The 72,089-nt window shown below is 43.1% G+C and overlaps 1 protein-coding gene across 1 annotated transcript; it reads right to left on the reverse strand.

The window, feature by feature from the left end:
* Positions 1-36,057: 36,057 nt before the first annotated feature.
* Positions 36,058-49,610, reverse strand: LOC308673201 (uncharacterized protein C8orf48 homolog). The gene is made up of 5 exons (XM_081336702.1): positions 49,495-49,610; positions 47,567-47,680; positions 41,866-42,107; positions 39,151-39,303; positions 36,058-36,685 (listed from the first exon to the last, which is right to left on the reverse strand). The coding sequence occupies exons 2-5, from the start codon at positions 47,580-47,582 to the stop codon at positions 36,581-36,583; spliced, it is 516 nt and encodes a 171-aa protein (XP_081192828.1). The 5' UTR covers positions 47,583-47,680; positions 49,495-49,610; the 3' UTR covers positions 36,058-36,580.
* Between the last annotated feature and the right edge of the window lie 22,479 nt (positions 49,611-72,089).

The raw sequence follows: 72,089 nt of genomic DNA on the forward strand, positions 1-72,089 counted from the left end.
TTGCGGTCGTACGTTGAGGACTACCTGTATGATCCTTGGACTGAAAGTAGGGTAATCGTTAGAACAAGGATGACAAGAGAATCTTCCTCTCCCTTTACAGGCTGCGTGGCCTCAAAAAACCATCGTCAGATGGTTTAATCAGAAGTAAATGGCTACGAATGATGCGCATGAAATCACAGTTTCGATTATACGGAGATGGGACGAAGGAAAGAGAATGCAGGCCTTCATCTTTGTTTTGCTATTTGTCTACGGTTAGATTTTACGTCAGTTTCCCAACTACAGGTTGCCGAGGAATGAAGAAAAATGAATCAATTCCTGATTCAGTATTTATTAGCATTTAGATAATGCGGCCCATTCATCACAGGCACACAGGGTGCGTTACAAAAGTCCCTTTGTCTGTTTGTTCTCAGTTCTGGAACGCTGGTTTTCCTTTCCTTTCCTTTTTCCCCCCCTCCCCCTGATCTCAGGGGAAATAATTTTTAAACAAAAAATAGAAATCATTTTACGCAGAAGAAAGCTGGCACAGAAAAGAACTATTTTACTTCCTGATGGAAATAAAGATGAAAGGTAGGAAGGATCCGTACAAGAGAAATATGGGGTGGTTAAGCCATGTAACGTGCAGAAATGTCTTCCAAATACATTAAATTGATGTATCAGTGGGAGACAGGAAAGTAGCTGGAGCAATCTAGGAAGCTCAGGGACAGAGTTTATGTTGCTTTAAAGGACACTAATGAGATCCATTGGTTTGAGGAGGGCAACAATTACCTTGCAGCCACCTAAAAGTTGTTACTATTATTTACAGGCAGTCCTGAACTTACGACCACCACTGAGCCTCAAATTTCGGTTGCTAAGCGAGGCCTTTGTTGAGTTTTGCCCTCATTTTTCGACTTCTCTGTCCACAGTTGATAAGTGAGTCATTGCAAGTGTTAAAGTTAGTAACGTGGTTGTTAAGCGAATCTGGCTTCCCTATTGACTTTGCTGGTCAGAAGGTCACAAAAGGGGATCGTGCCACTCCGGGGACACTGCAAACCGTCATAAATATGAGTCAGCTGCCAAGCCTCTGAATTTTGATCACGTGACCCTGGGGAATGCTGCGACGGTCGTTAAGACGGTGAGAAATAGTCATAAGTCGCTTTTTTTCCCCACTGCCGTAACTTTGAATGGTCACTAAATGAAGTGTTGTAAGTCGAGGACTACCTGTGTTAAATTTGTTTTCCACCCGTCTCGCCACAGGGCACAAAACTGCTCGGCCTCTTCTTCTGAATCTAGGAAGCTGATTGTGCTCCATGCTTGTCCATTCTGAAAGCCTGGAGTTTTTATTTATTTATTTATTTATTTATTTATTTATTTATTTATTTATTTATTTATTTATTTATTTATTTATTTATTTATTTATTTATTTATTTATTTATTTATTTATTATTGGGACTTATATGCCGCCCTATCTCCCGAAGGACTCAGGGCGGCTAACAACAATAAAAAGGTAAAGGTAAAGGTTCCCCCGCACATGCGTGCTAGTCGTTTCCGACTCTAGGGGCCGGTGCTCATCTCCGTTTCAAAGCCGAAGAGCCAGCGCTTGTCCGAGGACGTCTCCGTGGTCATGTGGCCGGCATGACTAGACGCCAAAGGCGCACGGAACGCTGTTACCTTCCCACCGTAGTGGTCCCTATTTTTCTACTTGCATTTTTACGTGCTTTCGAACTGCTAGGTTGGCAGAAGCTGGGACGAGTAACAGGCGCTCACTCTGTTACGCGGCACTCTGGATTTGACCCGCCAAACTGCCGACCTTCCGATCGACAAGCTCAGCGTCCTAAAATACAGAAGTTAAGATAAAAATTAAAATTAAAGGCCTCTGTACAATAAATTAAAATTAAAATTAAAATAAATTAAAAGTTAGAGGTAAAAAATTAAAAACATAATTAAAATGCCTGTCAGTCCAGGTCAGCCAGGTGGAAAAGGAGTGTTTTGAGGCCGCGGCGAAAGGACCGGAGATCCGGGGCCATCCGAAGCTCATGGGAGAGCTGGTTCCACAGGGCTGGCGCTCCCACAGAGAAGGCCCTTCCCCTGGGGTTCGCCAGCCAACATTGTCTAGCCGACAGTACCCTGAGGAGGCCTTCTCTGTGTGAGCACACTGGGCGATGGGAATTCGTTCCCGGCAGCAGATGATCCGGCAAGTATCCCGGTCACAGGGACTTTTCATTCTTCTCATTCCAGGTCAGCCTTTGGAAGGAGAATGGCTACTTACACTTGTGAGGCTGAGGCATCATTTCCAGTTAATGAGATTAGCACTGAGCATTGATAGCGGCAAGGAGCTGAAGAAGACAAGTACCGGTAGGTTAAAGAAGCGTGATCGGTTTCAAGCTCTTTCCCGTCACTCGTATTTGACTCAACGAAGAAGTAACGTATTGTCTGAGTTTGGTTTTCCCCGGTCAGGTAATCACCGTCTGACGGACAGTTTGGTGTAGTGGTTAAGGCATCAGGCGAGAAACTGGGTGACTGTAAGTTCTAGACTTGCCTTCGGCACAAAGCCAGTCTGGTGACCTTGGGCCAGCCACTCTCTCTCAGCTCTGAAAAACAGGTAATAGCAAACTACCTGTGGAAAAACCTTGCCAAGGAAACTGCAGAGATTAGACCAGGTAATCAACAGGGGTCTTCAAAACATATTGGAGAGAGAGAGAGAGAGAGAGAGAGAGAGAGAGAGAGAGAGAGAGAGAGAGAGAGAGAGAGAGAGAGAGAGAGAGAGAGAGAGAGAGAGAGAGAGAGAGAGAGAGAGAGAGAGAGAGAGAGAGAGAGAGAGAGAGAGAGAGAGAGAGAGAATTCTGCATTTTTAAAGCACTTTATGAAACCCTCTACATGGCATTTCTTCAAAATGACCGTTCCAGAAAGCTTGGTGGAAAGCAGGATGCAGTAAATCTTCTTTCTGCAGGAAGCATTTCTTCCACTAGAATCAAGATTCATTCTCAGGGGAATTGAAAAATAAATTAAAAATGGCAGCCCCAGCCAGATGATCAATGCCCTGCTCCTTTTTACATCGTTCATGTACGGGACGTGGTGGGGGAGGGGAAAGCTGGGCTTTTGATCGATCGCTTGGTCTCGCTATTTTGAATTTCCTGACCAGCCTCCTTCCCCCATGGGTGTCCCCGGTCCTCATGATGGAAAGGACACCTCAGTAGGGACCTGAACAAAGAAGGAATGGGGTAACGATGGAGAAATGGCAATCCAGGTGTAAGCCAAACTCAAGCATCACTGCACATTTCTGGAAATAGGTTTGAAAGGAGGAGTCCTTGGTCTTCTCTGAACTTGGTTGTCTTCTTGCAGACATTTCTTTACCCAAGTAGGTAACATCTTCAGTGCTAGCAGGGAGTAGGGTTTGCACAGAAGAGGAAGAGGAGGAGGGGGAGGAGGAGGAAGAGGAGGAGGAGGAGGAAAGAAAAAGAACTGTGTGGTTCTTGATGTTTTCTGAGCTTACTTGTTTCTTTGCAGATGTTTCATTACCCAAATTAGGTAACATCGTCAGCACTATAAGGGTGTGGGGTTTACCCTCATTTCCTATTGTAGTGGCTTACTCTTCTCTATTTTGGTGGGGGTGGTCTTAGTGATTTTTTGGCCTGGCTGTTTACTGTTAGCTTGTTTGTCAGTTCTTTGATTGGGGGATTGTTTACTTCTTGACTGTTGGTCTGATGTTAATCTTGCAGTTAATCTCTGCTCATCCTGCCAAGACTGAGTGGTTGTGCATATCGGCATCTCGGGCTAACCAAACTATTCCACCTTTAACAATGGGGGGGTGAGGTGTTACCCCCCCCCCCGTTGATAGGGCCCGCAACATGGGCATCCTCCTGGACTCCCGGCTCAATTTTGAAGACCATATAGGAGCCGTGACCAGAGGGGCTTTTGCCCAGGTTCGCCTGGTGCGCCAGTTGCGACCCTACCTGGACCGAGATGCCCTACGCACAGTCACTCATGCGCTCGTGACCTCCCGTTTAGACTACTGCAACGCTCTCTACATGGGGCTGCCCTTGAGGACCACTCGGAGGCTTCAGCTGGTGCAGAATGCGGCCGCGCGAGTTGTGATGGGGGTTTCCCGATACTCCCATGTAACACCTCTACTCCGTGAGCTGCATTGGCTTCTGGTTGCCCTCCGGGTGAGATTCAAGGTGCTGGTAATGACCTATAAAGCCCTGAATGGCTTGGGTCCGGGATATCTGAGGGAACACCTGCTGCCAGCATCAAGTTCCCTTCGTCCAGTGCGCTCCCACAGGGAGGGTCTTCTCAGGGTGCCACCGGTAACAGATTGCCAGCGGGTAACACCCAGGGGGAGGGCCTTCTCGGTGGGTGCGCCTGCCCTCTGGAACCAGCTGCCCGTGGAGCTCAGGACTGCCCCTGACCTTCGTTCATTCCGCCGGGACCTGAAGACTTGGCTTTTTGAGCTCTCCGGCCCAGGCTGAGAATTTTTAACTGGGGTTTTTATTTTCAGGGATAATTTAATCTTTTTAATTGTTTTTAACTTTTGTATTTTGTATTGGTTTGATTTTACACGCCCTTTAAACCGCCCTGAGTCCTTCGGGAAAGGGCGGTATATAAATCTAATAAATTAAATTAAATTAATGTTGATTGCTGGCAGGGAGATATTTTGGTTTCTACGTTCCCTTTTTGGCTTGTTGATTGTCTCTTTTGAATGGTATGTAGATGTTGTTTTGTCTATGAGCCTGTGGATGGCCAAATTCTCAGAGTGCCAGGCTTCTCTGCCTTGTATATTTGAAATGCTGAGAGCCACCAAATACAGGACAGGTACAATCGACACACCTGTTCCCCTTCCCTTCTTTTATTACTTTTCAACAATATTCCAGCCCCAAAGTGCTAATCAAGAGAGATAAGTAGAGCTTCCAAAACTGGGTCCAGCTCACCCGTTTTAGCATTTTCTATCGTTCGGTGGCCAGCAGTTGCTTTCAGAAGCTCACGAGAGAGTGATCAGCTGCTTATGAAGCAGTTGTGTAATCAGGTCTGGAGATTTAATTGCTTTCTGAGTCACCCGGATTGCAAAGATGCACAGAAGTGTTTGTGGTAGCCAAGTCCCATATGTGGAACTCATTGCTGTAAGACTTTATATTTTAAATTAAATTTCCTTCCTATCTTTGACCCACCAACATGTTTTACTCATATAGATGTAATATATATAGATGTGTGTGAGAGAGAAAGAGAAAGGGAGGGAGGAGGGAGAGGGGGGGAGGGAGAGGGGAGAGAGAGAGAGAGAGAGAGAGAGAGAGAGAGAGAGAGAGAGAGAGAGAGAGAGAGAGAGAGAGAGAGAGAGAGAGAGAGAGAGAGAGAGAGAGAGAGAGAGAGAGAGAGAGACTTATATATATTTTTTTCCAGCAAGCATTTCGTTCTGTTTTGTGACTCAATCTATTAAGGCTTAATTTTAGTCTTTTAAGATTTCCCCACGCAATCCGCTTGTCGCTCTTTTTAAACTTGCCAGCCAGCTGTTGGAAAGAGAATGAGGCCTTTAAAAAAAAACTCCTGATTCAACTTGATATTTCTTGCAAGATTTCATTGTGTCCTTGTTAACTTTAGAACAACTGGTTGTACCGTTACTTAACACAGAGGCAAATTACGAAGACAGGCAAAGCATGACTGCTCAGTAAATGAATCAGCTTCTCGGAGCCTTGCAAAAATCAGAAGAAACTTGCTTAGCGAGAAAGCAATATGCGTTTTTTCCCCGATGCCAGCAGAATCATGTGGAATGTTTTATTAGCTTGTACTGTGACAGGTAAAATTTCTCTTAAAAAGAAGTGAGTGCTTGGTTGCCTCTCATGCTGCTTTCTTCCCACCCTCTACACTGGTGGCAAACATAGAAAACAGATGATAGACAAAGACCTAGGGCTCTACTAAGTCTATCCTTCGAAGGTTTTTCTTTTTCTTCTTAATTTTTTGTAGGATGATGGACATGTATTTAACCCAAGCATTTATAAAAACCCTAGTGAGGCCACACCTGGAATACTGCAGCCAGTTTTGGTCACCATACTACAAAAAAAGATGTTGAGACCTTGGAAAAAGTTCAGAGAAGAGAAACTAAGATGATCCAAGGCCTGGAGACTTACAAAGAACGGCTGCGGGACTTGGGTTTGGCTAGTCTAAAGAAAAGAAGAAACAGGGGAGACATAATAACAGTATTCCAGTATTTAAGGGGCTGCCACAAAGAAGAGGGAGTCACGTTATTCTCCAAAGCACCAGAGGGAGGGACGAGAAACAATGGATGGAAACTAATCAAGGAGAGAAGCAACCTGGAATTAAGGAGAAACTTCCTAACAGGGAGGACAATCAACCAGTGGAACGGCTCGCCACAAGAAGTTGTAGGTGCTCCATCACTGGAGATTTTCAAGAAGAGACTAGACAGTCACTTGTCTGAGATGGTATAGGTTCTCCTGCTTGAGCAGGGGGCTGGACTAGAAGACCTCCAAGGTCCCTCCAACTTCTCTTCTCTTCTCTTCTCTTCTCTTCTCTTCTCTTCTCTTCTCTTCTCTTCTCTTCCCTTCCATTCCATTCCATTCCATTCCATTCCATTTATTCCATATTCTATTCTATTCTATTCTATTCTATTCTATTCTATTCTATTCTATTCTATTCTATTCTATTATCTATTCCATTTATTCCATATTCTATTCTATTCTATTCTATTCTATTCTATTCTATTCTATTCTATTCTATTCTATTCTATTCTATTCTATTCTATTCTATTCTATTCTATTCTATTCTATTCTATTCTCAGTTAATGCTGATTGACCCACTTCTCCACTGGAAGTTGGTTCCAAGAGCCCATTATTCTTTCTTGTGTAGTAATCCTTTCTAACGCTACTTTTGAACTTCACTCCCGTCAGTTCCTTCCACCCTTCCGAGGTCAGTAAAATGAGGACCCCGATTGCTGGGGACAAGATGCTGACTCTAAACAGCTCAGAGTGTGTGGTAAAGCACTGTGGACTGGTATATAACTCTAAGTGCTATTGCTATTGCTATTCTCCCACATATGTCCCAAGGGTTGACAGGGAATAAGACGTCTAGAGTCATCGAGTGAACTTCCAGGATTGCCGGCTTTTAGAAGCATTCCCAATAGGAAACACCAACCAGTTCATTCAGAGTCTTGCAAGTCCAAAAGTACTTCTCTCCCCCCCTCCCCTTTACAGTTGAAGGAACTAGGACAGGGGTAGGCAACCTCGGCTCTTTTGTGACTCGTGGACCTCAACTCCCAGAATTCCTGAGCCAGCATGGCTCAGCTTGGAAACCTCTCCCTTTCCCCTCAGCGTGGCTGGCTCAGGAATTCTGGGAGTTGAAGTCCACGAGTCATAAAAGAGCCAAGGTTGCCTACCTCTGGCTCAGGAATTCTGGGAATTGAAGTCCAACAGTCATAAAAAAGCCAAGGTTGCCTACCCCTGCGAGAGTCTCTTTGGAGACACTTCCCACACTCCCATTCCTCCTATGGGCTCACATGCCCGTAGGTTTTATTTCAGCAACCCAGATAGCTGACAATTGGAGAAACAGACAAATCCAACCCAACAGTTTGAGTTGACTTTCTGAATCAAGACATTCCTCCTGATCAGAAATTGGACTGAATCAGCTTTGAGACGATTGGACCAATGTCAAGTTCCAGTCAAGAGGGGATGGTTCGGGCCTGTATGTCTGCAGAGATACCGTCAGCATTCCTCTCGGGACTGTTTCCACATGAGCGAGCAGAGAGCATTCTCACATTCCAGTTTCATTCTAGCTGCCCTGCTGAGCTCAATTACTGTGGGCCGGAGAGCAGGCAGCCTGATCAAAAGTGACAGTTTTCCTAATGCAAGGCGACAAAAGCCCAGATTTCATACCGAAAGACGTGCAGGCAAAGCTGTGGCCAAGAGGAGGAGAAGACGTGTCCTGTAATTCTACAGGCAGAAGAAAAAAAAATCTTCTTGCCAAAGGCCTCCCAGAAGGTAGCGCTGTAAAAGAACCCCACTGAATTCACGTTTGGATGCACACAGGCACCGTTCGTTTACTGACCGTTCAAAGTTACAGCGGCACTGGGAAAAAAAGGGACGTAGGAGCGTTTTTCACACTGGCGGCTGTTGCCGTCACATGATCAAAATTCAGACACTTGGGCAGCTGACTCATATCTACGACGGTTGCGGTGTCCCGGGGTCATGTGATTCCCCTGTTGCGACCTTCTGACAAGCAAAGTCAACGGGGGAAGCCAGATTCACATAACAACTGTGTCGCTAACTTAATAACTGCACTGATTCACTTAACAACGGTGGCAAGAAAGGTTGTAAAACGGGGCAAAACTCACTGAACAAATGAACCTTGGAGGCCTTCTAGTCCGAACCGCTGCTTGAGCAGGAGACCCTATATCATTCCAGATAAATGGCTGTCCAGTCTCTGTTTAAAACTCATAACTTCTGAAGTTGAAGCTGTTCTACTGGTTATTCATTCTGTCGGGAAAATCTCTCCTTAGTTCTAGGTTGCTTCTCTCCTGGATGAGTTTCCATCTGTGGCTTCTTGTCCTGCCTTCAGGCACTTTGGAGAATAGCTTGACACACACACACACACCCCGCCTCTTCTTTGGGGCAGCCCCTCAAATATTGGAACGCTGCAGTCGTGACACCCTTAGTCCTTCTTTTCACTAGACACACCCAGTTCAGATGGCACAGACTTTATGGTTCTCAAAATGTCCATGCTTGGTTTTAGAAGTTGCACTTTTCTTCATCAATCAATCATAAGGTCGAAAAACAATATAGAGGTGGAGGTGGAGATGAAAAGAGAGAGAGAGAGAGAGAAGTATTGATAAATCCAGTAGACAGATTCTCGTGTCATCTCAAGCCCTTTGATCCATGGGAGCTCTTTCAGTTACGCTATGGAATTGATATGGCCACCTGAGTGCTGACTCAAACATTGTGACGCTGAGTAGTTTACAATGGGCTGCACTTTGTCCTTATTCGGCACTTCAGTTTGTCTAGGTAGGAACGTGAGTGTCATTGGAAGATAGCGACATTCGCTATTCCTGTCCAGGGGTGTTCACAGAATTTCATCTAACTCTGCCAACCATCAGGAGTTCGATTCTGACCAGCTCAAGGTTGACTCAGCCTTCTATCCTCCCGAGGTCAGTAAAACAAAGACCCAGATTTTTTGGGGGGACAATACACTGTAAACCACTTAGAGAGGGCTGTAAAGCGCTATGAAGCAGTATATAAGTCTAAGTGCTATCTCTATCTGTCTGTCTGTCTATCATGCTCTGATGCCAAAGTGGCTAGAATGCAGTATTGCAAGCTGATTCTGCCAACTGCCAGCAGTTCGATTCTGACCGGCTCAAGGTTGACTCAGCCATCCATCCTTCTAAGGTTAGTAAAATGAGGACCCAGATTGTTGGCGGCCATAGGCTGACTCTGTAAACCTCTTAAGAGAGGGCTGTAAAGCACTATGAAGCGGTATATAAGTCTAAATGCTATTGCTATTGGGCATATCCTGCAAACACACCTGGACACTATCTTCCACTGCTCCCCCAAGCCTGTTACTTATTTCTCTGCCTGTGCTGCACATCCACAGAAGCCCATCTCCTCCAGCAAAGCAACGTGATTGCTCAGCTCCATGGTGTAGAAGTGCTAGATAGGTGTGGAATTTATATCACAAGGAGAAAACACACACACACACACACACACACACACACACACACACACACACACACGTTGAATATAAAGTGTTACAAGATGCAAAGGAAATCGGGTGGATTGGTTTTCCCAGATTTGAAATTGTATTTCACTGCTTGTTGTTTGGTCTGGATGAGAGAATGGGTGTTGCCGGGAAACAAGACTTTTACAGTTAGAAGATTCCAATCTGAGGTTTGGATGACATGGATATTTATAGTACAATGAAGTTAAACTTAATGTGAACTTTAAAAATCATTTTATTAGACATGCTTTATTGATAATATGGAATAGATATAAATCCAGAATGTGCTCAAAAATAGCACATCATAGAAGAAGACAAGTATAAATGATTGAGGTAACAGGACTTATTGGAAAACTATCAAGGGAAATTTAATCAAGAGAGCAATTGATAGCAGAAGAGCATATATAGTTGTCTACGGTTCCCCCGTTTACAGTTATCTGAAAGATTTAAAGTGGATAAAAAGACTATGGAGCAAAGTAACAATTGTGTACTGCTGATGAACGTGTAATTTCCACAGTGTATAATTTTGGTTGAAATTTGAAACAGAAAAGATACATGATACAGTGGCTAAGAATTTTGGTTCTAATGTACAGATGGCTCAGCGGGGAAGTGTCATTAAAAGAGTTGAAATGTAAATGGGATGATCTGAAAGATTTTTTTTTAATAAAATGATGCATCAGTATTACATGAAACCAGAAAAATCATCTAGATTATATAAAAGTGCTTCAAATCTATGTGGGGAATGGGAACAGCATGAAGGGACATTTTGTCATATTTGGTGGGCATGCAAAACAGCTAGAAGAAATTGGATTCAAACACATAGTTTGATACAGAGGATTTTAAAGGTAAATATTCAATTGAAGCCAGAGCTTTTCCGTTTAGGTCGAATGGATAAATAGACAAAAGTCATGAAAGAGTATTTCAGTATATGATTACTGGGGTGAGGTTAATGTATTCAGAGGCAGAAAGACTCAATGCTACCCACCATGGAGGAATTGTTTGTGGACAGGTTTTGTTGAAATGGATAAAGTGATTGATTATAGACATTATCTACATTTACTGATAAAGGGAAGCCTCTTACAAGCTTTATGCAAAGAAATAAAAATAATATGAACTTGTGATTTATGGCTTCTATGATTAGACAAGATCGATTAAAAAAAGAAGACTACTACAATGTAACTTTGGAGAGAGAGGTTAAAACATATTTGCACTTATAACGGCTGTGAAGAATACCAGAAGCCACTTCTTGTATGTGAAAAATTATTCTTGGAAAATGTGCACAGCCTTTGTCTTCAAAACTGAATGAAAGGCTGAGGTTGTGTTCCATGAATCACAGAGGTTTTTCAAATCAGGCCTTTAAATCACTTGGCTTCAAGTCACTTCTGACTCTAAATATCAGTAGAAAGAAGGAGGGGAAAACCCAAAGAACCAGTTTAATGTAGTGGTTAAGCTGCTAGTCTAGAAACCAGGGACGGTGAGTTCTAGTCCCACCTTATGCATGTAAGCTGCCTGGGTGACTTTGGGCCAATCACCAGGAGGCGGTGAGTTCTAGTCCTGCCTTAGGCATGAAACCCAGCTGGTTGATTCTGGGTCAATCACCAGGAGACTGTAATTTCTAGTTCCACTTTAGGCGTGACAGCTGGCAGGGTGACCTTGAGCCAGTCACTCTTTCAGCCCAACCCACCTCACAGGTTGTTATTGTGATGAAAATAGGAGGAGGAAGAAGTACTGTACTAAGTATGTTTGCCACCTTGAGTTCTCTCTCTCTCTCTCTCTCTCTCTCTCTCTCTCTCTCTCTCTCTCTCTCTCTCTCTCTCTCTCTGTGTGTGTGTGTGTGTGTGTGTGTGTGTGTGTGTGTATACATATTAGACAGATATAGATAGATAATTAGTTAGATGATATTAGATAGACTGACAGACAGACAGACAGACAGATAATATTAGAAGATATTAGATAGGATATTAGATAGATAGATAGATAGATAGATAGATAGATAGATAGATAGATAGAGATAGATAGATAGATAGATAGATAGATAGATAGATAGATAGATAGATAGATAGATATAGATGATAGATTGATAGATATAGATAGATAGATAGATAGATAGATTAGATAGATAGATAGATAGATAGATAGATAGATAGATAGATAGATAGATAGATAGATAGATAGATAGAGATAGATAGATAGATAGATAGATAGATAGATAGATAGATAGATAGATGATAGATGATAGATAGAAATATATTTAAAAGATGGGATAATTTTTTAAAAAGAAAATCTGCTTGGCTCAGAAGATAAGAGTCCCAATTGGGGCAATGAGGCTAATTTATTTCATCCATCATTTCCACGGCTGCTTCAGCCTTCGGTCTGAAGAAAGGATCACAGCAAAACTCAGGCAGATTTCCCCAAACAATTGGCCACATTATGTCTTATTTCCACCTTGCCTTTTTTTCTCTCTCGGAGTGCTGGAATTCATTCAGGGCAGCAAGCAGTTTGTTATTTTTTTTTTACTTTTGCTCCTGGCCATCATTACCTCTTTCATCCCATCTGTCAGAGTAATGTTTATTTCTTTTTTTGAGAGATAAACAAGAGGGCATGTTGGCAAAATACACTCAAGAACAGAATGGCCCCAATCATTTCAGCAAGTTATAGGATTCCAAATGGGTTGGCATCATAAGAACAATAAGAATTTAAGACAAGGAAAAACCCCAAGCGTGATTCGTCTGAAGGGGAAATGAAATGGATATGACTTTAATCATGCAAACCTCAGTCATTCAATGCCCAAAGGATTCAATTCCATTTCTTAACGAACTCTGGTGATGCATTTCCTTGTAGCAAAAATCATTCTTCAAATTATAAATAAGCAAGATTTTTTCCCCAAGCCAACATTCTGCAAATCTATTAGACTATAGTTCTTTCCTGCTACAACGGCGATTGGGCATCCTGGCTAGGGATAATAGGAACTGTAGTCCCTCCAGGGCAGGCTGAAATAAAGAGCAGGGTTTATAAATACAGGTAGTCCTCAACGTACGGCAATAATTGAGCTCAAAATTTCTGTTGCTAAGTGAGACAGTTTTTAAGTGAGTTTTGCCCCATCTTATGACTTTTCTCGCCACAGTTGTTAGGTGAATCATTGCAGTTGGTAAATTAGCATCACGGTTGTTAAGTGAATCTGGCTTCCCCATTGAGTTTGCTTGTCAGAAGGTCGCAAAAGGTGATCACATGATCCTAGGATGCTACGATCGTCGTAAAGATGTCAATTGCCAAGTGTCTGAATATTGATCATGTGACATCTTGTCAGAAGGTCGCAAAAGGTGATCACATGATCCTAGGATGCTACGATCGTCGTAAAGATGTCAATTGCCAAGTGTCTGAATATTGATCATGTGACATGGGGATATTGCAACAGTCGTAAGCGTGAAAAATGGTCATAAGTAACTTTTTTAGAGCCGTTGTAACTTGGAACAGTCACTAAATGAGTTGTTGTAAGTCAAGGATTATATGTAATATCTTTCAAGCAGATGAAAGGGTTTTTAGGGGGCTGTTGTTGTTGTTTTTATTAATGTCATTTGGAACAAATGACATTTTTTTGCCATTCCTTTTCGTTCCCTCAGCCAGAATGACTCACAGTGTTTCTACCCAGGTTAAGATGTCCTTGATGCAAACTTGCTTTTGACGGGTTTCGTGAACACTGCTGCGGCTTTATCTTCGGCTGTTCAGTTGTGTTTTGTCCTTGCCTTTTCCAAGAAAGCTTCCCTTCTTCAATTTCCCTTCCTAAAACTTCTTGGAAACCTCTAATCAAAGTGCTAACTAGTTCAACCCTTCTTGGCTATTGCAAGAACAGTCAGAGTTAGCTAAATAGATCTGCAGCCGTCATCATGGTTAGATCCAGACAGGGCTTTTTTTTTTAGATCACAATAAAGGTTGATTATTCTGCAGGATCCAATCTGGGACCAAAGATTTATTCTTCCAAGCTTTGGGGCTCATGCTGGGTATAAGAATAAGCCTCTGGTCCGGCTGACCGAATCAGGTGAGATCCTGCAACATTATCCCGGGACGCGTATCTTTGCCTTCATTCGTGATCATTTTCTTCTTCCAGCACACCACCCCCAAATCTTCTCAATCTATTCTGCAGGGCGACATTTCCTTGGTGGTCTTTCACGCAAGTACTAACCAGCTTTCTTCTGAAGTACAGTCTGGAATAGTGTTTCTGTTGGCTGGGGAATTCTGGGAATTGAAGTCCAACGCATCATTTTGCCAAGTTGCCACGCTTGGGAAACACTGCGAGTCCCCGGCATTTCACAAAAGATCGATTTCCTTCTCCTTGGCCTTGAAAAATACAGCCCTAACCATTCTTCTGTGCCAGCCTCCACACACACCACCCAGCCCCCCCCCTCCTCAGCCCCCAGCTCCAAAACTGAGCGTCTCTGCAGCCCCACATTCCCTTGGGGCGCGCCCTTCATTTCAAACGGGAAAGCTTAAATGGGTTCTGGATGAAAAAGGGCAGCCCTTCCAGAGAAAGAGGAATCTACAACCCGCTTCAATCTCTTTCCCCTTCCTCCTCCTCCTCCTCCTCCTCCCCCCCCCTCCTCCTCCTCCCCTCTGTTCTTGCAAGAGGCTAGCCTCTCCCGCAAAGGGAGATCTGGGCTAAAGCGATGTGCGTAGAGATGTGTGCGTGTGTGCTTTCCCACTGCCCCCCCTCCCTCCATGCCCAGGCTCCTCCCACTTTGATGAAGCTACACCCCCCCCCCCCCCCGTAAATAAAGTTGAAGCATTTGGCTGGGCTCTCACAGCGCTGCTGCTGCTGCTGCTGCTGGGGCGGAGACGCGCTGGCGCGCCTCGGCGGCGGGTGATGCTTCTCCGCCCTCGCGGGGAGTTTGCTTCCCCTCTCGCGTTCCCCGCACACCCTCCGGTCTCCGAGCGGAAAATCTGCCCCGGGGCCGAGATTCAGGAGGCAAAAAGCCAAGCCCGGTGTGTGTGTGTTTGTATTTTTTGGGGGGGTGGGGGGTGAGGAAGAGACCGCAAGGGGGACGCGCCTCGGAAGGAGCCGAGACCTCCGCCCATCGCCCCGCAAAGCATCCAGCCCAAGTCAGGTAAGCGCCGCGTCGGGACGTTCAAACGGACCCTTCTGCGGTCTATGGGCGGGGGTGGGGGGTCGGGGGTCGGGGGGAGGCATGGGGGGGAAGGCAGGGTGGCATGAATGAAAGGAAGGGGTTGGGCAGCTTCGATTATGCCGCGGGTCTGAAAGGGGGAGAGGGGGTGGCGCGCGCGGGGAGGCGCGTCCCCTTCGCTCCGGCGGAGGAATGGTAAGCTGAGCACGTGCGGTCCTCCTCTTCTCCCACCAACAGCCCGAAAATTCGTGACCGCGAGTGAATTCCCCGCAGAAAGAGGAACAAAGATGGGGCAGGAGTGGGCTGGGATGGGGGGGGGAAATGGAGGGAAAAGGTGAGCGCAACTACCCACCACTACCACCACCCGCGAAACGCGCCCCCTTTGTCCGAAGGCACCTTTCGGACTGTCTTGGCCACCCAGCCAAGGAGGCTGAAGCGATTCAGCACCTGGACAGCGACACGGCTCGCGTTCCCCCTCATTCCCCCCCCTTTTCCTTTTTTTAAAAAAAATCCTGGATTTTTGCACCGCGGGTGAGATCTTTCGTCTAAATTCCCCCACAACCTTCCTTGACTGGGGCAGAAAAGGTTACAGCAGCGCTGACATTCAAAAAAGACTATTAAGGATGGCACAGACAGACACACACACACACACACACACACACACACACACAAAGCCCCGGCCACAGTGTGCAAACATAGCACATCCCCGCTCTTTTCGGTCTTCCGGTTTTGATGGGGATGGTAATGCCGTGAGCTAATATCCTCATCATCCTCCTCATGATCATCATCATCACCATGCCCAAGCTAGGCTAAGCTAAAATGCAATTGGGTAGTTTCTGGTTCAGCGCAAAACCAGCCACCCCATGACCTGAGCCACTGTGTGGATGGATGCCTGGGCATCCCATCTTAAGCAAAGCCAACCGTTGCATCTGTGGGGGGGGGGAATGGTTTTAAGAATGAGAAGCTGTGTCAAACCCGGTAGAACTGAGTAGGCTTAACCGCCCAATCCTTGTGCCATCATCATCTCTTCTCAAAATAGCCCACGGTCTAGGCTGGCTGAAAAGCAAGACGGATCCTACGGGAGGCAATTGGGAAGGGAAGAAAGAATTCCCTAGCTGAATGGTGCAGAGGCAGTAGCAGCAGCAGCGATAGTGGTGGTGTATTAATTGATTTAGTCTCGCAAGCATAGCAAGGAAAAGTAAAATACAGACTCTAATTCCAGGGTAAAACAGGTAAAAGGAAACACAGTCGTAAGGTGCGGGCATCAGTATTGAAATAAGCACACCACCTTTGCAGGATATCCTGATCTTCTGCTCAGTATAAGGGCTCCTTAGCCGAACTGCCTGATCTAAGAACTTAGCAGCTCTGCTCACAATGTATGCACTGGAGCCCAGGAGGAAACAGGACGATCAGAGATTCAGTCGGAAGGGTGCAAGGAGTTTTCTAAAGTAAAAGTCCCACCCTCCAGGGAGCAAAGGACTATTTCCGAGGCACTTTGGTAGCCATGTATCCACAGGCAGGCAGGCAGGCAGAGGTGGCGATTGTGCATTCGGTTCAGAGTGCTCTCAAGCCACAAATAAAGTGGGCATCTGTGTATGGGTGTACACACACACATGTGAAGAGAACCACAGCTGCCTTTCTGTGATCTCCACACTTCTCTTGCACCATTTCCTAGCCCGCTTTCTATTTCAGCTTCACGTCAGAGGAAGAAAAAAAGGTATTTCCCTATCCCCCAAAGCTTTATCTCCCTTTCTGATCCATTCCTCCCCGCCCCCTTCAAAAAAGGTCAGTTAAGATGGGGCTCAGCAGAGCTCCAGAGAAACGAAGCATGTGTCTCTTAAGAAGGGAGGCCTCATCAAAGGATTATCTATTTCATTAGGCTTTCCATTCCAAGATTTTGGAACACAGAAATATTTAAGAATATCTTACACATACCTCTCTCTCTCTCTCTCTCTCTCTCTCACACACACACACACACACACACACACACACACACGTTTCTACATACATGTCATTTTAATCTCTTGCAATATCATATTGATTCTGCTTGTGTCCTACGGTGAATAATATCTGGAAAATATGGACATATTCACTGTTCTTTTCTTTTTTAAAAAAACAATAACAAGATTAATTTCAGCATATCTCTCATTAAAGAAGACTTCCAGGAGATAGTCTTCTCAAAGTGGGTGGGGCATTGTCCTATGCTACCAAAATTAAGCAGCAGTGCAAATACACGCACACAACGAAAATAAATCTGCTTAAGGAAATGAGATCTACAGTAATTTATTATTGACAAGAGCACATTGCGTTGGCCTAACCCTGCAGCTTAGTAGCAAAGCATTAAAGACCCACTATATGCCACGAGCAGAGTGAGCCGATGACTTTTGTGTTGTTGATCTATGGATTAAAATAGGCAAAAAGGCTGAACTGCAATAAAAATGTTAAGTTGTGTGTGCAGCAGCTGCCTTATCCTATGACCTTCAGAACAGGAAATTGTGCTTCCTATACGGATTTATTCTATATTCGCACCAGGGATCCGGTGGCCTGGAATATAGGCAAGCCAGCCACTGTTTTGGAGGTAGGGTGAGCGTGGATGTGCCACATAATCCTCTTTATTTCAAATTACATTTAATCAGGATAATTGCTCTGAAGGTACTTACACTTTTACAAACAAAACTTGCACTTTTGCTATTGCCCAATAGAGTTTTGGGTTTCCTTACCTCCACTGGTGCCCAGGAGACAACAGGCAAGGAGGCCGAGTAGTCTGGGATTGGAGGGGTCCTTGGCGCTCTCTGTTCTGTACCAGCCTGCTACCGGCCTTGCAGAAAGGCAACCCCTGTACAAACGGCAGAGGCTGGAAAACGTCTGCCAAATTTAGTACACAAACAAACAAAACATGAAACAAGATACCGGAGCTTTGATCCTCTATCGGAGCGGTTGCTTTCAGCAAACCAGCCCTCCCCCAAACACTCCCTTTATAAGAGTTCAGGGCGTGGCCTCTCTTTGCCTCCTTCCGAGAAGTCCCACAGCCTTTCTCTGCTTGCTCCTACTTGACTGCCTCCTGCGTCGGGCGTCCTTGAACAGGGCCAGCTGTGGGTCATCTTCATCCACACTGTCGAGCTCACGCAGCTGGGTCTCCACCAAGTAAGAGGGGCCTGGCTGAGGGCTCTGCGGAGCCTCCAAGCCATCATCAGCAAGTTCTTCTTCAACACCCCCCTCCTCCCCCTCATCTGAGTCATCCGAGTCATCCGACCCAACTGCCGAACCCACAGGCTGACCCTGAATCACAACACTCTCTGAGCTTGGCTACTTTCTTGCAGATGTTGCACTATCCAAACTAGGTAACATCATCAGTGCTAATATCATCACATTAGCACTGATGATGGTACCTAGTTGGATAACGAAACATTGGCGAGAACACAATCAACCTCAGAGAGCACCAAGGACCCCTCATTTCAACTCCAAGCTACAAATCCTCCCCTTTGGGATTTGCTTTTCTTCCCTCTTAAAAATGTCTCCTGGCTGCCTGGTTATTGCAACGTTTCAACCTCTTCCTACAATGGACAAGCTTGAGGTCTTCTCTGGAAAGAGGGCGGAGAAGAGCAACAAAGATGAGTATGGGGCTGGAGGCTAAAATCTAGCAAGAACGGTCGCAGGAATTGGGTAGGTCTAGTCTAGTGAAAAGGACTAGTGATGACATGATAGGTTGACACCCCCCTTTTCTTTGTGGCAGCCCCTCACATATTGGAAGAGGGCTATCATGTCACCCCTAGTGACGTGAAAGCAGTCTTCCAATGTCTGGGGGTTTGCCCCAAAGAAGAGGAGGTTCAAACTATTTTGCAAAGCACCGGAAGGCTGGATGAGAAGTAACAGATGGAAACTAATCAAGGAGAGAAGCAACCTGGAATTAAGGAGACATTTCCTGACAGTCAGAACAATTAACCAGCGGAACGGCTTGTCTTCAGAAGCTGTAGGTGCTCCATCACTGGAGGTTTTTAAGAGACTGGACAGCCATTTATCTGGAATGGTAGAGGGTCTCCAGCTTGAGCTAGGAGCAGGGGGTTGGACTAGAAGACCTCCAAGGTCCCTTCCAACTCTGTTCTTCTGCTAGTGACTCTTCAATCCAGCCCGGGTGCCTCTCTGCTCCAGAGTATTTTTGTTCACTCCACGAGGCAATGTCAGAAAAGGAAAGGGTGGAAGAAAAGCCGGGTTCCTGCAGAATCTGTACGTTTGCAGGTCTGCACCCAACGCCCGCGTTGGCGGTACCTGGGCCAGTAAAGCAATGATATAACATCTGGCAGGAAAACTAAAAGCCAAGAAAGAAAGGCGATGTGTGGGGAAAGGTCGTACTCTGGGCCATCAATCAATATAATAGGGTGGCTATGCCTTGACTTACCCTGAAGAGAAGTCCTTAAGTTTTATTCTCAACTTTGCAGCTTGATCTCTTACATAAGTAACAGAATTCATCACTGAGACTGCAGAAGTAGCTGATGCTCTCATTTAAAAGCATCCTTAGGCAAGACTCAGAAGGAAAAAAAACCCTACAAAATAGCTGGTAAGACGCTGGGCCCATCATAGGTATGATTATCTCTGCTAAGAGGTGGAAGTCCTTCCTGAGACTTCAGCCTGCTTCTCTTAGCTGAGATCAGCAAGCTAGAAACGGGGAGAGTGGGAGTTCTAGTTCCAGATTAGGTACAATGCCAGGTGGGTGACCTTGGGCCAGTCATTTTCTCCCAGCCCTAGGAAGGAGGCAATGACAAACCACTTCTGAAAAATCTTACCAAAACTGCAGGGACTTGTCGAGGCAGTCTCTGAGAATCACATAACTGAAAGGAAGGGGGAGGGAGGGAGGGAAGGGAGGGAGGGAGGGAGGGAATGGAAGAGAATGAGGGAGGGAGGAAGGGAAGGAAGGAAGGATAAAGGGATGTTAAGAAGGGACCCATTAATGTACTGTTAAAACATTTGTTTCTCTCATTCTTGAGTCTACATTTTTTTAAATTGGCCTTGAGCTTTTTAAATTCTATCCCCAACTGCACAAAAGTTTATTTGCCACAGTTCCTTCTGTCTTCTCTACACCCAGAAAGACTGGATTCATACTTCATGCTAAAATAACACTGTGGTTTGTCTGCTTTGGGGTTAGTTTTGTGGCAGCCTATGCCTGTTATAAAACACGGCTGGCATGAAACCAGCCAATGGTAGCTTATTCAACATTATTTAAGATGACCCTGGCTTCCCATCTGCCAATCTGATCAACGTGCCCAATTCCATCGCAGAAATGTGTCTAAAGTGGTAACATTCTCCAAGATGGAGCTATCTATCCATGGGCTCAAACGAGGAGAAAGTTTCCAGAAGGAAAGAGAGTATGATGGACAGGTAGTCCTCAACTTATGACCACAATTCACCCCAAAGTTTTTGTGGCTAAGCAAGACAGTTATTGAGTTTTTACAACCTGTCTTGCCACAGTTGAATCACTGCAGCTGTTAAGCTAGTAACACGGCTGTTAAGTGAATCTGGCTTCCCCACTGACTTTGCTTGTCAGGTCGCCAAAGGGGATCATGTGACCCTGGGGCTCTGCAACTGTCATAAATAGGAACCAGTTGCCAAGGGTCTGAATTTTGATCACATGACCATGCAATTGTAATTCTGCAAAACGGTCGTGTCGTTTTTCCCCAATGCTATTGTAACTTCAAATAGTCACTAATTGAATACATATAAAAGATGCACACAAAAAGACGAAGAATCGATTGTGCTTAGTGTATGTTGGCATTACTTTATAAACTTTTATTCCCTACGGTGATGCGTAGTATGGCTGTGCAATTCCCCTTGGATGCAATGATCAGTAGCCTTCAAAAATGCACAGGTGGTGATGTTTGGAAGCTGAACCAAGAGGTTCCTAGGCTGCAACTTTTTGTTGCAGTTCCCCTTCTCAAGCTGAAAACCAGAGGACCCAAAGTCATCCATTTTCACTTCTGTTCATGTTCTTGGGAAGTGAATCACACTGCTAGTGCAAGAAAATGGGTTTCTTCCAGAGCTGAGATTAATGTCTCCAGGTTTTCAGAATGTTCTCAAAAGGTGTGCTAAATATTCACAATTCGATATCCCAATTTTATTCTACGGCTCAAGCTAATGCAGTTGAGAGCCGAGACGGGAACAGGGCTTTTAGTATGCCTGCAATTTAGGAACCTGAATACAGTGTTCATTTTCACTAATCCTGATTGTCTCTGGTTATCATGCCAACATCAGTGCATTAAAGCACAGGAGAGAAGCAGCTTCTGCTATTGAGAGTGGCCAAACCATCTCTTTTCTTTGTCAATATGCCTGGAAAGGTTGGGGAACACGTAACTAACTATTCAGATATCACTAAAATAGAACTTGCAGAAAAACCAGCCAGCACCATGGATGCTAAGTGATGTAGATCAACGTTCTGCTTGGCTGGGGAATTCTGGGAGCTGAAGTCCACACATCTTAAAAGTTGCATAGTTTGAGAAACACTGCTCTACGGATTCCTAAATTCTGGCCCATGGGATTGCCGAGTGGTGTGAGAAAGGATGAGTGCCAAGGTGTGGTGCTTCGGACTACGAGCAGAAGACCTAGTTCTACAGAAGTCCACATTCAGGCCCTGAAGTGAATTGGTAGGGCAGTCACTTTCTTTGAGCTCACTTTATCTCAGTGAGAAGGGACGCGGTGGCTCAGTGGGTTAGGATGCTGAGCTTGTCGATCAGAAGGTCGGCAGTTTGGCGGGTCGAATCCCGAGTGCCGCGTAGCAGAGTGAGCGCGTTACTCGTCCCAGCTTCTGCCAACCTAGCAGTTCGAAAGCACGTAAAAATGCAACTAGAAAAATAGGGACCACTACAGTGGGAAGGTAACAGCGTTCCGTGTGCCTTTGGTGTCTAGTCATGCCGGCCACATGACCACAGAGATGTCCTCGGACAAGCGCTGACTCTTCGGCTTTGAAATGGAGATGAGCACCGGCCCCTAGAGTCGGAAACGACTAGCACGCATGTGCGGGGGAACCTTTACCTTTACCTTACCTTTATCTCAGTGGAGAAATTAGGAATGTTGCCTTGAGGTCCTGTTTGGGCAGACCATACATCTAACACATAACCACAGGGTGGTTGTGCCAATGCAACTTTGCCAGTACCTTATCAACTAGCAATTGTAATGCATTAAGAACTCCTTGTGCAAATTAATAACTTCTGAAATGGCCTGAAAGCATTTTGTCAAACCAACTGCCTTGAGATCTTTCTTGGAGTGTTCTGGGAGGTCAAAATGCTCTCATATTGTTTGTCTTGTTTTGAATCCCAAGGACAAACTTTAAATGTCCATTAATTCTTTTGGACAAAGTCTGGTCTGTTTGTCCAAGTAACATCTGGAAAGGGCAATTGTTGGCCGATGATAACATGTAGCCCTCTTAGAGAAAGCAACTCGTGAAGACACCTCTAATCTTTTGTGTAAAATTGTTGGGGGTCTGTGATGCCTGTGTGGGCACCGATGTGGGGCAAAAGACACATCTGGATCTATTGCAGGATCCGGCTCTCTCATGAGCGTCATTCTTCTGCTGTGGCTTGTAAAAATCCGCTTCAGGTTGGTTGGGTTGAGTTCAACTGGGGTGTTGTCTGAATGTCGGTATGGATTGGCCATTGACTTCAGAGAGAGCAGCGTCATTGTCCAGGTTGCATTGGAGCTTATGAATATTTGCTCGAGTAATTTGAGCTGTGGACTGTAGATGGAGTTGTTGTTTTTGTAGTCTATCTTTTTAACAGATCCTCTCCCGGAATCAATTTGCCTCTATTGATCTGTCTATTGATCTTTTTGGGTGGATAGTTTAGTCTCTTGAATGCCTAGCTTAATTCCATCAGTCTGAAAAGGGATTTTTTGAAAACGTGATTGGCAAGGGATTGAAAAACAGCTTCGAATTTCAGAATGCAGGTACTGAAACTCTAGAAAGCGCAATTTGGAAAGAATTAGAGAATTAGAAATTAAATTAAATTAAATTAAATTAATTAAATTAAATTAAATTAATTAAATTAATTAAATTAAAGAATTAGAACCTTTTACATTCAATGGATTCTGGCGGAGAACAGAGATATTTAACAGCATCATGTTAAAAATTAGGAAAGCTTAGCATTTGAATAAGTAGTGGATTTATATGATGTATAACTAGCTTGTAGTTATTTTATTAAGAGTTAAAGTGCGATAGAATTTAATATTTTATTGTTGTTTGCATATTTTAGATTGTTTGTTTGTATTTTTATACCCTGTATTTAGCTCTGGGAAGTCGGGGGGGGGGAGGGGAGGGGAGAGTTGGGGAGGTTTGGGGAGAGGGGAGGGGGAGGGGAGGGGTTTTGTATTTAAAAATGTACTGTAAAACTTTTCAATAAAAAAAATAAAATAAAAAAATTAGGAAAGCTAATTGTTGGGTACTTTTATTAGCGGAACAAAAGATATTTTGTTAATGAATATACACTGATATATACACTGATCTTGAACATTGACAGGCTTCTCCCCTAGTATTTAAAGTGTATTATGAGGGATGAATTTGCAGTTATTATGCATTTTAAAATCTTCCCTGAGAAGTTGTTGAATCTGTGTAGTGTTAAATGCTTCTATTGTCAACATAAAGTGCAGTCCGGTGTTTTTCAAATGGCCTGGAAAATTTTGAGAATACCGTACTCATATTTCCATCAAGATTTGGAATTATTCATAGCTATTTTAAGTATGGAATATTTGGACAGTGAAAAAAGTTATCGTAAACTAGAATTGTTAGCTTAACAGTGAATAACAAATACATTGCGTCTTTAAATAGTGCGAAAAGATATAGGAGGAAAGACGTTTTAATCATGTCACTATTATCTTATCATCTTATCAGTCTTGGCTTTTTAGACTTTTGTTGGAGTTGCTGGAAAAAAAATCTATATTTGCTTCAGACTGAATCAGACAGACAAGAAGGAACAATATCCTAAAATAGCATTTCTCAACCTTGGTAACTTTAAGAATTGTCGACTTCAACTCCCAGAATTCCCCAACCAACTGTGCTGGCTGGGGAATTCTGGGAGTTGAGGTCTACAGGTTTTAAAGTTGAGAAGGTTGAGAAACGCTGCCCTAGAAAATGAAAAATGAAAATGAAATGACAACTGGAAAGAGTTAGAGTTAAGGAATCAAATAACATAACTAATGTTGTTTGTGGCTAACAACCATCCAACCCACAGATTAGTTGGCACTACAAATTCATTAGCCAAGTTGGCTGAAAAATTGTTGACAGCTATAATCACAATGTCTCTGAAGGACCCATCTTGGGGAATAGTGCTCTATAGATTGAGCTTAAGAAAAATGCCGGTCTCCCCTTTGTTCCTTTTTTAGAAAATCCACGAATGTTTTGCAGCGCATTTCACCAAAGTGGATCAAAAGAAAAAAGGCTTCATTATTAGTGCATTGCAAGAAAACCAACTATTCTTCAAATTCTTCCTAAAAGTCAAACCAATGGGGAATTATGAAGTAAAGAATAATCATCTAGGTAATGAATGATAATTAAGCCTAAATCAAATCAAATATGGTCATCCTTGGTATAAGCCATTCGGACATACCTTTGTCCATAATCTCTACTAATCAAATGTGATCTCTTCATAAGCTTTGTGAGTTCAGTTCAGCCTCTGACACCATAAAAAAACCTACTTCATCGCACAAAACCAAACATTGCAGAGAGAGATCAGCCTTTCTCCCCTACTGTTGTTTCTTACTGACTACGCACTGCTCATCTGCAGCTTTTCCCACCAATAAAGTAATTTTAATTGGAACACCCGCTTCTTTAGATGCTCAGTTAATTTAGCAAACCAGATTCTCTTCGTGGTTGTTATTGTCAACTTTTTATAAAAAAGATGCACCAACTGAATAAGCAGCAAGCAGCAGGCAGATCCCAAAGCACCTGAAAGTACAGATGGGTGTACCAATATTTCTCCTCCTGCAATTAAAAGGAAGTTAGGTAATCAGAAAAATGTTTCCTAAATTCCATGGGAAAGTGCCATTTTTACATCAGCCAGCACAGAAAGAGATGGAAACAAAGGTGTTATGGATTTATCTGGTATTTAAAGGTGGCATTAAATATCTTCCTATTTAATATTCACCTTCCAACAGTCAGTATGAGAGAGAGCAAATAGTTCCCTAAATCTTTCACTACAATACACATCTCACTGAACATCCATGTTGTCTTGCGGACATTTTTTTCTTATCTCTGCCTCCCTTTTTGTTGTTCTTGCTGTGTTATTTTTCCTCCTTCTTTTACTGATTTTGTTTATCTATATCGGCTGACTGAGGTTTATTGTTATAACCACTAGGAGCAACTAATTAAACTAATGGACTAAACATAAAGCTAAGGAAAGCCCAAAGCACATGAATGAATGTACGTACAATTAATCTGATCTGCAACAGCTAAGCAAAATTACAAATGTGATTAAAAAGTGTATAATGATAACCTAGCCAAAGATTTCTTTCAGATCTCTGAAAAGACCATGAAATAAACCTTGCTATTTGATCACCAGCATCAAGGAAAACATCTTAATCAGAGTACAGCTGGAAGGGACCTTGGAGGTCTTCTAGTCCAGCCCCCTGCCCAAACAGGAGACCCTATACCATTCCAGACAAGTGGCTGTCCAGTCTTTTCTTAAAAACCTCCAGTGATGGAGCACCCACAACTTCTGGTAGCAAGCTGTTCCACTGGTTAATTGTCCTCACCGTTAGGAAGTTTCTCCTTAATTCCAGGTTGCTTCTCTCTTTGATTATTTTCCACCCGTTGTTTCTTGGCTTGGCTTCTGGTGCTTTGGAAAATAGGTTGACCCCCTCCTCTTTGTGGCAGCCCCTAAAATACTGGAATACAGTTATAATCTTTTCTCTAGACTAGCCGCACCCAGTTCCTGTAAACATTCTTCATGTTTTTGTCTCCAGGCCCTTAATCATCTTAGATGCTCTTCACTGCACTTTTTCCAAAGTCTCAACATCTTTTTTGTGAAGCGGTGAGCAAAACTGGATGCAGTATTCCAGGTGTGGCCTTACTAAGGCTTTATTTCGCCTAATCTGTACTTGTGCCTTTGATTTTTCCTGCCTAGATCTAGAACCTTGCTTTTCTCCACATTAAATACCATGTTGTTGAATAGGGCCCATTGTTCAAGTCTGTCAAGATCTTTTTGGATCCTGAGCTGGTCTTCTGGGGTGTTGGCTATTCCTGCTAGCTTAGTGTCATTTGCAAATTTGATGATTTCCCCTTCTATTCCTTCATCTACGTCATTTATGAAGATATAGAAGAGAACTGGACTTAAGACGGAACCTTGTGGTACCCACTGCTTCCTTCCTTCCATGTAGATGTAGTACCACCATTAAGGACTACTCGCTGAGTATGGTTTGTTAGTCAGTTATAAATCCATCTGGTGGTGATGCTGTCCGTCCCACGTTTTTCTATTTTACCAAGAGATAGGTTGTGGTCTACTTTGTCAAATGCTATTCTATGTCCATAGCATTCCACTGGTCTAATTTAGTCACTCTGTCAAAGAATGAAATAAGATTGGTTTGGCATGATCTCTTTTTTAACGAACCCATGCTGGCTACTAGTTATAACTTTATTTGTTTCTAGTTCTGGGTTTTGATTATTTTTTCAACTGCCAGTCAAATGTGGATCAAAACACAGATACCTAGTTCCTTCAAGCATTCATTCTTTGATTTAGCCTCCAGATCCTTAACCATCTTTGTGGCTCATTTCTGCAGACTTTGACCCTGATGCTTCTCCAGTTCTACGCTATTCTTTTTCCAAGTCTGATACTATATTTTATATTTTCCTCTTCTATTTATTTTTTAAAAAAAAAACACAATGAAAAGGAGAGGGAAGGAAATCATATTAAATCACATTGTTGCTTTTTTCCTTTGTTTTGATATTCTTCCCCTCTTCCTCAATTTACTCTTAAAAATTAGCAGGTTTGTAACCCATCTGGGGTTTACTGTGTGCATTACAAAAACGGGCATGTAGGCAAATGGGAAATTAATTAGCAGAATAAGCAGGGAGATTTTGGCAAATGGGAGAGAGAAAACAAGGTAAGTCTTTTCCTTTGGAAAACAACTCAGGGCATTATCATGTCTCTCCCTTGGAGAAATGCAGTGAAGAGCATTTTGATGGAAAGAAATAGCACACGCAGCAGAGACCTCAACGGCACAACTACCAGATAAACCTGGAAAATGAAGCAACGGCTTTGATACACTATCTGGTGCAATGAGCACAAAGGATTAAGTATTGCAAATCCTTCTAATTAGTTGTCTCGACAGCTTCGTAAAGCTGCGAAGCAATTATGGAGCTTTCGAAGTAACATCTAGAAATGGGCGATTTTGTGTTCACACAAAGGCCTTTTGCAGGTCAAAGCAATTCTGCCAACAGGTCCATGATGTGCAACCTTTTTCATGCCGAGAGTCACAACTGGGTTAGAATTAAATCTAAAGCTACTTCCAACCTAATTCTAGTTAACAGTACGTTGATTAAAGTTAATATGATTACCGGTGTATCTAATAGTTTTCCCCACTCTCTCGCATTAAAAATTAAAATTAAGTAACACGGTTTGCAGAGGCCTGTGGTTCTACAGAGACAAGGTGTAGCAAATAGAAGCTTCTGGTTTGCTGACTCATCGACTACAACAGGGGTAGGCAACCTTGGCTCTTTTATGACTCGTGGACTTCAACTCCCAGAATTCCTGAGCCAGCATAGCTCAGCTTGGAAACCTCTCCCTTTCTCCTCAGCATGGCTGGCTCAGGAATTCTGGGAGTTGAAGTCCACGAGTCGTAACAGAGCCAAGGTTGCCTACCCTTGGACTACACTGAAGGGACAAACAAACACGAGTTTGTTTTACGACAAAAGAAAAGTTCCCAACCTTGTTTGGCTATTGTACCTATTTGGAAGAGAGTCCTAAGCAGCACTTACTTTCTCCTACAAAAGAGGCCTCACAATTTGTTGAACCAAGCCATTGTGGTATACTAAACTGAATTAGTTCAAACATCATGTTCAATTAAAATCAAGCATAGCACCATGGTGTGAATCAAACTCCAGGATAGGTATCCTAGAAGGAGGAGGACTAAGCAGGAGGAGATGATGTTATGATGTCTTCTATTAGCCACCCATGCCTACACGTTTGAACTATAAGAGGATCTCCTTAGAAATAGTAATCCTTGGGACAATACGGCAATATCAACAAAAGAGAATATTTGTAGCTCAGAGTTGAAACAAGGGGTCTTTGGTGCTCCCTGTGCTTGATGTCTTTGCTTGCAGATGTTTCATTACCCAAACTAGTCAAGCCTAGCACTGATGATGTTATCTAGTTTGGTAATGAAACATCTACAAGAAAGCAACCAAGCTTAGAGAGCAGCAAGGACCCCACAGTTCCTTCTCCTTCTCTCCTCCTCCACTCTGCAAATTCCCCTCCCTTTCAGCACTGATGATGTTACCTAGTATGGTAATGAAAGATATGAAAGAAAGCAACCAAACTCAGAGAGCACCAAGAACCCCTCAAATACAACATTCATTCATTCATTCACTCACTCACTCACTCACTCACTCATTCATTCATATTTCACATTTCTGAACCACCCATTTTCCTCAGAGGATTTTTAATTGAGAATAGAATAGAATAGAATAGAATAGAATAGAATAGAATAGAATAGAATAGAATAGAATAGAATAGAATAGAATAGAATAGAATAGAATAGAATAGAATAGAATAGAATAGCTTGTTACTTTTAATGAACGCTGATAAGCGTACATTAAAATGAGATTTCATTGCATACAGCTCTCAAAGGGTAACCACCTCCAATGTACACTGCATAAACATAACAAAAAATATAAATAAAATAAATTATGTATATACACACAAACACACACACATATGTGGCCCAGAGAAACAATACAGTCTACTGAAACAACACAGAGAGATGCAGAGCTGCTGCAGGCTGTCCCCTGTTTTGGACACCTAAAACTTCTCCCTTTCAAAGCCAATATTGGTATTACAAACACAAACCTCACCCCAGTCAATTGAAACTTTCCCCTCGCAAAAAAATAATTTTAAGGCAGGGCACATTCATTTCAGGGGCTGGCGTCTGTATTCGGAGGAAACCTTCCAATCTCTTTCTAATTGAAACGGTACAGCAAGACCAAGTACGTGCCGAGTTAGGCAGATAAGCAGCTGCCTTGTTCTTTTATCATAGACTGACCTGTTTGCTATTCTTGTTTTATCCAGATCACTTTTCCAGATTCACGAACTACCTGGATAATTGTGACACCTGGGATGAAAAAGCGGTTGCCATCTAGAAGAGGAAAGGAAAGCCAGTGAATGCAGCATACACCAGCCCAAGATAGGAAGGAAAACAACATTACTGGATTTCTTTGCATCAGTCATTTTTGGATGGACCAGTTTCTGCCTCTCAACAAGGGGTCTTTGCAAAGCTTCCGGAACGAGGAACGAGCGTTGATGGAAACAAACCCGTAAGGAATCTATTGTTGTCCTGATGGCTCTCTTTGCTCCCTGGGTGATCCCTTCCTGATTAACCACAGACGGAAAGATAAAAGAGAATTGGAAAACCAAGGCGTCATCGGGTCTTCCATTGATGTTCAGAGCACAGAGCTTGGAAAGACACGTCTTCCACTGCCGGTTGTTAAATGTGTCGTGAAGTTACATGTGTTAAATGTAACTTTATGGAGACCAACTAGAACGCAAGCTGTGTCTCCTTCAGATTTCCTCTGAAAGCATCTCTGCCTAAAAAGTTACGTCATCCAAACATTCCAATGAGGCCCAGGTTGAGAGACACTTCGCTGCCCACTTTTTTATCCGCCAAGGTGCGTGAAAGCGTACTGAATGCCACGCAAGAAGCCGAAGCTCAAAAGACCGAGGAGTCCCTCTCGTCAGCCGTGGCATTGCTCGTGGTGCTGATCCTCCTCTTCTGCCTGCTCTCTGGGTCCCTGGCGACCTACTGCTTTCATAAATGGAAGCTGAGGAGCAAAAGGCTACAGAAGGCTCATGAAGAGTATCAGAAGGACTACGAGAACAGTGGGCACCGAATCACGTCAAGACTTGTTTAACAAGAGGGACGAAAACTCAAAGCAAAGACATCGGCTGGAGCTAACTATTACATTTCTGCGTTGATAAAGAAAGCTTGAAGATAAGGACTTAGAAGATAGCGGTGGACATTATTGATTGAATGATATAGCATATTGCTTTCCTAATAGGGATCGAATCATTGAGATTTTCCCTCCTTTTTCAATCTTTAAGGAAACATACCGTGATTGGACCGTAAAGCTACTTTTACTAGCACAATCTGCAGGAAGCAATATTCAAACATACAAAAGCATCGCCCTATTGTTTGTGATAGGGTTACTCTCTGGAAAAGCCGCTTTGAAAGTAACCTCTTTTCTTTTATCCAGATTTTCCACTGGTATCAAAGAGCTTAAATCTCAGCTGCTGAAAAAAAAAGGGCAGCGCAACTCTGAAATCCATATAAATCCTCTGATGTAACAACTTCAGAGAAAATCCTAATTTTCCAAAACCGGAGAAGGCAGCCTGATCAAAGGCGGTGGGGTTTTCGATCCCATAAAATACCCACCACGAATGCTTTCTCCTGCAAGTTTCACTTCAGTTGACTGGAAATTCACTTTTAAAACAATAGGAACAACTTCACTCATAGGTGCCAGTTACAGAGTTCACTGCAGGTGGTAAAATAAAGGTGAGGCAAAACATCTCTCTTAAGGAAAAATTTACTACAGGGTGAAAAATAGTTATTCTTCCATCATATGGGGGGGGGGATTTGCCTCTACATTGTAAGAGAATGACATTTGTACTCTTATTTGTACCTTTCTATTTTTTGTTTTGCTTTGTTTCCCTACATTTGTAATAATTATGGAAAAAGAGTCAGAGAACTCAACCTGTGGTAGAAATCTAGTGTAAAGTCCATGATTGTGATAATGGCACTTGAGCAGAAAAGGAGTCACAAGAGGAGCATTAATAAGCTTCTTTCTGACATCCGATGGCTGAGTACAAAGAAAAAGGCAACAATAGTGATAAATACAAAGGGATTTGGGGCCCGTATTTCAAATGGTCAATATATTTAGATACGGCACACACTGAAAACCATTTTTGAAACAGAAGTACAAAGCCAAGTATTAAGGGGCCATCAGAATCTGCCATCCAAAACTAAAAAAAAAAATCAAAAGGATATGGAGATAGATTGAAGATAAGATAGATGATACAGATAGCTAGACAGCAATATAGCTAGACAGAAGATAGATAGATAGATAGATAGATAGATAGATAGATAGATAGATAGATAGATAGATAGATAGATAGATAGGAGATAAGTTATAGATAGATAGATATAGACAGACAGACAGACAGATATAGACAGAGATATATAGCTAGATAGACAGATATAACTAGATAGACAGATATAGCTAGATAGCTAGCCAGACAGACATATAGATAGCTATGTAGCTATAGATAGATAGATAGATAGATAGATAGATAGATAGATAGATAGATAGATAGATAGATAGATATAGACAGACAGACAGACAGACAGACAGACAATAGATACAGACAGACAGACATCACCTTTGGCTATTTTGGTATAGCAAGGGAATCAGCATGGCAGACCTTAAGACGTCATCTGGTGGATGGATATCCCATTGAGCCTATAATTAGTTAGCTGATGACATGTAAAACCTTTCAAAAATGGTGCCCTCAGTTAAGTGGGACTGATTTTTTTAAAAAACACTATTTTTAATACAAGAACTTAAAAAGAATATGCAAGGGAGACATGACCTTGACAAAGCAATGGCCTTGCACTCATGGCAGTGGAGAGAATGCCCAAGGGGGGCAGGGCTCATATTCACATGCAAATATAATCTACTGAAGCCCTTATGATTAATCCATTATTTTTTATATATATATTCTTCTTTTCTTGCCTACCCACGTTTACAGTTCCTTTTAACTGAGCTTATTTATAATAGCATGTTTCTATTTTCATGGCTTACTAACTTCCATACTAAGGACAATAATCTGATAGGTAGCATATTAAAGTAATCCTTTTTAACCAGAAAATAACTATCTGTTTTTGTTATGTTTTTAAGTAGGTAGCATGCATATATAAACCTGCAACCATCCTGCTAAAACTATGTAGCTTGCTTGCAATTGCCATTCGCCAATGTAATGCACATTTTTCAATAGGTTGTGAAACTGTGAGAATATTTTACACCTTTTTCTTCCAGAGAGGGGAGGAAGTTTCCAGTTTGGGGAAGGGGAGTGGGGGGGGTGGAAGAAAAAAAGAAAGTGAAAAAAAAAACTGCTGAAGGAATTGAAAGAGCTCCACGAGAGCAGAGCATGGTTCTTAAGAATGCCACCAAGAGGAAATCATGGAATAGCCTTAAGAGCCCGTTTGATTGCTACAGGGAGGTTTTGAAAAATGGGGTCACCCAGGAACTATGCAGGAACAAAACAATATTAACTTTATTATGTAATAAATCAAAGGAGCGGTGAACTTTCGTGCCTGTTTTGCGAGAGATCTTTCCGAGTTGTTCAATGAGCCTCTTTGGTGGACCTGGATAATGACCGTCTCTTGGGAAAGGGGTGGGGCAAAGGGTTTCCAAGCAACTCCCCTCCAGAATATGCCCGCCATCTTTGTTTAACCTTCTCACAGAGAGACCAAGGACTGTAAATAGGCAGCTACTCCGTGGAAGGAACGTATCATTGAGAGCTTTCAATAAAGCATAGACTTCGCCAGGAACTTTACAGAAAGTATAGGCCTGTGCTGGTGAACCTATGGCACGCATGCCACAGGTGGCACGCAGAGTCTTCTGTGCGCACGCGCGCCGTCGCCCCAGTCTTAGGCCTTCAGCTGGGTTTTATAAAACCTTTTCACTTTAGGCCTCCGCTGCCGTGTTCAATCAATTAATTTCAACTTCTCACGGGGGGAAAAAAAGACCTCCTAAATTTGGAATTGATTGATCGAACTTTTTAGTCCCACCCAGTCTGCCGTTACCACCGCAGCCACGCCCACCCAATGGGCCACGCCCACCTGTCACCAGACAATACATAAGTTGGTTTTGAGTTGCAGTTTGGGCACTCGCTCTCTAAAAGGTTCGCCATCACTGGTACTGGCAGTCCTCGGCTTACGACAGTTCATTTAGTGACTGTTCAAAGTTACAACGGCCCTGGGAAAAGTGACTTATGACCCTTTTCCACGCTTACGACCATTGCAGCATCCCCAGGGTCACGCGATCAAAATTCAGACGCTTGGTCACTGACTCGTATTTGTGATGGTTACAATGTCCCGGGATCACGTGATCCCCTTTTGCGATCTGACAAGCGACCAACGGGGAAGCCAGGTTCACTTAACAGCATTGCTAACTTAACAACTGCAATGATTTACGTAACAGCTATGGCAAGAAAATGTCATAAAATGGGGCAAAAATGCACTGAACAACTGTCTTCCTTAGCAACATAAATTTGGGGCGCAAATGGTGGTCGTTAAGTTGAGAACTACCTATATAAGTGTTCCCCAACTTTTCCGGGTCAGCAGCCTGGTGTGGGGTGTGGGGGGGAAGGAGGAAGAGGGAATGGTTTTGTGCAAGGGGCAGGCCCACGTGCGAGCACACACACACTTCATTTGCATGAGCGGCAGATGGGAGTGGGGTTGCAAGCATGGGCGCCCGCCGCTCCTAAGTCGGGCCGCACGTGCGCATGCCCACTGCTCACAAGGCCCAGTTGCAAATAAGCCACGGCCCGGTATTGGGCTGTGGCCCACAAGCTGGGGACCTCTGACCTATATCATGTGAAAGAAAGCAGGTTTCAGTTGGGTATTACAGGACAAGCAACCCCACAGTAAGCAGTGGCTGCTTATGTGAGACTCTCTTTCAGAACGTCCTCATCCTGATTCAAGTAATTTCTCCATCAAGCCAAGGAAGACCCAACTGGACCACCCAAGGCCACCCTTGGTTTCCCAAAAAGTTTCACTGCAAAAATCCTATCAAATTCTATTTTTTTTTCATGGAGATGATTGTGAAGTTCTCAAGTCATATGTCACTGTTTAATGCCAAACCAATCTTATTTCATTCTTCAATAAAGTGGCTGAACTAGTAGACCAGCAAAATGCTGTGGATGTAGTCTACTTAGATTTCAGTAAGGCATTTGATAAAGTAGACCACAACCTACTCCTTGGTACGGTAGAAAAAGGTGGAATAGACAAGATGGATCTGTAGCTGGCTGGCAAACCATGAGGACCCAGATTGTTGGGGGCAATTAAGCTGACTTTGTAATAATGCCGCTTGGGGTGTGTGTGTGAAAGCCCTAATAAGCAGGCATATACATAGAATGAAGGCTACTGCTAAGCTTGTAAGCCGCCCTGAGTCTTCAGAGAAGGGCGGGATATAAATGGAATTTTTTTAAAAAACGTACTCAACGAGTAGTCCTCAACGGCACTACATCCACATGGAGAGAAGTAAGCAGTGGGGTACCACAAGGTTCCGTCTTAGGCCCAGGACTCTTCAACATCTTCATCAATGACTTAGATGAGGGAATTGAAAGGGAACTCATCACATTTGCAGATGACACCAAACTGACAGTAACAGCCAACACCCCAGAAGACAAACTCAGGATCCCAAAAGATCTTGACAAACTTGAACAATGGGCCCTATCCAACAAAATGAGTTTCAATGTGGAGATAAGCAAAGATTTACATTTAGGCAGGAAAAATCAAAGGTACAAGTACAGATTAGGCGAGACCTGGCTCAAAAACAGTAACTGTGAGAGGGACCTTGGAGTCCTAGTGGACGATCACTTGACTCTGAGCCAGCAGTGTGCAGCAGCAGCCAAAAAAGCCAATACAATCCTGGGTTGTATAAACAGAGGCATCGAATCAAGATCACGCAAAGTTTTTAGTACTGCTTTATAAAATCCTAGTAAGACCAAACCTGGAATACTGCAGCCAATTTTGGTCACCATATCACAAAAAGGATGTTGAGAGTTTGGAAAAAATTCAGAGAAGAGCAACTAAGATGATCCAAGGCCTGGAGACTAAAACATACGAAGAACGGCTGCAGGACTTGGGTTTGGCTAGTCTAAAGAAAAAAAGAAATAGGGGAGACATGATAGCAGTGCTCCAGTATCTGAGGGGCTGCCACAAGGTTGTTCACCAGAGAGCAGGACGAGAAACAATGGTTGGAAACTGACCAAAGAGAGAAGCAACCTGGAATTAAGGAGAAACCTCCTGACAGTGAGGACAATTTTTTTTCCATTTATATCCCGCCCTTCTCCAAAGACTCAGGGCGGCTTACAAGCTTAGCAGTAACCAGTGGAACAGCTGGTTATTTAGTAATTAACCAGTGGAACAGCTTGCCCCAAGAAATCATGGGAAATCACTAGAGATTTTAAAGAAGAGACTAGTCAGTCACTTGTCTCAGATAGTATAGATTCTCCTGTTTGAGCAGGGGGCTGGACTAGAAGACCTCCAAGGTCCCTTCCAGCTCTACTCTACTCTACTCTACTCTACTCTACTCTACTCTACTCTACTCTACTCTATTCTATTCTAATACACACAATAAATTTGCATTGTATTGCATTGCAGCAAAAAAATAATAATGAAAAGAAGGTCCCCTGGCATAAATTCCACGAACCTGGGTAACCCTTAAATAACGAAGTCTTCTCTGGTCATCCTCAGCTTCCTGGGTCTCATCACTTCATCACCTGCCCCCCCCTTCCCCAGTCCTTTATCAACAGAGATGGCATGGGTTGAGACTGGATCCTTCCAGAAAGCCCATGGCCCTTCTCTCCTATGCCATAATAGGGGTGGAGCCCTGATTAGAGCTTTGAGCCTTCCAAGGTTCATAATTTAAATTGAGACTCTGAAGACCAGAACTTGCTAGACTGAAGACCAAATCCCCAAAATGCCAAGCAGGGCAAGAAACGAGCCCAGCGGAGACTGCAGTCACCCAAAGGATGAGCACTTCCATGTGGCCAAGGGACACCCTTAGCCTCATTTGGATGAAAGGATGAGGGCTGTAGAAAGAACGGGGCCATGTATCACGTATGTGGGTGGGTTTCATCAGAGAACATTTAGAGGTCTGCCTGCTTTTGTTTACTGAAGGTATGCCTATTTCAAGGCTTAAAGTTCAGCTTTCATCTCTTTCCTCGCAATGGAACAAATCTGGGACTTCAAATTTTCAGGAACCTCACTGTAAAACTGCACCGTAGAATTATTTCACCAAAGTCCTTCAGAAGCGCTCTGACATTTCAGCTGGGTTGCATTCGGCATTTTATTCTCTTCACTGCTTCAATATCCACAAGTATATTTTTAAATATCCATTTCTAAAGCAACACTGCATTCCGTTCTTCCTTGGAATCCTCAGAGGGATGGCCCAACTTCACTTCAGATTTGACATGGTTTTCAGTACTATTATATATATATTCAATTTTACTACTTTTGCAGTTTCTTGGCAAGCGCATGTCCAAATCCCAAAAAGAATCTTACTTACAAAAAAACCCCTTGATATTTATGACTGGTCCCCACAGTAAGAAAAAAAATCTTTCCCGTTATTTGAAAATACATTATTTAGTTCAATAACCACATACAGCTCTTCTCGCCCTGGGACAGAAGGTAAAAATTGACTCTGGAATCCAAACTGTCATCATTCTCAACACTGTCACTGCTCAGCCTGTAGAGATTCCGTCTCTTCCTTTGTTTATTTGCTCCAATATCCCCACCAGCAAACGCTATCCTTGCCAACCTCTTTTATTCAGCTCCTGCCATATAACGCTGGGATCTTCGGAAAGCTTAGGAAGACCTTTATGTATTTCTCCAATGAGCGTGAGAGAATCCTGAAAAAAGGACAAAAGAATGGTGAGAGACTTCCAAATCGGACTATTTGTCACTACCGCTGTTAACAAATTAGTTTATTTCTTTGATTTTTGTACCACCTTTGTGACCTGTATAAGTAATTCATGGGGGAGAACACACATAATATTCCCCCCCTGCTCGTATTTCCCCCACAAAAAAAGTCCTGAGTGGGCTGGGGTGAGAGTGATTGGCCCAGCCACCCAGCAGGCTTTCATACCTAAGGCAGGACTAGAACTCATGGTCTCCTGATGGTTGGCCCAAGGTCACCAGACACTTTTCATGCTTAAAGTGGGACTAGAACTTTCAGTCTCCTGGTTTCTGACCCAGTACCTTAACCACTACACCAAACTGGCTAACAACAATTAACTTGTTAACAAATTAGTGAGCAGAGTAAAAGTCAGTGACATCCCCCTTCTCTTTGCTAGGATACAGAAGAGAAGGAAGGCGGTTTTCATTTCCATAGGTGTGAATTATTAGGACACGTCTGTCTTGTATTCCACCTACGTTATAACAAAAAAAAATGGCACTGGGAAAGCCATCTGCTCTTAACCTCAACCCTCTGTCACAAAAATAAACTGTGTCTCTCCAGCAATTCCACAAGGCAGCTCTCCTCAATCTTTAGATGGGCTGGTTTTCAAGTCAAGAGCTGAAACTGAACAATCTAGAGGCCTGCAGAAGTTTGGGGTTGCTGCAGGGAACTAACTGACAACGCTGAGATAATATTTTGGATTCCTAAAGACACAACCCAGAAGCCAATGCAATCTTTAACATGGCTTACTCTTATTTATATAAAACCAGAGGTGTCGCAGTCCCTTCGGAGAGGGGCGGTATATTTTATTTATTTTATTTATTTATTTTAATTCCATTTATATCCCGCCCTTCTCCGAAGACTCAGGGCGGCTTACAAGCTTAGCAGTAGCCTTCATTCTATGTATATGCCTGCTTATTAGGGCTTTCACACATCCCCCAAGCGGCATTATTACAAAGTCAGCTTATTGCCCCCAACAATCTGGGTCCTCATTTTACCTACCTCGGAAGGATGGAAGGCTGAGTCAACCTTGAGCCTGGTGGGATGCGAACCTGCACTAATTGCAGGCAGCTGGTGTTACTTAAATCCAAATAAATAAATAAGTAAATAATAAATAAATTAGAAGGCCTCAGATTGTAAGATGAAGGCAACATAAAAATGATATTAAATCGTGCTAGAAGTGATACCTGATTTGGTAAAGTCCATTAAACTCTCAGCCATTTATGAATGCACGCGTAAGAGTTTAGCTCAGGAGTTTGGACAAGGGCTTGGTTGGCTACTGAGAGAGCTTTCCAAGATTACTTTATTCTGTTGACAATTATTTTGTCTTTTCTTAGATAGAAATGTTGAAAAAAATAGGTCTATAGGCTGAATAAGTTCGATTCAACAGAATAAGATATCAAGCAGACGTGAACAGATTCAAAATTAAGCCAAATCAAAGCAGCACATCTCTAGAGTAGATTTAATCCAATTCTGAATCCTTCTAAAATGTTAGTAGCAATTTGGAGGTGTGCAGATACCAATAGCAATAGCACTTAAGACTTCTATGATGCTTCACAGCGCTTTACAGCCCTGACTAAGCGGTTTACAGAGTCAGCATCTTGCCCCCAACAATGTTCTGTCCCAGCCCATGTGGGTCCTTGCTATGCTCCCAAGGAGGAAACCCCTCTTCCAATCAAGCAGGCAGGAACCGCAGGAAAAACCCAAACCCCTTTTATTATTCACAGACCTGAGTCAAATGTCCAAAGCAAACAAATACAGTCCACAGAAACTCGATCCTCAGCACAACAGCTGCCTTTGGCAACCAGCACCTCCCACACCTTCCCTTTTATAATTCAGCCAAGGCGTGGCTTCCTAATGCCTTCTCCTTTGCCTTTGGAGCTGCCCCATTGCACTCCTCTGTCCTACTCGCTTCTCTTGCCTGCGCTTTCGTGCATCCTGGATTTGTCCCAACTGTGCTTCATCACTGCCCAACTCAGCCTCCCAGCACAGCTGTGTCTCAGCCTGAGCACGAGTAGAGGGGCCAGGCTCCTCGTCTGACTATAAGTCTTGGAGCGCCTCAGAGCCTTCCACTGACTCTAATGTCACTCCAGGCCCCTCCTCTTCCTCCTCTGATTCCTCAGACTCAGCTGCCGGATCCACGGGCTGGCGAGGAATCACCACAAACAGTCTGGGTCCTCATTTCACCAACTTGGGAAGGATGGGAGGGTGAGTCAACTTTGAGCCACATCAGGATCGAACTGCTGGCAGCGGACAGTGAACAGAATTAGCATGCAGTACTGCATTCTAACCACTGCGCCACCACAGCTCATGTATTATGTGGTATAGCACAGCATAGCACAGCACAGCGCAGGACAGTATAATACAATACAATACAATAGACCTACTTTTGGTAGATACATTCCGGTTTTTGCTTACTTTGGTGTACATATAGTCTTCCAATTTCTCTTGAAGCAAAACATTGTCTAATATCGTTTTCTTTCGACGGAGAAATTCAACTTCTGCAAACTCTGCTCTTTTCTTCGTGCAAAAGGGGCATCGTGAAGGTTGGTGCATTTTAGTTTCTGCTATCTTAAAGGGAGACAGAATTAAAAAAAAATATTTGTCAGGCCCCCCAAACCCCAAAAATGGCATGTCGGGTTACTTCTGAGTTTTTTCTTTACAGTCGTCTGCCTACAGACAGAATCTTGCCGGACTAAAGCAGCTACCTGCATAACTATAGATATATTCTGTGAGCTGCTGGGGAAGGGCCGTCTCAGCCCTCTTCCTGCCTACCAGACATTCCAAGCTCTGCTGCCCCTTTGCCCTCTGGGGGGGCAGCCCCCCCCACTTCCTGGGACTCCAGACTACATTCCACCACACTGTCTTCCTTAAAAACAAGAGCATGGCTAACATCTCAGAAGAAAGCGTACAGGGGACCAAGGCAGCCTTTTATAACCTGGTAAGCTTTCTTCCAAAACGAGCTAAAAAAAAAGAAACTAATTATTATTTTCCCCCCCCCAGGAGATTGCCTTTATTTCTCTCTTGCAATCGCTTCTCTAGCACCAATGTCATCCATTTACTTAGCCATATCTTTTGGGAATCATCATCCTGCAACTCCTTCCTTCTGTCAAAAGGCATTTTAAAACTCAGCTTCTTTAAAAGAGAGAGAGAGAGAGAGAGAGAGAGAGAGAGAGAGAGAGAGAGAGAGAGAGAGAGAGAGAGAGAGAGAGAGAGAGAGAGAGAGAGAGAAAAGAAGGCAAATGCAAGGAGCAAGCTTCATTAAATGTGATCAGGTTCACTTCTGAACAAACATCTACCAGATGACGTTGGAAGAGCATCACTTTATAGCTAGAGCGCTTAAATTATTTCAGGCTGAGAGAAGGGGAGAGTGCGCATTACTAGTCTCATTGATTCTATCCCATCACTGTGAACAGGCAGCTACTGGGAAGGAAGATAAGCCAGCTTCTAAGGACATCCCACTATCTCTAACGAAGTGTTAAGCATTTCTTCTCAGGGTTAATTAGCTAAAGAGCAGGAGTTAGAAAATTAGGATGAGACTATTTTTTTTTTACTTTCTTTAAGACCAGCTGCCCTCTCTCAACCTCAGCTTCCTCATTAGTAAACGTCTCCCTTCTGCAAGTGAAAATGTAGAACAAACCCTCATTATAATAACGATGGTTCCAGTTAAAACGAACCACAGAAACACTTAACGAGAGTCTTAACTGCACGTGAGAACCTAACTGCATTTTGCAAAATCACGTCACTGCTAACAAAAATAACTCGGCAGACAGAAGAGCCTACTTATTACATGAAACAGGCGTGTTCAACAAACATTCCATTTTGAAAAATCGGCATCCGAAGATATTTCCTGCCATACTGAGGCTAACCTGCTATGGCAAAACAGCACAGAATCTTGCAGGCAGAAAATGGTGGGTTTTTTTTTCCTTCTTTATATTGTAAGATTAATATGACTCCCCATGCTAACTTACAGAAGAGGACATTCTCGTGTCAGAATCATTATAGAGAGACTGGACTCCACTAGGGCCAGCCAAATCTTTATACAGGTAGTCCTTGACGTACAACCACAGTTGAGCCCAACACTTCTGTGGCTAACCGAGACCGTTGTTAAGTGGGTTTTGCCTCCCCTTTTATGACGGTTGTTCAATGAGCTTGGCTTCCTTGCTGACTTCGCTCGTCGGAAGATCGCAAAAGGGGATCACATGACCCCGGGACACCGCAACTGTCATAAATTACCAAGAGCCTTGGTGGAGCAGTGGGCTAATGCCTCCTTAAGTAACACCAGCTGCCTGCAATTAGTGCAGGTTCGAGTCCCACCAGGCTCAAGGTTGACTCAGCCTTCCATCCTTCCCAGGTAGGTAAAATGAGGACCCAGATTGTTGGGGGCAATAAGCTGACTTTGTAAAAATGCTGCTTGGGGGGGGGGGCGAAAGCCCTAATAAGCAGGCATATACATAGAATGAAGGCTATTGCTAAGCACATTGATTTGTGCTTTAGATTGTAAGCCGCCCTGAGTCTTCGGAGAAGGGCGGGATATAAATGGGATAAAAAAAAAATGCATGCCGGTTGCCGAGTGTCTCAATTGTGATCATGTGACCGTGGAGGGGGGATGGTGGTGCTGCAACGGTCGTTAAGTGGGAAAAATGATCGTGAGTCACCTTTGTTCAGTGCTGTTTTTAACTTCGGTCATTAAACTGTAGAGATGGAGGTCAAGGGTATGAAGGGACCCTGCGCAGAAAACTGCCTGCCTTAGCATCCTGATATCCGCATGTCTATGAGCTCATTCCAATTAGCACTGCCAAGGACTGCCAAGAACCAGCTAGATAAGAGAGACTCTGCCCTGGCTAAGATGTTTGGATGTTCTCTAAGATTGACTAGGGAATACACCAATAAACAATGCTTTTGCTGTGCGTTATTTCCTGCTTGTTAAAACTGTATAAAAGACAATAAACTCTGCGTAGGCAGCCAGACACTTTGGGACACCCTGCAATGACTGGTCTCTGAATCCCACATAAAACGAATGGTTATAAATCGAGGACTACCTGTAGGTCCGTGAATAAGAACAAGTAACACTTGGCTTTCCCCTCCCCCCCAGCCTTCAATCATTTGGAAAAAAGGCCCTGGCTTCAGCACCTGTTTCATCATCTCCTTGAGACTCTTCAGATGAAGCCTGTTGACCAGCTCAGAAGGGACCGCACAGTCGCAACCTCCCGTCAGCTGCCTCCCTGACGCCATCCTCGGCCTCTGGTCCTCAGGGCTGTTTCTTCTCAGCGGCTCTGAGGTCTTCTGACGACGGAGACGGCTAATCTTGCTGGCACAGAAGGACTGCAGAGCCCGCAGTTCTTCTTCAGATACTTCAGGAATTCCTGGTAATGCTTCATCAGGCAAAAAAAACAAAAAAAATGGAACAAAATATCAGATTACTATCCAGGGAGGAAAAAGCTTTATAGTCGTATTTCCAGTTACCAGGAATATGATGGGGGTGGTTGCCACGACCACAACTGGGCCCGCAAGTTACGTTGCTCAGTGACACATCTGTTAAGTGAGTTTTGCCCCATTTTATGACCTTCTTTGCCACAGCTGTCAAGTGAATCACTGCAATTGTTAAATTAGTAACACAGTTCTAGAAGGAATCTGGCTTCCCCACGTTGACTTTGCTTGTCAGAAGGTCACAAAAGGGGACACGGTGACCATCATAAATGTGAGTCAGTTGCCAAGCGTGTTAATTTTGGAGATGCTGCAACATTCGTAGGTGTGAAAAACACTCATAAGTCAAGTTTTTTTTCAGTGCCATTATGACTTTGAATGAACTGTTGTTAAGTCGAGGATTACCTGGATTGAAACCTACAGGAGCGTTACTTATTGAATAATGCATTTGGGGTCAGCAATATTTACAACAATCCAGAACAAAAGAAGAAACTCCTTCAACAGTAGCAGAGCAATAACCCCTTTGCCAAAAAAAAGGAAAGTTAAGGCTTTGGAAGGATAAAGAGGATTTGATGGCAAATAATAAAGAGCAAATAGACACCACGTCACAGAAATTATCCACGGTGCAGATGCCGGAGCAGGTTCAATCAAAGACTTCCCCTTTCCTTTTTTACTCAAATGCTTCTAGCTTAAACAGCGTAGATGAGAAGGGTTTAGAAACTCAGCTTTTTATTTATTTATTTATTTATTTTATTGGATTTGTATACCGCCCTATTCCCATAGGACTCAGGGCGGTTTACAGGGCAGTTAAAACCATGAATACAAAAAAATAAAAACAATTAAAACAAATTAAATTCAAGCCCCAAGAGTAAATCTAAAACCCAGTTAAATTAACAACCCCACAGTCTGGACCAAATAGATCAAAGAGCCAAGTTTTCAGGTCCCGGCGAAATGAGCGAAGGTCGGGGGCAGTCCTAAGTTCTGTGGGTAGTTGGTTCCATAGGGCAGGCGCGCCCACAGAGAACGCCCTTCCCCTGGGAATAACCCGCCGGCATTCCTTAACCGGCGGTACCCTTTTAAATCCCAAGTGTTGTGGGCAAGATCATTCAGATTCTACCTAGTCCAGAAATTAGCCGGAATACAGCAAGGCGGGACCTATCTCCCCACGCCACTTCAGATGCCTGATTTCCCTTTACTTTTGAAGACCAGGAAGGTTTCCTTCAAAACTTTGCATCCAACTCCTTGGGTGGAGGAAGGCCAGAACACAGAGAAGCAGCGTGGATGGCAATCTTCTCCCCACTTTGGACCATGTCTCCAGACTCTGGGCTACCCAAGGGAGACGTCCTAAAAAAACAGTGTTTCCCAATCCACGCTAGCTGGGGAATTCTGGGAGTCGAAGTCCACACGTCTTCCAAGTTGCTAAGGTTGAGAAACACTGAACTGGTGAGACCAAACCACAGGTGCTTACCGAACCTCACAGCATTTCACTTGGAAAGCTCTCAGGGATTTGTACGTTAACAAAATGATCAAATTGAAATAAGGGGAATAAAGAACCTTGGTGGAGCAGTGGGCTAATGCCTCCTTAAGTAGCACCAGCTGCCTGCAATTAGTGCAGGTTCGAGTCCCACCAGGCTCAAGGTTGACTCAGCCTTCCATCCTTCCCAGGTAGGTAAAATGAGGACCCAGATTGTTGGGGGCAATTAAGCTGACTTTGTAATAATGCCGCTTGGGGTGTGTGTGAAAGCCCTAATAAGCAGGCATATACATAGAATGAAGGCTACTGCTAAGCTTGTAAGCCGCCCTGAGTCTTCGGAGAAGGGCGGGATATAAATGGGATTAAAATAAAATAAAAAAATAAAATAAATACTAAAAAAGCAGTATTATGAAACTGGGGGGTGTCTCTATTTCAGCCACGTCTCGGGAGAAAAGGGGCAGGGCCCGATTAAGCGCCCCCCCAGCCCAGCCAGGCTGGCTCTCAGCTCTTCCATTGCTTCACTGACCCCCGAGTGCTGAAGAGGAAATAAGTGACTAAAAATTCGGTGTGATTCCAGGCCATCGAGCCCCTGCAGCTACATTAAATGTAAACTTTTTTTAAAAAAATTATGTTTTTAACATCAAATCTCAGTAAGCAATTTAAGCAAATTATTTACTTATAACCAGGGCAATGGGGGGGATGCAAATTTTCATCACTTTTTAATGCCTTTTTTAAATAAAATTGTTATAAGGGAAAAATGCAAAAAAAATATTGAAAACTAAAGTCAGGAGCGGCGGTGGAAGAATTCAGGGCATGCCAGCTTGGGAAGGGGGGGGGGAAACTCTGGTGTGCCCCCACTTTCTTCAGTGCCCTGAGCTTGAGCTTATTTTGTTTAATAGCCACTTGGTATCGTGGTTAAGGTGCTGGTCTAGAAACTGGGAGAGTGTGAGTTCTAGTCCCGTCTTAGGCACAAAAGCCAGCTAGGTGACTTTGGGCCACTCACCAGGGGGCAGTGAGTTCTAGTCCTGCCTTAGGCATGAAAACTGAATAAGTGACTTGGGGCCAATCAGCAGGAGATGCTGAGTTCTAATCCCACCTTAGCTATGAAAGCTAGCTGGGTGACTTTGGGCCAATCACCAGGAGACGGAGAGTTCTAGTCCCACCTCAGACATGAAAGCCAGCTGGGTGACCTTGGGCCAGTAATTCTCTCTCAGCCCAACCCGCTTTGCAGGGTCGTTGTTGTGGGGAAAGAGGAGGAATTATTAGATATGTTCGCATTATTAGATATGTTCGCTGCCTTGAGTTACTTATAAAGTACTAAGATCAAGATAATAAACAAATAGATAAATAAATGAATGAATGAATGAATGAATGAATGAATGAATGAATGAATGAATGAATGAATGAATATTTAATGGAGGGTTGGGCAGGAGGGTTAACAGAACAGAACTACTTATTTGAGGGACTTGAACAGTGAGGACAATCAACCAGTGGAACAGCCTACCCCCAGAAATCGTGGGCGCCCCATCACTGGAGATTTTTAAGAAGAGATTAGGCAATCATCTGTCCGAGATGGAATAGGTTCTCCTACTTAAGCGGGGGGATGGACTAGAAGACCTCTAAGGTTCTATTCTATTCTATTCTATTCTATTCTATTCTATTCTATTCTATTCTATTCTATTCTATTCTATTCTATTCTATTCTATTCTATTCTATTTTCTATTCTATTCTATTCTATTCTATTCTATTCTATTCTATTCTATTCTATTCTATTCTATTCTATTCTACTCTACTCTACTCTACTCTACTCTACTCTACTCTACTCTTATTATTCTTTGCTTGAAAAGTCAGCCAGGTGCCCATACTTTACAACAACATAATACAATGTGAACTTCTGTCTAAGGACCTCAAATTCATAACAAGAAGAATCGTTTTTAGGCAGCCACCTCTCTCCAGGTATCCCTGGCCAGAGAAAAAAAAATGACAAACCAGTCAATGACAACTGAGTAAGAGGGAAGAGAAATGCAAAAAGTTTATTGGGTTTCTTTTTCCACTGGCAGTAATTTTAATGTTAACCTGCAACTTCCCTACTGAACATTTCAGCCATCAAACTGTTCAATCCAAGAAAGACAAGCCAAAATCTCACATCATCACATGCCCTGGGCATCACTTTGTTTGCTGTTCCGAAACAGAGTACAAGCTCTTTGCTTTCAAATCAACGCTCTCCTAAGTCCAGGACTATGTGTACATGAGCATTTAAAACTAGTCTAATGGCAAGGAGAGCTTTGTTTAATATGTAGTGGCTTGAAGTCATCTAGATGGAGCTGAGCATTTACTGGCCGGATGCTCTCCCTGATGCCTATGTGGAGTTCACAGCAGACACTGTTTCTTTGTGCCCTAGGAGAGGAACACCTGCCGCCACCTTCAGAGTGGGAGGCGAGTGTCTTCACCACTAGGCCAAAACCTGTGATTTGTGAAGCAAGCCATAATGACCTGGTTTTACTTAACATCTTATAACAACAGGTTTTTTTTTAGAAATGGGAGTTACACAACTTATCAGGATAAAAATTCAGTAAGGAAAATGCTGAGCAACCCCCCCCCCTTTTGTTAATGTAAGCTTGCATTTTAGTTCATTCTTTATATAGCATTTACCTGAGGAGGAATACTTCAAAGCAGATAAATTTAGATTTTTTCTTAAGCTTACTGAGAAGGTCTTAATTGTCCTGCAGCTAATCCGCAATTATGCACTTAAACAATTAAGCTGTTCTCCCTACTTCTTTCAAGGAGAGAAGGCAAGTTGTAAAAGGCTCCCACAGCCGAGGTCTCCAGCGAGAGCAACAGATACATTTTTAGACTTTGGCACATCAAAGCAATTGCTGCATTGTTCTGCCTAGTACATCTTAAATTGCAACTGGTGAGATTTAAGAACACGCTGGCTGACTTAAAAGCAATAATCTCACAGAGAATATATGCTACGGATTTAGGAAACCAGACTAAAACATTTTTTTTAAAAAAAAAGAGTTCCTTTTATCTACCTCTAGGAAAACATTTTAGAAATAGAAACCATTTGTGGAAGAAAGGATGATAAGAAGGGAATTAACCGTAGGAAGGTGGTGTGACAATTCCAATTAATAAGCTAGTCATTATATTTTGCATTAATTGCTGAGCTCCCATTCTTGTCACATCAGGGCTAAATTACCTTTTAGGGCAGGGGTCTTCAAACCTGGCCCTTTTATGACTTGTGGACTTCAACTCCCAGAATTCCTCAGCCAGGCATGTGAGGAATTCTGGGAGTAGAAGTCCACAAGTCATAAAAGGGGCCAAGTTTGAAGACCCCTGTTTTGGGGCCAACAGGCACAATTGCACACAAGAATGCAAATCTCACCTGCTTTCTCACAACGTGATTGCCAGCTTTGATTATGAACGGCCCCAAAACGTCCAAACTAAGAAACTGTTTTCTGCCTCCTCCATATGCTATCGGCTCACTGACTTCTCAAGCTTATCTTTGCAGGTTGTTCTGGGCAGCTGGACCTATTCCAAATACAGCTAGCCATTTTTGTGTTCTACTAACACCAACAGTGCTAATGCTAAGCCATGGGCATCTTGTTCAAATACTAGAAAATAATGTGCCTCGTTGGGTCATCATTCCAGAGACCCTTCCTTAGCTAGACAGAAAAACAGAATGACCACAGGTAGGCAAAAAAAAAAAAAAAGAAGCACTCTGAGGGAAGTGACTTCTGGCTTCCATAACTGCATTTAGCTTTGACAGGTTTACCGTATCTTTATTTTAAAAAAAAAAGCCTGAAAAATGGGGGAACGCCCCAAATTCCGACATTACAGTATCACCACACTGTGTCTAATGGCACTCAATAGGTATCACCGTTGCCGTGAGAGTTACCAGCTAAGAAGCTTCAGACCTGCAATTCAACTTACCAGGATCTGGTTCCATGGAAGGTTTGGCTCTCTCCGTGACAGTTCTGCTGCCTTTCAGAAGATCGATCCATCTTCTAGTTAAAGACTCTCCTATGAATGCAGAATCTAAAAATTCTGAAAGGGAGGGAGGGAGGGAGGGAGGGAGGGAGGGAGGGAGGGAGGGAGGGAAGGAAGGAAGGAAGGAAGGAAGGAAGGAAGGAAGGAAGGAAGGAAGGAAGGCGGAGATCAACCAAATTACAAATGGATTCATACACGCAAAACTCCATGCATGATGTATAATTTAAACGCCTCACACATCCATAAAACATGTGGAGCTATTTAATTCACACGCCTTCTAGTAGGAATAGTTGAGCTGTACAAGATAAACTAAAAGCAGGAATATGTAGAAACGAAATTGTGTAAAACCGTCCATCTTTTCTTAGTCAAGTAGTTATTAAAGGGCTGTGAGGGAACTGGCGGTTGAAGGGGGAATGTCAGAGCAGCACTTTCCAGAGTGAGGCCCAGGACAAGAGACTGCATCAGTCCTGAACTAGATGGGCAGGGAGAAAAAAGTTCAGGGTAGCCACACCCTGCAATCTCTCCTGGCGTATCTCTTCAATTAGAAGCTTGTGGCTTTAGTCCGGCAAGATTCTGTCTAATGGGTGTAAGCAAATAAAGAACTGGACTCGAGTGGATCGCACTGTGTGGTTTTCAGGGCTCAGGCCTGACAAGTCCTGGTTAAAGAATGGCCTAAGCACCGAATCTGACAAGAGTGCAAGGGTTGACGTTTTCTCCTGTTATGATTCTCCTACCCATCTGGGATTTTCTCCTGGATTCCTGTCGTCGATGGCCAAAGCTAGACTTTGCCTTGCCCCTAGCTCTCACCAATTGTACAATGAAACACGTTTTTTAAAAAAAACATTAAAACATTAAAAATGACCAGCACCTATGAATTTACATGTACTGCTTTACAAAGCCCTAGTAAGGCCACACCTGGAATACTGCAGCCACGTTTGGTCACCATATCACAAAAAAAGATGCTGAGACTTTAGAAAAAACTCAGAGAAGAGCAACTGAGATGATCCAAGGCCTGGAGATTAAAACATACGAAGAATGGCTGCGGGACTTCAGTTTGCCTAGTAGTCTAAAGAAAAGAAGAAATAGGGGAGACATGATAGTAGTGCTCCAGTATCTGAGGGGCTGCCACAAGGTTGTTCAACAGAGCGCCAGAGAACAGAACGAGAAACAATGGTTGGAAACTGACCAAAGAGAGAAGCAACCTGGAATTAAGGAGAAACTTCCTGACAGTGAGGACAATTAACCAATGGAACAGCTTGCCCCCAGAAATTGTGGGTGCTCCATCACTGGAGATTTTTAAGAAGAGGCTGGACATTCACCTGTCTGAGATGCTACAGGTTCTCCTGCTTAAGCGGGGGGCTGGAATAGAAGACCTCCAAGGTCCCTTCCAGCTCTATTCTATTCTAATTTGGGGCATCCAGGATCTTGCTGCTGTTACAGAACTACCACTTCTCCCTGATGCTCTACCAATTGATTGCCCCCATTGTGCCAAATGCTACATACAACAGGCATTTATTTCTTTCTGCTGCCTGACACATATTTCTTTAATACTGTTTAGTTTTTAATTAACCAATTTTTATTTAAACTGTGTAATTAAATCTATTTAATAATTCTTAATCTATTTTATTATTAGCAATAACTTACATATAATTAACGTTTCTTTAATACTGCTGACGTTCTGCGTTAGCAAAATAAAAATAAAGTTTCAGTCTGCTGTGCAACATGAAGTTGGCAACTTTCTCTTTTGCCTTTTTCTCCCCTTGTTCTTTCCCCCCCCCTATTTTTGCTGACCTAAGTCTCCCCCCACCCCCCTTCCCAGTTGTAAGCCTGCAGAAGGAACTGAACCAAATCCTTTGTGGATCCTAACTGACCTTCATCCTTTTGACATGAGGATTGCCAAGCGCCCTCGGTCAGATCAGAGGACGCCGGCTCTTCCAACTCATCCACTGGGTCATAAGATTCAAATGGGTCGTCCTCATACCGCTTCTCTTCCTCTCCTCCTCCTCCTTCTTCTTCTTCACTCAGGGAGGTAAATGTATCCTCTGAATAGTTGGGAAGAGACGTGATGGATTGAAAGCTAGGTGGAAGTTAGATCAAAAGGTTGGCATCACAATTATAGATCAAAATTTAGTAAAACAAATTAGAGACTTAAATTGTGCACATATAAAGAGGATATATAATGCTTTAATTGAATTGGATTCGGAAACGGAATTAGTTAAAGATTGTATGATAAAGTGGGCACAAAATATTCAGGAACCAATTTCGTTGGACACTTGGGAGATAATTTGGGTCAGAAATGTTAAATTTACTCAGGCTCAAAACTTAAGAGAAAATTTCTATAAAATGTTTTATAGATGGCATTTGGATCCCAAGAAGTTGTCTAATATGTATCCTAATTTGCAGTCTAAATGTTGGAGATGTGGTAGTTTAGAAGCCACCTATTTTCATATGTGGTGGACTTGTAGAAATATAAAAGTTTTTTGGATTAAAATTTGGTGGAACATTCAAAAGATTTTTAACAGGAAGATAAAGTTTTCTCCGCAATTGTTTTTATTGGGTATTGTTGTAGATTGTGATGTTAAAGAAACCAATTTGATGTTGAATATGATAACAGCAGCACGGTTACTGGTGGGACAATATTGGAAGAAGGACAGTTTGCCTACTATAGAAGAATGGGTGCTTAAAGTTTCAAATCTTGCAGAAATGTCTAAGATTTCTGCTTACTTGAAAGATCATTCACAGGAAAGATATATTTCAGTTTGGAGGAGATGGATAGATTATATTCAGAATAAATATGGGACTAAAAAGTTCCATTTAGCTTATGAGTAGATTTTATGTTAAAGGGGAGTTAAAGCACATTATGAATTTGGTTAATTGTATATCATGTATTTAGAATATGATTATTATAACTATAATCCTGTATTTAGCTCTGGGAAGTGGGGGGGGGAAGTGGGCGGGTTTGGGGTGGGGGGGATTTGGGGATATATTGTAAAATCTTGTTTTTGTAAAACTCTTTTAATAAAAAAAAGATTCAAATGGGTCGTCCTCATACCGCTTCTCTTCCTCTCCTCCTCCTCCTCCTTCTTCTTCTTCACTCAGGGAGGTAAATGTATCCTCTGAATAGTTGGGAAGAGACGTGATGGATTGAAAGCTAGGTGGAAGTTAGATCAAAAGGTTGGCATCACAATTATAGATCAAAATTTAGTAAAACAAATTAGAGACTTAAATTGTGCACATATAAAGAGGATATATAATGCTTTAATTGAATTGGATTCGGAAACGGAATTAGTTAAAGATTGTATGATAAAGTGGGCACAAAATATTCAGGAACCAATTTCGTTGGACACTTGGGAGATAATTTGGGTCAGAAATGTTAAATTTACTCAGGCTCAAAACTTAAGAGAAAATTTCTATAAAATGTTTTATAGATGGCATTTGGATCCCAAGAAGTTGTCTAATATGTATCCTAATTTGCAGTCTAAATGTTGGAGATGTGGTAGTTTAGAAGCCACCTATTTTCATATGTGGTGGACTTGTAGAAATATAAAAGCTTTTTGGATTAAAATTTGGTGGAACATTCAAAAGATTTTTAAGAGGAAGATAAAGTTTTCTCCACAATTGTTTTTATTGGGTATTGTTGTAGATTGTGACGTTAAAGAAACCAATTTGATGTTGAATATGATAACTGCAGCACGGTTACTGGTGGGACAATATTGGAAGAAGGACAGTTTGCCTACTATAGAAGAATGGGTGCTTAAAGTTTCGAATCTTGCAGAAATGTCTAAGATTTCTGCTTACTTGAAAGATCATTCACAGGAAAGATATATTTCAGTTTGGAGGAGATGGATAGATTATATTCAGAATAAATATGGGACTAAAAAGTTCCATTTAGCTTATGAGTAGATTTTATGTTAAAGGGGAGTTAAAGCACATTATGAATTTGGTTAATTGTATATCATGTATAACTTCTTATTTAGAATATGATTATTATAACTATAATCCTGTATTTAGCTCTGGGAAGTGGGGGGGGAGTGGGCGGGTTTTGGGGGGGCGGATTTGGGGATATATTGTAAAATCTTGTTTTTGTAAAACTCTTTAATAAAAAAAACAGATTCAAATGGGTCGTCCTCATACCGCTTCTCTTCCTCTCCTCCTCCTCCTCCTCCTTCTTCTTCTTCACTCAGGGAGGTAAATGTATCCTCTGAATAGTTGGGAAGAGACGTGATAGAGTTGCAGTTTGGCCCCATCTGCTCCGCAACAGATGTCCCCGACTCATCTACCCAGCTGGTCATCACACCCTTGAAATAAAAATAACCAGGGCAGAATTAATTATAAAGGTGTAAGCATGGGATTAAAAATAACAACCAACCTGTCCACTATCTGCACCCAAGACGAGAGTGACTTTGGAGTAAGTTATCTAAAAACCAGCAGCAGGAATAGCACAATCCCCAAATTTAAATCCAATATCCAAAGCAGGAGGGGGAGAGTAATATCATCTTCACTGCAGGTCATTAAGTTGCCCTTTGATATGGTCAAATGATTAAATCAACAGAGTTTCTATTCTATTCGTTGGATTATCCAGTTAAAATACCAGACACCTAGCCATTTCAGTCTGCAGAGCAAGAAAAAGGGTGGGATTTTGTGGCCATTTTTTTGACACCTTAAGGAACAAAACTGCATTAGCATGATTGTCCTGCCTTAGGCATGAAGCCAGTTGGGTGACCTTGGCCCAATCACTTTCTCTCAGCCCTAGTGACAAAGGCAACGACAGCCTGAAAAAAACCTTGCCAAGAAAATGGCAACGACTTGTCCAGGCAGTGTCTGAGTATTAGATTGAACAGAAGAAATTTAAAAAAAAACAACGTGTGCATGCACGCGCGCACACAGCCAGTCTGATGTAATAGACAAGGCACCGAGCTAGAAATCAAGAGAATACAAGCTGTAGTTCTGCCTTAGGGATGAAGCTGGGCCACCCTGGGCCAGTCACTTTCTTTCAACCCTGAAAAGCAGGGAACGGCAAACCGCATCTGAAAAACCTTGCCAAGAAAACGGCAGGGACTTGCCTAGGCAGCCCCAAGTATTGGACATGAGTGAACAGAAGTCTACTAGTGCCGAACTGCAACCCAAGGCACACACTTAGAGCACGGGTGGGGAATCATGGCCCTTTTATGACTTGTGGACTTCAACTCCCAGAATTCCTGAGCCAGCCGTAAATGGGCCGTGGTTCCCCACCCCTGACTTAGGGGAAGGACATGCTGGGCAACTGTGGACCACTGCATCATCTCTGGACGCTTCGCAGACCAGCAGACAAGCAAACAGTTTTAAATGTTTAAGAGTTTATGGAGGATGGGACTCACAGTTACATTTCAGAGAGTATTAAAAATGTCGCCACTGTTAAAAATGTATTATGTTTGTTCCCTTAAGTGTCACTGGGCACATAACTGCATGGTGGTGAATAATAATGGAGCTGTGATGAAATCACATGTGAGACAAGCAGCATTTATTTCTGCATTATTCATTCCGCAATCTGCCTGCAGACCACTGGAGACCTATGTATGTAACTTAGGAACCATTTAACCGAAATTTTGATAATAGGATTGCATTATGACCGATTCAAGTTGGTACGTAAGCCCTTGCAGGTGCTAAAATTAAGAATATTAAAAAGAAAAAAAGTTTTCTGTCATCCAAAACAACAAATTGAAAGAATGAAAGGAGATTCCGCGCTATGGAATCACTCCGGATGAGACAACTGCAATATACAGATAGGCTAAAATTCAAATTCATTCGACTCCTTGGCCCGAACAGCAGAGTTACAAGGACGGGCTTTTGTTATCCAAAAAAAGCAGGGGGAGAAAAGCTCTGTCACTTTGTTTTGAATTCTTTTAATTTTGTTAGGCAAACCAGAAATCATTGTGATACAAAGCGGCAGATGCACTTGTAAAGAAACAAATCAGTGATAATAATGATCTGTATTATAAAGCAGAATTTCCTCTACTAGAATAGCCCTTATTATTTATTCATTTTACCGGGCTTTTATCCCACTCCAAAGAGGCTGCTAAACCAGAAGCAGCAAACTTAATTTCCAGCTCTGACTTAGGGACAAATGCCAGCTGACTGAGTTTAAACCAGTCCCTCTCTGCTCCGCTCTAGGAAGAAAGTGGCAAGGGCAAACCACTTTTTAAAATGTTGCTGAGCAAACTGTCTGGGCAGTTGCCAAGATCGGACCAAGATCTGCATAGGTTTGATTATGGAGACTTCAGGCAGGGGGTATTTGCTGGGTGGGGTAGGTAGGGGAATCCAAAGCACTGTACTCTGTACAAAGTACAGAGAAGAGCCACAAAGATGATCAGGGGACTGGAGGCTAAAACATATAGGGAACGGTTGCTGGAATTGGGCATGTCCAGTTTAACGAAGAGAAGGGCGAGAGGGGACATGATAGCAGGGTTCCAGTATTTCAGGGGCTGCCCCAAAGAAGAGGGAGTCAAGCTATTCTCCAAAGTGCCTGAAGGCAGGATAAGAAGCAACAGATGGAAACTAATCCAAGGAGAGAAGCAACCTAGAACTAAGGAGAAACTTCCTGACAGTTAGAACAATTAACCAGTGGAACTCCTTGCCTCCAGAAGCTGTGGGAGCTCCATCACTGGAAGTTTTTAAGAAGAGACTGGACAGCCATTTGTCTGAATTGGTATAGGGTTTCCTGCCTGAGCAGGGGGTTGGACTAGATGACCTCCAAGGTCCCTTCCAACTTTATGATTACGATTATGATTATGTTTCAACCATGGCAACTTTCATATGTGTGGACTTCAACTCCCAGCCTTATCATCTTGTACGGATAGTTCTCAGCTTAACAACCATTTCAAAGTTACAAGAGCACTGAAATAAAGGGACGTATGACTGGTTTTCAGATTTATGACTGCGGCAGCATCCCCATGGTCATGGGATCATAATTCAGACATTAGATAACTGGAATGTATTCCTGACCGTTGCACTGTCCTGAGGCCATGTGATCCCCATTTGTAACCTTCCCAGCCGGCTTCTGACAAGCCAAGTCAATGGTGGAAGCCAGATTTATGGAACCATATGATTCACATCACAATTGCAGTGATTCGCTTAACAACTGTAGCAAAAAAACAGGCATATCGTGGAGCAAAACTGATTTCCGCAATGGAAATGTTGGGCTCAACTGTGTCACGAGTTAAAAGATCACCTATATTTTGTATTCTGAGAGGGCCTCACGGCTAATCAATAAACTATTATTGTGAAGATGACTTACTGTCATGATCAACCATCAGCAAGTGGAAAGAAGCCAGCTCAGAATGATAATTTATGGTACACATATTTTTCAAGTGCACCCAATTAAGATTAATCACTAAACTGGGCTTGCAAACAATGCTAAACTGGAACTGATCCAAAATTTCAGATCTTGTGCAGAGGCTACGCAGAAGATTGTAATAAAAGAGAAATGAACAAGGCTCGCTTTGTCCTCCTTATTAAACCGTTGTTCGGGGTCACCGGCAAACTGATCCAACGTTAAGTACTACAAGATAATGTATGATGTAAGACATGCGTCTAACTTAAGGCATGGGCAAGGGAGAACTTAGGGTCTTGTCTAGTGTTTCTCAACCGTGGCAACTTGAAGATGGGTGGAGTTTGACTCCCAGAATTCCCCAGCCAACTGGCTGGGGAATTCTGGGAGTCAAACTCCACCCATCTTCAAGTTGCCACGGTTGAGAAACACTGGACTTATCTCAGATTTGCATCTTGTCCTCCGTTCTCTCCTTCACAGCTGTGATTCTGGACATTCTGCTCATTCTCTTTCAATGCTCCTTCCTCTCACGCCTGCAAGAAATTAAAATAACAACTGCAGCACCTAAGGGCTTTGCTTCCAAACAAAATTTCCCAGGCCCGATGCTGAAGGAAACCCCAGCGGGTTCGGTAGACAAGTACGTATGATTGCAGAAGGGAGCTTTGGTTCTAACTGCGCTCACTTCATAATAAGAGCTAAATTTGTGCTTTCGGCTAAGCCAGGATTTTGAGAAGGACTGGCAGAACAGACCAACCTAGCCTGGGTTCAGCAGTAATGCTACATCACAGATCCAGCTCTGAGTAGGTAATGCTCCATTTCTGACCACTTGTTTATCCAGCCTTCCAAGCTACAACACCCCTGGGGGAAAAAGTGACTTACAACCCGGTCCTTGCACCTATCACTGTTGCAGCGTTCCCATGGTTACATGATCAAGATTTGGGCACCTGGCAATAGGTGCCGTATCCTGGTCGTGCAATTGCCATTTGAGACCTTCCCAGCCAGTGTCTCAATGAGGAAAGTCAGACTTGCTTAACAAACAAGGTCATAAAAATGGGGTTCAAGTCGCTTAACAACCGCCTTGCTTAGCAATGCAAATCCTGGTCACGGTTGTAGTTCAACGTCAAGGGTTCTCTGTACAGATACAGATGCTCAGAAAACAAGCATCAGAAAAACACCCATTTATCAGAAACAAACACTAATCTCCTTACACCTGTTAAAATGTTCTTTCCCTTTGAGCTTTTTTCCTGAACAAGTGGGCACACTTAACCTTGGTGGAGCAGTGGGCTAATGCCTCCTTAAGTAACACCAGCTGCCTGCAATTAGTGCAGGTTCGAGTCCCACCAGGCTCAAGGTTGACTCAGCCTTCCATCCTTCCGAGGTAGGTAAAATGAGGACCCAGATTGTTGGGGGCAATAAGCTGACTTTGTAATAATGCCGCTTGGGGGGGGGGGGCGAAAGCCCTAATAAGCAGGCATATACATAGAACGAAGGCTATTGCTAAGCACATTGATTTGTGCTTCTTAGATTGTAAGTCGCCCTGAGTCTTCGGAGAAGGGCGGGATATAAATGGGAATTTAAAAAAAACAAAACAAAAACCTAGAGCAGGGGTAGGCAACCTCGGCTCTTTTATGACTCATGGACTTCAACTCCCAGAATTCCTGAACCAGCTGGCTCAGGAATTCTGGGAGTTGAAGTCCATGAGTCATAAAAGAGCCGAGGTTGCCTACCCTTGACCTAGAGAAATCCTCCCAAATTTCTTTTCTGGAGTGCCTCCAGGCTCCATTTGGTGATCCAGCTTAGTGTAACAGTTAAGGTGCTATGGTTAAAAACCAGGAAGCTGTGAGTTCCAGTCCTCCTTCCGGCACCAAAGCTGGCTGGGTGGGAAAATCAAGCTCTCTTGAGCCCAACACAGTCCAGAAGATTTGGCTGGGGAAAAACAGAAGGCGGGAGCATTATGCATGTCACTTTGCATTGTACGAAAACAAAGGCAAGATGCACACCTAACAATGGCAAAACAGCGACAGTGCTTTAAAGTGGGAGGACGTGTCTTCTCAATTGCAACTTAAATGGTTTAAAAATAAAAGACAGTCTTTGCTCTTTAGCACGCTAGCTTCCCAAGTTGGGTGTGTGCGTGTGCACACACGTGCCTTTGAGTCAGTCTTTAACTCCTTGCAACTGCCTGAAATACTTTGGCCACCTAGTGAGAAGGAAGGACTCGCTGGAGAAGAGCCTAATGGTGGGAAAGGTTGAGGGCAAGAGAAGAAGGGGACGACAGAGAATGAGGTGGCTGGATGGAGTCACTGAAGCAGTAGGCGTGAGCTTAAATGGACTCCAGAAGATGGTAGAGGACAGAAAGGCCTGGAGGAATGTTGTCCATGGGCTCGCGATGGGTTGGACATGACTTCGCAACTAACAACAACTGCCTGAAAAAGTCCCTGCAATTTTCTTGGCAAGATTTCAGAAGTGGTTTGCCATTTTCTCCTTCTTAGGACCAAGAGAGGGGAACTGGCCCAAGGTCACCCAGCTGGTTTCATACCTAACGCAGGACTAGAACTCGCAGCCCCTCCGATTTATAGTCTGGTGCTTTAATCACGACACCAAACTGGCTCTAACAGCTCCCCAGGTAGTATGGTTTAAGAATCTTTAAAAATACAATCAAGAAGAACAGAGAAATTGAGAAATACAGGTAGTCCTCAACTTATGACAACTGAGCCTCAAAATTTCTATCGTTGAGACAGTTGAGTTTTGCCCCATTTTACAACCTTTCTTGCCACAGTTGTTAAGTGAATCACTGCGGTTGTTAAGCTAGTAACCCAGCTGCTAAGTGAATCTGGCTTCCTCATGGATTTTCCTTGTTCAGAAGGTTGCAAAAAGCGATTACGTCACCCTGGCGACACTGCAGCCATCATAAATAGGAGTCAGTTGCCAAACATCTGAATTTTGAGCAGGTAACCATGAGGATGCTGCAACGGTCCTAAGTATGAAAAACAGTGACAGGTCACTTCTTTCATGGCTGTTATAACTTCAAGAGGTCACTAAATGAACTGTGTTGTAAGAAGAGGACTACTTGTAATCTCCAGTTGCTAAGGTTGAGAAACACTGCTGTGTTCTGAACTCTACTATTCCGACAGAATGTTTTATGGACAACAGTAGGAAAGACGGCATATAAACCTACAAAATACCTTTTACAAGTGATTGTTCCTTATTGAAACCCATCATGGAGATTTATAAGACCAGCGAATACCATTATAAGTTAGGATAAGTTACAGGAGTTTCTAGATTAAAGCTGTTGGCCTCTGCTTAGCCACTGCTATGCTGCAATCAGCTGGAAGTCAAATTAAAAGTGGTCTCTGCACAGCCCTTAATATAATGCTGTATTATTCAGAATGTTTTCAATGGTCAAGCTCCTGCTATATACTTAGAAATTGGTCCGAAGCAGCAGAAATCTCTAATGTTAATTAAAATTTTCCTGTTTCCCAGCTTTATCCCTTTTATTACTCCTCATTGAGGGTAGCAGCAATTATGCTGCGCTGCCCTACCAAGTGAGGGAATTGAAGGGGAAATTAACAGAAAATCATCAGCCGTTTTCCTGCTTCGCCCAACAGGATACATAAAAGGAGAGAGTCGCAGGAGTTCTGAATGTTTGAACAGCAATTTGGGTATCCACATCAGAAGCTGCTCCTACACCATGAAGAGGGATAATTATGATAATGAAGATGCAGAGAAATATACAAATGTCTTCCAGGCAGCACTTTGGCAAATTTAGGATTTAGATTCTCCATTAAAAGAGAATGGATAGACAGTTCCAAACTCGACCACAGTTGAGATTCTGCCAACCTTAAATACAAAGCAGAAAAAGAAAAAGCACTGGAGAAAAAGCTTTGCGTAATTCATCCATACCTTAGTATGACAGAGGGCCAGATTGCATTTTTATAGTTTATAATTCCTACGGTTAATTATTCTCCTCCCAAAATAACTGCCAGGATTTCAAGATCAAGTTTGTTTGTTGTTGTTGTTGAAAAAAAAAAAGCTTGCAGAGAAGAGAGTTGGAGAAAGTCAAATAAATACCAATTGTTAAAGGGGGAAGAGGAATCACAAAATACAGATAGTCCTCGATTTACAACAGTACGTTTGGTGACTGTTCAAAGTTACGATGGCACTGAAAAAAAGGAAGTTATGGCCATTTTTCACACTTACGACCACCGCAGCATCCCCATGGCCATGTGATCAAACTTCAGGTGATTGACAACTGGTTTGCATTTATGACGGTTTCCCAGGTTTCCACGATCCCCATTTGCGAACTTCTGACAAGCAAAGTCAGTGGGAGAGCTGGACTCACTTAACGACCATGTTACTTCTTAAAAAAGAAACCTCCAGTGTTGGAGCATTCACTGCCTCTGGAGGCAGGTTGTTCCACTGGTTAATTGTTCTGTCAGGAAGTTTCTCCTTAGTTCTAGGTTGCTTCTCTCCTTGACTAGTTTCCATCCGTTGCTTCTTGTCCTGCCTTCAGGGGCTTTGGAGAATAGCTTGACTCCCTCTTCTTTGGGGCAGCCCCTGAGATATTGGAAGGCTGCTATCATGTCACCCCTCACCCTTCTCTTCATTAAACTACACATACCCAATTCCAGCAACCGTTCCCTATACGTTTTAGCCTCCAGCCCCCTAATCATCTTTGTTGCTCTTCTCTGTACCCTTTCTAGAGTCTCGACATCTTTTTTACATCGTGGTGACCAAAACTGGATGCAGTATTCCAGGTGTGGCCTTACCAAGGCATTGTAAAGTGGTATTAGTACTTCACTTGATCTTGATTCTATCCCTCTGTTAATGCAGACTAGCACTGTGCTGGCTTTTTTGGCAGCTGCAGCACACTGCCGGCTCATATTGAAGTGATTGTTCACTAGGACTCCGAGATCCCTCTCACAGTTACTACTATTGAGCAAGGTACCAGCTATACTATACCTGTGCATTTGATTTTTCCTGCCTAAATGTAGAACCTTACTTTTTTCACCATTGAATTTCATTTTGTTAGATAGTGCCCAGTGTTCGAGTCTGTCCAGATCCTCCTGTATCTTAAGCCTATCTTCTGGAGTATTGGCTATTCCTGCCAGCTTGGTGTCGTCTGCAAATTTGATGAATTCCCCATCTATCCCCTCATCCAAATCATTAATGAAGATATTGAAAAGCACTGGGCCCAGAACAGAGCCCTGGGGCACTAACTTAACAGTTGCAAGTGATTCACTTTGCTTCTGTGGCAAGAAAGGTTGTAAAATGGGGCAAGGCTCCCTTAACAATTGTCTCGCTTAGCAACCAAAATTTTGGGCTCAGCTGTGGTTTAATTTGAGGACTACCTGTAATAGGGTTTGTTTGTTTTTTTCTCAAAGCAAAACTGTAGTCTTCAACTTATGACAACTGGGATAATTTCCATTGCTAAGGAAAGTGGTTGTTCAGTGAGTCATTTAACTTTTACGACCTTTTTGCCATCAAGTACAGTTGTTAAGGGACTCATGTGGTTGTTAAGCCAATACAGCTTCCCCCCCCCTCGCTATTGACTTTGCTCGTAAGAAAGTCGCAAAAGGTGATCATATGACCTGGGGACACTACAGATGTCACACATGCCATATGCCAGGCACCTGAATTTTGATCACATGACCATGAAAATCCTGTCACAGTTGTAATTGTGAGGACTGGTAGTAAGTCCATATACGGCATTGGATGTTGCTATCTGCTTATGCAACCAATGGCTTCATTTTAGCAGCCAAAGAGTCCTCTGTAAAGGAGCAATACTGTGAATTTTATTAACTTTTCACTTACTGGCTATAGGCAACTTAGAAATGATTCTCACAGAGTCAAAATTAATAGAGCACAACTTCAAAACTTTAAACGGCTTAGGTAGCAAAAAAAACAAACATATTAAGCTTCCACAAACTGTAGCCAGCCTCAAAACCAACAGCAAATATACCTTGGACACACCACATTTTTCCTCTGGAATCAAAGAGGTGAATCACACTCCCAGGAAAATACAGGTAGTCCTCAACTTACGACCACAATGGAACCCAAAATGTATGTCGCTAAGTGAGAAATTTGTTAAGTGAGTTTTGCCCCATGTTGTGACTTATCGTGCCACACTGGTTAAGTGAATCACTGCAGTTGTTAAATTAGTAACACGGTTGTTAAGTGAATCTGGTTTCCCCATTGACTTTGCTTGTCACAAGGTTGCAAAAGGGATCACGTGACCCCGGGGCACTGCAACTGTCATAAATGTGAGTCAGTTGTCAAGCATCTGAATGCAAATCACGTGACCGTGGGGATGCTGCAACCATTGTAAGTGTGAAAAATGGTGGTAAGTCACTTTTTTTCCAGTGTCATTGTAAGTTCAAATGGTCACTAAGTGAACTGTTGTACATCGAGGACTACCTGTACAAATGTGATTTAAAGAAATGACAAGAACTCCCAACAAAAATACTCCAGAATGCCTTTTCCCCTTAGAATCCAAAGTAGTGCACTGATTTAGTGTAAAACATTATTTCTCCAACTTGGCAACTTTCAGATGGGTGGACTTAAACTCCCCTGGCAGCAAGGCTCAGTCTCAGAAATATAAATTTCAGGTAGACCTCAACTTACAGCCATTTGTTTACTGACCGTTCTAAGCTATAACAGCACCAAAAAAAGTGACTTATGACTGTCTTTCACACTTAACGACCGTTACAGCATGCCCATCAAATTCAGAGGCTTGGCAACCGGTTCACATTTATGACGGTTGCAGCGTCCCAGGTAATCCCCTTTTGTGACCTTCTGACGAGCAAAGTCAGTGGGGAAGCCAGATTCCCTTAACAACTAGCTGTGGCAGGGAAAGTTGTAAAATGGGGCAAAAACTCACTTAACTGTCTCAACTATAGAAATTTGGGGCTCAATTGTCTTAAGCTGAGGACTACCTGTATTTTTCAATTTCTGTGTTCTTCTTGATAGTATTTTTTAAGATTCTTTTAATTAAACTATACTATTTGGGGAATCTGTTAGAGCCAGCAAAGGCAGGATAAGAAGCAACGGATGGAAACTAGTCAAGGAGAGAAGCAACCTAGAACTAAAGAGAAACTTCCTGACAGTTAGAAGAATTAACCAGTGGAACAACCTGCCTCCAGAAGCTGTGAATGCTCCAACACTGGAAGTTTTTAAGAAGAGACTGGACAGCCATTTGTCCGAAGCGATATAGGATTTCCTGCCCGAGCAGGGGGTTGGACTAGATGACCTCCAAGGTCACTTCCAACTTTATATTATTATTATTATTATTATTATTATTATTATTATTATTATTATTATTATTATTATTATTATTATTATTATTATTATTACTCACCTAGCAACTGTCTTGCTTAGCAATTAGGCTCAATTGTGGCCGTCAGTCAAGGGCTACCTGTACTCATTTTCCATGCCACATTAAATAAAACAATACGGTTGCAGGCCTACCTGACAGGGAGATGGTGCAGAAAAGGAAACACATTAAACCATGAGCAATGTCCCACCCGGCTAAGATTCACAATCTGTTGTCCACTTCCCTTAGAGTAAGCTTCCCTAAAATCAGTTTATTTTCATGGAAAAAGTCCACCAGGTATCTTGATACATGAGTTGCTGGTTCGAATCCACTCTCAGCCATGGGACCTCATTGGGAGCCTTTTGGAGCCTGGCCTACCTCGCAGGGCTGTTGTGCAGAGAAAGACCCACTTGGGGCCCTGGGGAAATGGTGGCCTGCAAATCTAGCAAATGCAAAGCAAGTAACTTGCCAAAGACATTCTCCTGCTGACCTCCCTGCAACAGCGGGAAGGCCAGCAGCCTACCTTGCAGGGCTGTTGTGTTGTTAAGCAACCAGGGAACCTGTGGACACTTCCCCTGTTCAATGTCTAACTTGTTTTATTGCCTGCTGTTCTGCGCAAGCCCGCAGGGGAGCAAAAGGTTCATATTTGCACAACAACCGTTCGAAGTGGGTCAAGAAGACCGCAAGGAAAGAGAGCCCACCCACCTTCAACCGGGTCCAAACTATTTCTTTTTTTCCAAAATGAGGGAAACGAAGAGGTCGTTCCGTCGTCCATTCACAGAGGCGGGGGTGCTATGTCCATTTTTTCCCCCTCCAGGAGCATTTCACCCGAAATAAAACGTTTGGATTTCGATCCCAACTCCAGCGCGGGCTTATCCGCGCCACGCAGGCCGCTCACGTTGCCGTGACGACCGCCAAGCACCGACGGGAGTTTCAGCTTTTCCGTCCCTCCCGCTCGCGCTCCTGACGCACTTGAGTTCCGCTGAGATCAACTCTTCTCAATCGGAGTCCGTCCAGAACGTTGCAGCACAATTCCCCCAATTTTCTCGGCTAACCATTACGGGAACTGGGAGCTTATCTTGTCTGGTTTGCGGGGAGCTGAAAGACCGACCGAACTTCATTCCTCGGAAAAAGAGTGTTGAGCCGGGGAGACAGAAATTCGGGGGTCAGAAGGGAAATTATAACTTACGTTCCTGAAAGGACTTTTGCAAATCCCAAGCAGCACTTTTGTGCAAGCAAAAAAATAGAACCCGTGTTGGTTGTGCTACATTAACAAGCAAGCAAGTTCCCACTATTGTGCATTTAATATTTCATCTGGGATCCAAAGCATTTATCTTTGCAATTTCTGCAGCTGATTGGACAGGAAAGTAGAACAACCGTAGAAGCTCTGTGATTACAAAAAGTTCACTCTTCTATTATCCAGATTTTTTTCCTGATCATCATATCACAATTAGCTCACATGGTGTAATAAGATGGAGGGTTTGTATCACTGTAAGTTGGGGGTGGGGGCATGAAGGGAGGCTCAGCCGATCTCAATGTATACATGGTTGTACTTTGACAATAAAGGTTCATTCATTCATTCATTCATTCATTCAAATCATAAGTGCATTTTATCCATTGCATGCAAAAATCTGTAAAGTCTTATTATTTCTTTAATAAAGAAGTTACTTATAGAAGTTAATTTATCCATCTCCAACAAAAAAGTTTTGGAGCAAAGTAGGCCTCCAAACAACCACCAGAGGGCAACAAAATGATTGAGGAAAAATGTCACTGCTGCCCTCTAATGATCATCTGGATTTTTGCAGGTCAAATATGCTGCAGATGCCTGTGCAAAGAAAAAAAATCATGCTTCCCCAAAGTTAAACCTGGCAACACAAACCTTAAATGTTCATCTCTCTTCCTATTTCTAGCTACCCTTTCTATACCAACATAAGTGTGTTTGGCTCGGAAATTCATGATCCCCTGCCTGAACATTATGAGGGATGAAGTCCAACATATGTGGAGGATATAGGCTTGGAAAGGTACCCCAAAACTACAACCCTCTTTGCTGCCACCAGATCTGTAAAAATATCTCTGGAGAAAAGATAGCTAATTGGGTTCTAATTAGACTCTCAACTCCATTGTGCAAGGGACGAAAGATATTGAAGTCATAGTTCACCAGTAGAATTTGATATTACAAGAGAAACGAAGGAAACTGCAGTAGAAATGTAGTTGAATTAACTCTCCGGACAAAGAATTGCTTGTCTTTGAACCATAAGGTCTAATTAACATTTTTGCTCATTGTTAAACTTTGCACTTGCAGCCGCACTGAAAAACATTAAAAGTAGACCTCGATTTGATAACAACAGAAGTCAAATTTATTCTATGTAGAAAAAGCTTGTCTAAAAGATACTTCAGCATTTGAAATGATCCATTCAATGATTTTCAATAAAAATAGATGTGATAAAGAAAAAAAGGAAAATCTTTAACCATAGCCTGTACCCTGCCTCTTAATCAATCTCATTTTGCATTTCATTTTAAAGCATGCTATGATTCCTCCACTCCTCCTTTGATTAGAATAGAATAGGAGCTGGAAGGGACCTTGGAGGTCTTCTAGCCCAGCCCACTGCTCAAGCAGGAGAATGTCCTACACCATTTCATACAAGTGACTGTCCAGTCTCTTCTTTAAAACCTCCAGTGATGGAGCACTCATGATTTCTGGTGGCAAGGTATTCCACTGGTTAATTGTTTTCCCTGTTGGGAAGTTTCTCCTCAATTCTAAGTTGCTTCTCTCTTTGATCAGCTTCCAACCATTGTTTCTCATCCTTCCCTCTGGTGCTTTGGAGAATAATTTGACCCCCTCTTCTATATGGCAGCCTCTCAAATACTGGAATACTGCTATCATGTCACCCTATTTCTTCTCTTCTTTAGACTAGCCAAACCCACGTCCTGCAGCCGTTCTTCATATGTTTTAGTCTCCAGGCCTTGGATCATCTTAGTTGCTCTTTTCTGAACTTTTTCCAAAGACTCTTTGTACGGATAATTTTTGACTTACAGCAGTTTGGTTACTGCATTATAAAAAAAAAGATGTTGAGACTCTGGAAAGAGTGCAGAGAGGAGCAACAAAATTTATTATGGGATGGAGGCTAAAACATATAAAGAACAGGATATGTCTAGAGAGTCTAAAGAAGAGAAGGACTAGGGGTGATATAGCAGTGTTCCAATATTTGACAGGCTACCACAAAGAAGAGGGGGACAATGTTAACAGAGGAATTCTGGGAGTTAAACCCTACATATCTTAAAAGTTGCTACAGTTGAGAAACATTGGGCCAGACAACTGGGGGAAAAAAAATCTCAGTGGAAGAACAGCTGAGCAGGATATGAAATTGGCTTTCAAATATATTTTTTCTGGAGCTTAAAAAAAGAATGATGTAAATATTTTTCTGCTGTTTGGAGGCTGGCAGTGCATTAGAAGTGTCAGGACAGTCTGACTTTGTACATTATGATCATTCTGCAGTTCACTTATCAAGACTGGTTTTAGTTGACTTTCTTAAAGAAAAAAAAACACCCAGGTAACTTTATACCATAATTTTATCCACCTTTTACAGTTTTCTCCTGCATTCCTGCTAAGAACACAGCCTCTCATTTTCCTGCAGCCTGTAAAGGAATCAGCACGTTTGTCTTGAGTTTAGTTTTGGGGGTTTTTTAAACTTTTCTAAGGTGATTGTTTTGTCTTTAGGTAGCCCTTTAGAGATAGGCAGGGTAGCCAAAGTTGTACAGTTGCTCACAGGATGAAGGGTCAAATCTACCCTCAGCTATGGAAATTCGCCGGCTGACTTTGAGCAAGTCAGTCCAGCCTACATCACAAGACTGTTGTTGAGGGAATATAACAGAGATCTTTTCCATGCAAGCTATTTTGGACTCCTAGAAAAAAAAAGTGAAAATCTGGCAAACACTTAACTAAAATGCCTTTATTTATTAAATTTATATGCCACCCACCTCCCTGCTAAGGCAACTATGGGCAGCTTGCTGGTTTGTTAAATTTATTGCAGCCTAGCTGGCTGTGGAACTACTCTTTATAATAAAAAGGAAGAAAATGAAAGGAGTGTAAGCAGAAACAAAACAATGGAACAATAAAATGAGGAAAAATAACATGAGAATACGGTACTTCAATACGATAACCGAAGATAAAAATTATAAAAAATACATTGTAGAAATAAAAAAGAAAACATTCTGTAGTACTTTGAAGTTTTTTAAGTGACTTTGTTCATGTCATAAGTACTTTTTTGAGGAACTGTTTGACTTCAAATGGTTGCTAAGCAACCGTTGTAAGTTGAGGCCTACTAAGATCTATCTACAAATGAGCAGGAACCATTTGCAACTTGGAGGTTTGCATTCCTGGATGTTCCTGTGGCAGGGAGTCCCACAGGAACAACAAAAAGTCCACATCCTGACAGGGCAAATTTAAAGAAAAAAAGCACACCTGACAGCCACATTATGAACTAGAATCTTGTACCTCTTGCTTACTTCATCCCGAATCCTTTGATGCTCTTAGAAGAATTCATGGCAGGACCTAAAAACGCCAAATGATGAGTGGTCCCTCTTCAGAAATTCAAGAATGCACCAGAAACCAGGATTAAAACATCACACAACCACATATTCTTTATTGATGATTGTTACATTCAGAGAGATACAATAAAAACTTTTGACAGCACAATAAAAGTTTGCAGTTGATAGTTGCATTAAAAAAGCATTTCATATCCCTCATCTATTCTTCGTCGGGGCTAAAACACGGCAAAAATCACACAGCCCTTCCTGTTTAAAAAGGCACACTCTTTGTCTTAACAGTGGCTAAATCAAAGGAGAAAAGTGAAACAAAAGGCACTTAGTGTGTTCTAAAAGGCATACCCCTTCACCAAATATAACAAAGCAAAATCACCCTAGTATTTTAAATGGCCACTTACTCTAGCTTTGTTGTCTTCACTTGCATTTGAACTCTCTCAAGACATTTAAAGGTGTGTGTTTGTGGTGGGTAGGGAAGAGATTGGGGTCTTCTCTACCTGATCCCTAAGCTAGAAGTATCTCGTCTCACCTGTCGCTCTGATATGCATGGGGACTGCAAGTCCCAGGATTCTAAGCCAACAAAACTAAGAATTCTGGGAGCTGTAGTCTTAGCTGGAGCGCAAAAGCTACTTTCTACGCAGGATGATGCTCCTGCAAAAAAGATTTTCCCTTTCCTCCATTTGCACGCAAGCCATGTTGTGAGGAAACTTCCTGCCAAGTGGAAGAGCACCCTTAACCATCACCCGTCCTTTTTACAGAGCATTTGCAATCATGTTGGCTAAAAGAAGGTCTCAGGGGAGTCGTGGCTGAGAGATCTCAGAATCTTTCAACCCCCAATCTCCAATGGGTAGATGGAAGAGAGCAGTTCAAGTATCTCGACTGCGGGTTCAGTGGTGCGAAGGGAGGGAGAAGAAGCAAGATAATCCGTGTAAACCAAAGGCTGTGTGGGGCAAGGAATGGGTGGCACACAAGTGAAAGACGTCACTAGGCTAACAGAGCAACGCCTGCTAAAACAGAAATATTAAAAACCTAGAATAGATCAAAAAATATTTAAAAAGCTAATGACGCCAATGCCCAGGGCTGAGCTTGGGGCTTGCTTAATTCCTCCTCCTCAAGTCTCTCGTTACAAAACGGTCTCCCTCTCTTCTTCTCTTCCTCGGGCAAATGCTGGAGACATCGTTATCTGTTGTATGGGATTTCCAGAACCACAAGGCGCATTGGCCACAGCTGTGGGCCACCCAGAGGGATTCTGGGACTCTGCGCCCCGCAGGGAGAGAAGATCAGGGGTTGCAGAGAGAGACCGTACACGCCGAGGAATGTCAATGAGAGGTACGGCCTGGATCCCACGGACCAAGTCCGCCTGTGTGTTGACCATTCTTTGCTTCACTCGCTTCTCCCTCCATTTCATCCACCATTTCAAGCCGCAGAGGAAGATTGTAAAGATGGTGCTGAGCACAACTGCTATAACTACGAAATCAAGGATGCTTACAGCGTCTGAAAAATAAGGGAGCCGGTTGTTACAGGTAGTCCTCAACTTGCCACAATTCATTTAGTGACTGTTTGAAGTTGCAACAGCACTGGAAAACTGTCTTGGGACCGTTTTTCAACTTACAACCGCTGCAGCATCCCCATGATCAAAATTCAGACGCTCGGCAACTGACTCATATTTATGACGGTTGCAGTGTCCTGGGGTCAGGCGATTCCCCTCTTGCGACCTTCTAACAAGCAAAATCAAGGGGGAAGCCAGACTCACTTCACAACCGGGTGACTAATTTAACTAGAGTGATTCGTTTAACAACGGTGGCCAGAAAGTTTGTAAAATGGGGCAAAACTCACTTACCCAATTGTCTTGCTTAGCAACAGAAATTTTGGGGTCAGTTTTGATCGTAAATTGAAAACCACCTATATTTGTTCTCCTAAAGATTTGGGTCCCATGCACCCTCTCCCATAAGCCCCCTTTCACTTGGATTCTTCCAGGAGACCCCAGAATGTCTCCCCTTTCTAGTGAATTGTTCTACATTAGTAACAGACTTGTTTCTTTGTCTTCCCAGTAATCCACGCCAGTGTGAATGAATTTGCCCATTGGCTTTGCAGCGTTTCACCTCTAGCCACTGTGGCTTGCTGAATTCACTAGGGAATACTGTGCTAAGCCATGGTTTAAAGGCTGCAACACTGAGGTCCCCTAATTGCCAACCATGATCATTTAATATGCTATATGATCCTAGGGCTAAGCACTAAGTTATTTACCAGCCAGAGTCAACATCTGCAGAAGAACAGTGTCTTAGCAAGCATGGATTAATTTTAATTTAATTAAATTATTAAGCTATAACACAAGGTCTGGCTGGATTGAGTGGTACTGAGCAATAAAAATAGGTTTTAAAACAATTCCTAACCAAAATCATCTGCATTTCCTTAACAATTATCCGTGGTTACTGGTCATGCTTTGTTGATTAGAAATTTAAGGTCCCTTTTGTTGTTGAATTTGTTATTTATCAAATTATTTCAGCCTTTGCTCCCCGCTTTATATTTTCAACTGTTTGTATGTTTGTTTTTCCTAGTTTTATATACCACCCAAAGTTGAGCAGCCAATAAATTTTAAATTAATAATAAAACAATTGCCTGGGTCTGCAATAACAAGCGGCATAAACAGTGAAGATTGGACGCACACCAAAGACTCAAATATTGGTTTGAGAATCAACAGCTATGCTCAAGCAGCAGGCTTACTTTAGTCAGCCCACACTGTGAATCAAGATACTAATTGACCATCTCTGGGCTTGGGCAGCAGAATTAGCTACCAAAATACCTAATTAAGCTTCTCACTGCTGTGCAAATGAAACTGCTTAGTATGTAACCAGGGTGAGCACAACCGTGATGTGCTCTGCAAACAGGAATGACATTTAGAGTAAAGATGATTTTGCCAGCCAACTGCAAGAGGGGCGTTTGCATATTAATATATTATTTAAAAAGGTAAAGGTTCCCCCGCACATGCGTGCTAGTCGTTTCAAAGCCGAAGAGCCAGCGCTTGTCCGAGGACGTCTCCGTGGGCATGTAGCCGGCATGACTGGACACCAAAGGCGCACGGAACGCTGTTACCTTCCCACCGTAGCGGTCCCTATTTTTCTACTTGCATTTTTACGTGCTTCCGAACTGCTAGGTTGGCAGAAGCTGGGACAAGTAACAGGCGCTCACTGTTACGCGGCACTCGGGATTCGACCCGCCAAACTGCCGACCTTCTGATCGACAAGCTCAGCGTCCTAACCCACTGAGCCACCGTGTACCTAATATATTATTAGGAAGAGGTAAAAATGAGTTTGACTGACTCATGTATCCGTACACCAATGAACTCGCCTTTATGGTTTTCCTGGGAACAGTTTGGTTTTGACTGCTTCCTTCAGTTTTCCCCTCCCAATGTGTTATCCTCACAATTCCTAGCAGTCTCTCATCCAGGTATGAACCTGGTCGAGCCCTGCTTAGCTTTTAGACAATGACTAGGCAATTACTTTGTGTCTAGGTAGTCCTCAACTTACAATTGTTCATTTAGTGACTGTTCAAAGTTATAACAGCACTGAAAGCGACTCATGACCATTTTTCACACAACCGTTGCAGCATCCCCAGGGTCATGTGATCCAAATTTGGATGGTTGGCAACTGGCTCATATTTATGACAATTGCAGTGTCAGGGTGGGGTGTGTGGGGTGTGTGTGATGTGATCCCCTCTTGCGACCTCCCGACAAGCAAAGTCAAGGGGGAAGCCAGATTCACTTAACCACCGTGTAACCGACTTACCAACTGCAGTGATTCCCTGAACAACTGTGGCAAGGAAGTTTGTAAAATGGAGCAAAACTCGCTTCACAAATGTCGGGCTTAGCAACAGAAATGTTGGGCGCAACTGTGGTCAAGGACTAGGTTGTGCTGTTCTCCTGCTACGGATTTCTTCACTCGATCCAGTGCTTCTCAACTTTGAGATAGGAGGGCTTCAACTCCTCAAGCTCTCCAAAAGCAACCGGACAGACTGAGGAATTCTAAGAGCTGACGTCCACACAAATCAAAGGCACCACATTCAAGGATAGCAATTTTTACACACACACACACACACACACACACACACACACACACACACACTTTTACAAACGGTCCCCAAAGTGAGAGATGGACATCATCATCTTACGAAGCTCAACTGTGGGTCCAGTGGGGTCTTCAGTCTCTTGGTCCTCTGGCCCCTTAACCACCTCCGGACAGTTTTCCTGGTGTAGGCGATTCTTTCGAGATGAACAGCAGTAGGAAGCCGTGCAGGTGCCACAGCAAAACAACTTCCATTGTTCCTCTTTGGTTGGGCAGGAGAAGGTCTCAACGGGGTCCACCTGGCCATCTATCCATTTGTGGCATTCCTCACCTTCCAGAAGAAGACGCTCATCTTCTAAGGTTTAGGGGGGGAAAAAACTGTTTGTGAACAAATCCTGTTGCACTCAAGTCAGTCACAATTCCTGTTAGGAGAAATGGACAAGAACACCTCCCAGGTCCCTTCCAATTCTATTATTCTATCAGTCTAAATGGCCAAGTTGCAGGGACAAGGGGAGGGGAACCCATCTCATAACTCTGATTAGCTACCGTATAACTTGGCATTAAAAGGGATGCAGTGGTTCAGTGGGTTAGGACGCTGAGCTTGTTGATCAGAAGGTCGGCAGTTTGGCAGGTTGAATCCCGAGTGCTGCGTAACAGTGTTGAGGGCCTGTTACGCGTCACACACACACACCCTTCCTTTTACAAACAGCCCCCAAAGTGAGAGATGGACATCTTACGAAGCTCACCTGTGGGTCCAGTGGGGTCTTCAGTCTCTTGGTCCTCTGGCCCCTTAACCACCTCCGGACAGCTTTCCTGGTGTAGGCGCTTCTTTCGAGATGAACAGCAGTAGGAAGCCGTGCAGGTGCCACAGCAAAACATTTTCCATTCTTCCTCTTCGGTGGGGCAGGAGAAGGTCTCAACGGGGTCCACCTGGCCATCTATCCATTTGTGGCATTCCTCACCTTCCATATAAAGAAGCCCAACTTCTAAGGTTTAGGAAAAAAAGAAAAACTGGTTGTGAACAAATCCTGTTGCACTCAAGTCAGTCACAGAGCCAATTCCTTTTAGGAGAAATGGACAAGAACACCTCCCAGGTCCCTTCCAATTCTATTATTCTATCAGTCTAAATGGCCAAGTTGCAGGGACAAGGGGAGGGGAACCCATCTCATAACTCTGATTAGCTACCGTATAACTTGGCATTAAAAGGGATGCAGTGGTTCAGTGGGTTAGGAGCTTGTTGATCAGAAA

This window comes from Vipera berus, assembly GCF_964194415.1.
Source record: "Vipera berus genome assembly, chromosome: 11".
NCBI classification, from domain to species: domain Eukaryota; kingdom Metazoa; phylum Chordata; class Lepidosauria; order Squamata; family Viperidae; genus Vipera; species Vipera berus.

Excerpts from the sequence above, each read along its gene's own strand:
- LOC308673201 (XM_081336702.1), bottom strand. Across the intron at positions 39,304-41,865 it reads TCAAGGAGATGATGAAACAG|ATAGCAGAAACTAAAATGCA; the intron begins GTGCTGAAGCCA and ends TCTCCCTTTAAG. Across the intron at positions 36,686-39,150 it reads AAGACTATATGTACACCAAA|GATTCTCTCACGCTCATTGG; the intron begins GTAAGCAAAAAC and ends TCCTTTTTTCAG.